The 72,089-nt window shown below is 42.9% G+C and overlaps 2 protein-coding genes across 6 annotated transcripts; one reads left to right on the top strand and one right to left on the bottom strand.

Moving 5' to 3' along the window:
* The first annotated feature begins 1,681 nt into the window (after nt 1–1,681).
* Csrp3 (cysteine and glycine rich protein 3) lies at nt 1,682–11,796 on the top strand. Of its 4 annotated transcripts, none has more exons than XM_032896013.1 (6): nt 1,711–1,822; nt 6,515–6,683; nt 7,641–7,660; nt 8,279–8,388; nt 9,493–9,586; nt 11,495–11,639. In XM_032896013.1, the coding sequence occupies exons 1-6, from the start codon at nt 1,711–1,713 to the stop codon at nt 11,569–11,571; spliced, it is 582 nt and encodes a 193-aa protein (XP_032751904.1). In that variant the 3' UTR covers nt 11,572–11,639. The 4 variants fall into 4 exon arrangements, with proteins under 4 accessions (XP_032751903.1, XP_032751904.1, XP_032751905.1 ...); XM_032896014.1 differs by having other exon boundaries at nt 8,279–8,370; XM_032896012.1 differs by lacking the exon at nt 7,641–7,660 and having other exon boundaries at nt 1,682–1,822; nt 8,256–8,388; nt 11,495–11,796.
* A 3,576-nt stretch (nt 11,797–15,372) lies between these two features.
* Zdhhc13 (zinc finger DHHC-type palmitoyltransferase 13) lies at nt 15,373–47,368 on the bottom strand. 2 transcript variants are annotated; one of them, XM_032893548.1, is made up of 16 exons: nt 47,029–47,368; nt 43,790–43,912; nt 41,782–41,859; nt 40,113–40,257; nt 38,746–38,810; nt 37,811–37,973; nt 37,451–37,576; nt 35,516–35,649; nt 32,671–32,771; nt 27,576–27,700; nt 26,667–26,729; nt 25,913–26,006; nt 24,458–24,541; nt 20,504–20,661; nt 18,260–18,357; nt 15,373–15,937 (listed from the first exon to the last, which is right to left on the bottom strand). In XM_032893548.1, the coding sequence occupies exons 1-16, from the start codon at nt 47,220–47,222 to the stop codon at nt 15,799–15,801; spliced, it is 1,890 nt and encodes a 629-aa protein (XP_032749439.1). In that variant the 5' UTR covers nt 47,223–47,368; the 3' UTR covers nt 15,373–15,798. The 2 variants fall into 2 exon arrangements, with proteins under 2 accessions (XP_032749439.1, XP_032749440.1); XM_032893549.1 differs by having other exon boundaries at nt 41,782–41,842; nt 47,029–47,165.
* Between the last annotated feature and the right edge of the window lie 24,721 nt (nt 47,369–72,089).

Consider the following 72,089-nt stretch of genomic DNA (forward strand, 5'->3'; position numbering starts at 1 on the left):
ACCGTAACACTCTGGTCCAAGGTGTTCTGACTCCTGTCTTCTTTCCTCACTAGAACATGGGCTTCTCAATGCCAGGGGACACAGCTCGCCATTTTTCTAGTTCTCACCTAGATTCATCACTCAGTACCCAGTACAGTGTACCATAGAGGCAGGTAGTAAGCATGCAGTGAGTGAATGAACAGATGAATGAATGCAGACTTGATTCCAGCCTTTCATCTCACTCTTTCTGTTCCTCTGAATCAAATCAATGGCAGAACAGAAACTCCTATGAAATGTTTCCTTTTCCTTTGAAGTTGTTTCCTAAAATTTTTCTAAAGAAACAAGAGCAGACAGAGAGGAGACTTGGGTTGTTCTCTGACCTCTGACGGGAAAGGCATTTCAGGGGGTGCTCGGAGAGGGACTGTCTCTCAGCTCAGGGTCAGGTTCAGTGGTCTGTTTTCTGTTTACTTTCTGTTTCTTAGCAAAAGCTGTCATTGTTACGAGACACAACCCAGAGAGCTGATCCAAGAGGGCTTAGTGCTAATCGCAGTTATTAAAGGAAGGCAACTGTCTTCCCAGAAGGGGAAGGGAAGGCCAGAGCAGCCTCAGATGGTGGCATGAGAGTGATCAGTGTCCATGATATCACGACATGCCAAGCTTCTAAAAAGCCAAAGGATCCTGGGAAAGTCCAGTCCCTGGGCAGACGGCAGGGCTTCATACATGGACTGAGTATCAGCAGCTTAATTCAGCTTTGCTCTAAGGAGACTAAAAACTCGGGTTCGCACTTACAGGCCCGCACATGCACATTGTGGCTTACTCTTTATCAGCATTTCTTAAACTTCCTCCTCCAGTGAAAAGCTGAGTGAAGAGAGGTGTGGCTATAGGTAGAATGTGTCTCAAAGGTGCAGGGGGACAGGGCAGTACCATCTGCCATGAGTCTCCTGAGGTCTGAAGTCTCTTCCCACACATTGAATCACCTGGTCCCCTAACAACACCCCAAGGAGAAGTGTCTGGGATGAGTAGCAAAAAAGCTCAGCTCCCCCTCTAGATGCACATAGCATGCTGAGGGCGGGCGGCTGAGAGACAGCAGAGTCTCTCTCGCCAGATTGCTGAGCTGCTAGAGCGCTGAACTGTACGGCTGGAAATGGTATTCTTCCACAACAGACACGTCACTATTTACCTCGTTTGTATTTTTGCCAACTGGATAAGCTAAGACTGTAAGACACTATGCAGCATCCACACTGCCTGCTCCGTGGTATTCCAAACCAGAACCCTCACTGTATCTATACAGATTTAAGGTGGTCAGGGTAGAGTTGAGCCGCCAAGAACATGTCGTGTTCAGAAGCTAAGCCCACTTCCGATGTGATAACTTTCAAACTTCAGATGACGAAATGTAGTATTAGCATACAATTTTATGTGCATAAGACTAGAAGTCTATTCCTTCTAGTAACCCTGGGAGATACACAGGGACAGATGTCTCTGGCATTTAACAAAGGGGGGGGGGCTGAGCTGATTTGATAAATAGATTTCTCAAAGCCTTCAGGATCTGAACCTATTTGTTGAGGGTGGCCATTTGTTGAATGAGCGAATGAGAGAGTGACTGAATGAACCAGGCTGTCCCCTGGTCCTCAGAACACTGTACTTCTAGGTCAGTTTCCCCTTGATATCATCTAAACCTAGGATATTTGCTTTATATCCTCTTAGATTGACCTTGGCCCCTGAGTCTTCACCATGCCGAACTGGGGTGGAGGTGCAAAATGTGGAGCCTGCGACAAGACGGTTTACCATGCAGAAGAAATCCAGTGCAATGGGAGGAGCTTCCACAAGACCTGCTTCCACTGCAGTGAGTTGGACAGACCCTATGGGGATGGGGGCACGGGTGCCACAGGGGGCTTCAGAGTTCTCATTTAGTCCTACTACTGTCTGTCAGTGGCTCCCATGCTGTGGGCAGCATGTAGGAACATGGCCAGAAAGCTGTGAGAAATGCTACCAGTGGACTGCACGAGGATCAGGCGTAGCGCTCCCTCGAGCACTTTCTCTAGCCCTGCACCAGTTCAGTGGCGCTCTCACCAAGCTCAAAGTCAGGACAAGTGGGTCTGGCCCTGCTCTCTGTGACATTTTCCAAAGTGTGATTTAGCAGAGAAAGGAAACTAACAGTTGTCTGGAGCCAAATTAGATGTGACCCTTTGCGTGGTTCCGGTCAGCTGTCAGCAAAGGCAGCTGTGGTTGGTCTTCCCCAAGAAAAGACTTAGGTCAGGCAGTGGGCAGCGATTCCATTTGCATAAATGTTGGGCTTAGGCACAGGAACTCCTTGAAGGAACTCTTTACCAACAGCTGCTAGACAGATTTACAAATGCCTGAACTGGGGGAGCTCCGAGCTACTGTGTACCCGAGGGTCTGTCACGTGACTTTGGTCAGGTCATTTCTCCTCTCTAATCCCAGGTGGCAAGTAGAGCGAGGGCTAAGGGATAGTGCTTAGTTCTTTTCTGGGAGAGATGGGCTATGGCTTTGAGATAACCACTTACTGTCTCTGCTTCTAGGTTAAAGCTTTTGATAGCTCCCAGGCTAGCTTTGTTCAGTATCTGGCAGGATCCATTAGCCGGGTCAGCTCTAACCCTTATGTCCCACCCTAGTGGTTGCAAACAGAACTTCAGTGCCCAAGTTCCAAGTATGAGGGTGGGAGCTATATACTCCAAGGGCATCTGCCAGAAACACTGACATGCTGTGTTCTCAGCTGCAGTTCTGTGGTCCTCCCCTTCTTAGCAAACATATTTATAGAGGAAAAGAAGGGTTTGTGACTAGGTTGATAAGCTTCCTGATACTTTGGGTTTTAATGATGGGCAATTATCTTTTAAGTCTTATACATCCCTCATATCCATGCATCGTTTACAACTATCGAGAACTTATTTTCCATTCCACAAGCCTTTTGATATTTCTCCAAAACCAGCTAGTGTTCTTTAAAGTAGAGTTGGTAAGAACACTGGAATTAAACCAATGGTAAGGTTTGAGTCTAGACTTTTCCATTCACTGTGTCACTTGGGAAGTTGTTTTACCATGGTGGGCCTCAGTTTCTCTATCTATAAGATGAAAATGGATTTTTTGATGGTTTGTTATAGGAGAAAGCTGGGGCCCTATAGCTGGAAATTCATCCTTCCAGCTTTTGTCTTGCTTTTGTTGATTAATTTTGATGCTGGCATAGGAAGTGGAGTGGATGGAAGCTTCTCACTGGGGATTGTCTTGACTTCTGCCAAGACAGATGATGGCTATACTCAATGGAGCCACAGAAGGCTTTGAGCACTTGATAGCCTATCCCGTTTGCCCCCAGCCCATAGGTGGATGAGAGAGGAGCAGTGTGAGCTTCAGTTGTGTGGCAGAGGGCTCTGGGGAGAGGCACAGATTTCTATATTATCTCCAAGAAGTTAGCTAGATTCCAGCCAAGTGTCAGTTTATCCTATCAGTGTTGTTCTTACTTCTAGATAGACTCCAGCACTAACTGAGTCCTCTACTTTAATCTCTCCATATGGTTATATGTTACATATAAACCATAAGACATTACATAGTACTCACCCTGTAACCATATATGTAACATTCCATACTAGTCATCATTTTATAAGTATACCGATAAGGAACTGGGTAAAATCAATGTTGAAATATCTCATTTAACACAAAATATATGAGATATTTGTCCAATATATGCCTCATTACTCATTTCTTTTAGTGTTCTCACTGTTTGAAGTTGGGTGTGATTTTGTGAGCATGATAATCTATCACACATAGCTGTTGCCATGGTACTGGACAGCACAGTTTTCTACTGCTGTGTACAAAAGTTCTTCAGGGGTCAGAAGGGGGACAGCTGGATGGTTTAGTGGGTAAAGGGTGTTTGCTGCCAAGACTGATGATGACCTGAATTCAATCCCTGGGATGCATATGGCAGAAGGAAAGAAACAATTCCTTCAGATTAACACACACACACACACACACACACACACACACACACACACACACACACAGAGAGAGAGAGAGAGAGAGAGAGAGAGAGAGAGAGAGAGAGAGAGAGAGAGAGAGAAAAATATAATAACATGCTTTTAAAAAGCTCTTTGGAAGCCAGAATTGGCCAGTACCTGTGAGGTTTTCTTTACAAGCTGTCATGGAGAGCTGAGAGGTAGAACTAGGTAAATCACAGGAAGTAAGGTCAGTGCCAGTTCTAAAATTCAATGCTGTGTACCAGAGGAAGTCACTGATATCTTATGACAAGTAAATTCACTCCATCAGTCACTCATCAGACATGCAGACCTGGGCCCTCTGTTGCGGTCTGGACATGTTAAGTTAGAACATCTCTATCTTCTGGAATTCAGCATCTAAACCATTAGCAAATATGTTAGCAACTGTGGAGGGTGGAAACCGATGGCAGCAAGATCAGACAAGGGTCTCATCCTTTTATGCCTCAGTGTAAGACATTTCCCCTAAATTACTCTTCAAAGAAAAAGAAATCTGGTCTTTATTCAAAGCATTTAAAAGTCTCTCATGCTATTGGAAACTCTCTCAATGACTTAATTATTTTTAATTTTTTGCAAAGATTTTTAGCCAATAGGTACTTGAATGAATTCTCTCCCATACTCCCATCTTCCAAGCTCTACAACCTTTAGCCCCTGGCCCATTCTACTTCATTGGCAATCTCAGCTCCTTCTTTCATCCTGTCTCAATTGCACGATTTTATAACAACAAAGCAAATCACTTTAGAAATACATTATTAACCTGCCACAACCTCACCTGGGCCAAACTGCTTACAAAGCCCACTTGGAGAAATTGTTGTTTTAAAGAAACGATTAGAAGGAATACGCATGACTTATTATTTCTCAGGTTATGATCTCACTTAAAGACCATTGCTATAAGCACTTAGTGGTCACTATTGCAAAGCGCTATAGCGTTTCATTGAGTTGTGGAAACATTTTTTTAAAGATTTTTATTTATTTTATGTATGTGAGTACAGTGTTGCTGTTCTCAGACACACCAGAAGAGGGCATCAGATTTCATTACAGATGGCTGTGATCCACCATGTGGTTGCTGGGAATTGAACTCAGAACCTCTGGAAGAGCAGACAGTGCTCTTAACCGCTGAGCCATCTCTCCAGCCTGAGTTGTGGAAATTCTTTACACTTTACACTGCCTATGTGTTACGGCGGATAAGAGGCTGTACGTGTTGAGATTGTTTGCATACTGTAGCCTCCTGGTCAGGGGACAAAGAAGGGCTGCCTGTCAAGGGCTCGGATATCGAGCTAAGTGAACATGAGCTGTTCGGAGATGTACAGTCAGCTGTCTCAGAAATGAGGGGCTGAAAGGAGGAGGCCAAGAAACAATGGAGTTTGTGTGAGATAAGGAACAAATAGCGTTTCCAAGTCAGTTTACTCTTCATGTGTATTATTAAGTATTATTAGATGATTTAACATTTTCATTTGCATCTCTAAAACCCCCTCAGGGTTGCTTGTATAACTCAACAGTAGACAGCTTGGCTAGTATGCCTGAGGCCCTCAGTTAAATTCCTAACACCATACGCAGACATGCACACACGCAATCACGCACAAAGCCCTTTCAAGTTTGAAAAACAAATACTTTTGAAAACTTCATCTTGGATTAGTTACCTTATATTTGGAGACAAATGACACGAGGTGAGTAGTACACAGTGACCAGGCAGCTTGAGCCAATGGGAGACTGAGGGGACCAGTGAGCCACCTGTGTCCCTTCCTCCCCACCCCTAATTCCACAGTGTTCTTCAGAAACTTTGATGAAGGACGGTGATGGTGCATGCCTTTAATCCTAACACTTAGAAGGCAGAGGCAGGTCAATCTCTGTGAGTTCAAGGCTAGCCTGGTCTACAGAGCTAACTCCATGACAACTAAGGCTACAAAAAGAAATCCTGTCTCAAAAAATAACAAATGTCTATCTATCTATCTATCTATCTATCTATCTATCTATCTATCTATCTATCTATCTATCTATCTATCTATCTAGACGGATAGATACTTTGGTCCCTAAAGACAGACAGACAGACAGATAGACAGATGGATAGATACTTTGGTCCCTATAGATAGATAGATAGATAGATAGATAGATAGACAGACAGACAGATGGATAGATACTTTGGTCCCTATAGATAGATAGATAGATAGATAGATAGATAGATAGATAGATAGACAGACAGACAGACAGACAGACAGGTAGATAGATACTTTGGTCCCTACCCCCTAACTTCCCTGACACCATTCAGCATGATTCACTTGTTGGTCAGAAGCCCTGTTGTGAGAAGGTCCAAGGCTACATCCTTTGGTGGCAGTGTTTTCTGCCCCTTTTCCAGTTGGGTAGGCCAAACATAGCTTGCCTTTTCTCTAAACCCCTTTCCTCATCTGCAAAAACAAGGGCTCTCTTGAGAGTGACTTGGGACAAATTCTCTGGCTATTTCTGGGACACTGAGCATCAGGTACAGAAGAGAGGGATGGGGAGCTCAACTCTAACTCCCTGACTTTTCCTTTTCTCTGCAGTGGCCTGCAGGAAGGCTCTGGACAGCACCACAGTGGCAGCTCATGAGTCAGAGATCTACTGTAAGGTCTGCTATGGGCGCAAGTATGGCCCCAAGGGGATCGGGTTTGGACAAGGCGCTGGCTGCCTCAGCACAGACACCGGCGAGCACCTTGGCCTGCAGTTCCAACAGTAAGTTACTGCCATGCTTCTTGGTTCTCTGTGACTCTCCAATTATCAAGATGGTTCATTCTGTTTCCATAGCAACATTTTCCAGAAGTGGGAGAATGGACTCTATTGTTGACTTGCCAACAATAGGAACGCTCGGTCTGACCAACTCCTAACAATGTGTTGTCTCTCTGGAGACTTTCTTTAAATTATTTGTCTTTCTAAAGGGCAATTACTTTTACATGATGGTTCTTGGTTTGCATGTCAAGAGAAAACTAAGACTGTACAGATGTTTCATTATTTGGCCTTTGTAAACTGCACGGAGTCTCTTTTCTTCACCCCTGAGAGCTTCTGTGTAAATCACATAAATGCAGCAGGAAAGCAATGGTCCTCTGTGTGCTCGCTATTAACGATTTCTTTCTTAGGCTGTAAGATGAGTAATGTTTGCAATGCAAGGGGAAGGGTCTGGGGATGAGCCTCTGAAGGAAAGAATCAATTCTAATGCTTTGTCAGGCCTCCTTGATTGTCCGCAGCCCATACAGTGCAGATGCTCCCCATCCCCAACACAACCCGAAGGGTGTGGGAAATCACAATGGCCACTGCCGGCTCAGTCTCCATCCCCAATCCTCGAATTCACTATTGATCACCACTGACCACCATCCAGAACTGAAAACAGTCTTATGGGGCTGATCTCCTATGGTGATTAGCCAGAAAGATTAGCTCAACTGTGCAAGCCCCTCAGAGAGCACTTTGTCATTTGGTGTCTTAAGAAGAGAATCATCTACTATAGAACCTGGAAAAGTCTTGGGATGTGTGCTCACTGCTAAAAGGGATCTCCCCACCCCTTTATTTTTTCTCATTACTCTCCATCCCAGCTGGAGACCTTTTGTTAAAGACAAGGGTGTGATGCCAGCTGCACTCTCTGTCTTGCATCATTTAAAGTCCATTTTCTGCCATAGGGAAAACAGTGGAAAGTCTTAGGGGACCAGGGTTTCTTCCTAGCTCCACCAGCAGGAGATGCTGACTCTTACTGTCTGTTGGTCCCTCTCTTCCCATTATCCATACCCACTTCAAACACCGGTAAGTCTCAGGGGACACCAAATGTAAGGGAACATCAAAGAGTACATATGCAGGGCGTGGAATCTTTCTTCTATTTTGGATACTGCTCTGAAGGGGACGGCAACTTTGAGATGAATAAGAAGAGGTCAATTGGAGTTATAGGTAACAGATTTCACCACTCAGATAATCAGCTGGCTCCATGATTGTACAGAAAAATCTGAGGAACAAAGCAAACCAACAAGTGCACAGCAATAGCAACACATGAACGTGTACAGAACACTCACCAACGTGTGAAAGCAAAGGTGTAAAACCATTCAAACTGACCCACATTGGCCCACCCGCACCGACAGAGGCTGTGTTCAGTGCTGTAACGCAGTCATCATTCTTAACCTGCTCAACAACTGGGACAGGTCCCATGACTACCCCCACTTTCCAGATGAAGAGAAAGAGGCACAGTACAGTGAGGTATGTCACACGAGACACAATTTTTATAGTGTGTGCCGAGGAGGGTCTTCATTTAATTTATGCTTCCTTCAGATCCCCAAAGCCGGCACGTGCAGCCACCACGAGCAACCCTTCCAAGTTCTCTGCGAAGTTTGGAGAATCAGAGAAGTGCCCACGCTGCGGAAAGTCGGTATACGCTGCCGAGAAGGTCATGGGAGGTGGCAAGGTGAGGATGTTTGGATGAGCCAAATCTCAGATTCTCCACTTGGTTTGTGGGAGAATTGAAAGTGGGGACTGTGGGTGGGGGCCACAGCCTTCATCCTCCTTAGCTCCCACAACCTGTTTAGAAACCACACATTTCCTAGTTTCGTGATTGTTACCTAGTGCTCTTTGAGAACTACAACTAGTACACTTTGTCGCCATAAGAATTAGTGTACTGGGGGTGGGGAAGGCATACTCTTATCTTCATGGACACAAAGGTGCAAATGTCCTTCTTCCTCCCCCTATAATTCTGTGCCCACTCCCTCTGGAGGTGTCTGGTCTGGAAATCCACCAGCACTGTCTACCTCAGGCTGATTTCTGCTACCACACAAGTTTACTCGTACATGTCCTGGCGTGTGGGAAAGTCATCAAGCATACACAGAAATGTGACTGCCCTGAGGATTCTGTTTCAAGCCTGAAGTCAGGGTGTTCACCAAAGAAACTGGACCTGGGTGGAGGGTGTGTTAATTCTAAATATGGAGAGGGGAGCCTTGAAGGAATCTAACTTGAAGCTTAGGGCTGTTCCCACACAAAGACCAGCCATTTGTAGACACACAAGAACCAATGGGCCGTGCCTGACCAGACAATGATGTGAGAGAGAGAGAGAGAGAGAGAGAGCTAAGCCTTGCACTTCTCTGCCATCATAGTTACAGACAGTGAAAACAAGATTGGCTTTGCCTGAGTAACTGTCCGGTTCCTCACCTCTCACTTTCTGGAAGTTCATATTTAATATAAACATCACCACTGCCTATCGGACAAGTCTTTCTTAACTAGTTTGTCCCCTGGACCTCAGTCACTCTGGGGAAACCCTTTTCTATTGAGTTTATTTTGAAGAATCACACATTCAAATCGTCATTATAAATCCACTGGCAGGGTTCTAAGAATTTCTGGATGTAGCCATCACATCTTATTTTCCTGAAACTCCTGGGATTATTAGTTGAGGGTCCCCTTACATAAGAGAAAGGCCAGGGCAGTGGTGCTGCTTTGTGTGCTGCTGGCCAGTGGACTTGAAACGGAACCACAGTGTGATGCTTGCCTCCCTGATAAATAACCCTCTTGTGACCCCCAGCCCTGGCACAAGACCTGCTTTCGCTGCGCCATCTGTGGGAAAAGCCTGGAGTCCACAAATGTCACTGACAAGGATGGGGAGCTTTATTGCAAAGGTAAGTGGTTGTACGGACCTTCTTGAGGCCTGTTTTCCTAAAGGTCTGAGGAGAGGGGAAGGTGCCTAGTGCCTAGGTCTACCAGGAATCACGATGCTCAGCTTGGCAGTTTGGGCTCTTGGAAGGAAGCAATACCACCAAAGGAAAATGGTTATAGCCACTGGTCCCAGCTCTGGGCTTCCCTACTGGAAGTCTGCAGACGTTCTGGGGTTCAGGACCACAGGTACCTGGAAGGGAGATGAGGAAAAGTGGTGTCCTGCCTTAGGCCTAGACAAACAGCATGGTAATCCTTTAGAAAACCCAAGCATCTTTCTTTTCGTGGGAGACAGATGGGGCGCCTGACTGAGGGGAAGGTCACCCTGTCTCATCTGTATGCCTCTCTCCCCTCCTGACATCTGTTTCTGATGTTGCAAGTCACTTAGCAAACACAGGTACCAAACTATCTTTTGTCCTGATTCTTGTAGCCTGCCCCTCAATCTCTGCCACAATCCCTTGATCCTGTCAGAGATGACAAGGCCTAGCTCCCTCCTGACACCTAGTAAAGCAAGAACATACTAGGGGGCAAAGTTAATTTGTCCTCAACCCTGCAGGATCTCTATTTTGCAGCTCAGAGAAACATCATCACCTAATGACAATGTTCAAAGGCTTGTGATGGGCAGACAGGAGAGAGTATGTGGGTTGGGTGTGTGTTGAGGGGTAAAGAGGGATTGCTAATTGAGGCAAAGTACCAGGAATGGCAGCATATACCTATAATCCCCACACTGGGATGGATGGCAGAAGCAAATAGATAGTAAGTTAAAGGCTAGGATGGCTTACACAACTGTCTCAAACAGACCTCAAAACCATAGATTGCCAAAACTTTGTCCATGATGACACTGGGCAGGAACTGCATGCTGTCTAACAGCTATAACACACACAAACACACCCATACGCACACACACACACACACACACACACACACACACACACACACACACACACACACACACTTTACATTCCTATCGCAGCACCCCCTCTTTTTCTCATGATCCCCTCATCACACAGCCCCTCCCCCATCTCCCCTTCCCTTCTCCTCTGAGAAGGGAGAGGCCCCACTCTGGGTATCACCCCACCTTGGCACATCAAGTCACAGCAGGATTAGGAACATTCTCTCCCATTGAGGCTAGAGAGGGGGCTCAGTTAGGGGGATATGATTCAAGGTAGGCAACAGAGACACAGATAGCCCCTCCTGTAGTTGTTGGGGTCCTGAAGACCAAGCTGCACATCTGCTACGGATGTGTGGGAGTCTAGGTTAATTGACTTTGTTGGTCTTTTTGTGGAGGTCCTATCCCCTTCAGGGCCATTGATCAACCTCCACAAGACTCCCAGAGCTCTGTCTAATATTTGGTTGTGGTTCTCTATGTCCATTTCCAATATCTATCTATCTATCTATCTATCTATCTATCTATCTATCTATCTATCTATCTATCTATCTATCTATCATCCATCCATCCTATCTATCTATCCATCTATCTATGGATATAGATATAGAAATATTTGTGCTTGAAGGGGAATCTGGTTGTGGGAAGGGGCCTCCCAGGAAGAGAAACAGCAACCTCTTCGGAAGGACATTATAGTACAGTACAGGATCTGTAAGCATTTCTGACTGCCTGGAGGGCATGGCAGGGTAGAAGGCTGGGCAGGCAATTCTAGCTGGTTCGTGTGGACTATTGTACCAGAAAGTGTCAGTAACACCGTGAAGTGCAAAGACGTAAGCGAAGACTATTAGCAAATCTAAATACAGCTTTGTTTTTTTAAAAGCCAAATTTACCCAATGGTTACCACTGGCAAGTAAAAAGAATGATGTTCAGGAGTGACCTAAAATAGCAATGCTAATCAATATATTCTCTCTTATTTTCTGGTTCGCAGTTTGCTATGCCAAAAATTTTGGCCCCACAGGCATTGGGTTTGGAGGGCTTACACACCAAGTGGAAAAGAAGGAGTGAAACGGCGTGCTTTCTCGCAGCCCTGCTAGTCAACAGCAGGGCCGAGTGACCCCATAGATGTAGCTTGGCCCCGCAGCCTCCTTTGTAGCTGGACAGCATTTCTCTTCAGAAGCAGTCATAGGCTGCCTGACGTAACAAGAGACCACCGGAAATGGAATCTGCAAAAGATGCTTCGTTATTTACTATTTTGGGGGGTTGGGAGAGACAATAAACATTTTAATGGTACCATCTCTCTGTCTCCTTTGCAGAGAGGGGAAGGCTTGGGGCAGGGAGGGGGAGAAAGAGGGAGGGAGAGAGGGAGGGAGGGAGAAAAAGGGGAGGGAGAGACGGGGGGGAGAGAGAGAGAGAGAGAGGAGGGAGAGACAGATAGACATACATACATACATACATACAGACAGACAGACAGACAGACAGACAGACTAGTTTTTAAAACCAGCTGCAAAGGATGAATTTCAGTGTTAGATATGAGAAGAGATGGGAAAAAGAGGCAAAGGAAGATGGTGTCCCAGTGTTTAGTACGGAAGCATCTTCTCTTCCTCATACCTGAGGGAAGAAATAGGAGGTCTCAGAAATAGAGAATATGAAAGCCAATTCTCAGAGGAAAAGCAAAGCTAATAGAAGGACTGAAAGGTTGATCCTTCAGTCCTATCTTGGGCTTTCCAAAGTTGTGGAAATTGGGAAATAAGAGCAAGACTTGGCCTATGGTCCTGTTACAAACGACAGGAAGATGGTCTTCTCTTATTCTATCTCTTATTCTTTGGGGTTTAGCAAGTTTCTTAAACTTCTCTTACGTCAAATTGCTAGCCTCACTAATGAAACGCAGCCAATTAGACACATCTTTCTCTGCTTCTTTGGTGGCTTGAATCTTTAAGCAACCACAGCATTTTCCCTACCTCTCTGCAATTCCTTAATTACCTGGAAAGCAAATAAAAAGCATAAATCTCTTGATTAAAAAGCTATGAACTCTAGGCAAACCCATCAGTTTCTCCATGCTCCAAGTTCCATGGAAGGCTGTCTTCAAAACAGCCGTGTTAGGGTGGTGGCGCATGACTTTAATCACAGCACTTGGGAAGTACAGGCAGACAAATCTCTTGAGTCTGGTCTACAGAATGAGTTTCTGGACAGCCAGAGCTACAAGGAAAAACCCTGTCTCAAAAAAACAAAACAAAACAATGTCCCTGCTCCAACCCCAACAACAACGAAACCCACACAGTCATTTACCTTATGTAGGGCAGGTTTCTCTGTGGATTCTAAGAGCGATGTACATTTTGGCTTGTCACAGACTCCAGGCTTTGCTCAGGAGACAGAGTTACATGTGTGCCACAACCGCAGGACAATGCAATTTCCTTTCTCTGCCACAGTTCAGACACAGCCCCACCAAGTATGTCTCCAGGAGATGAAGCTTTGGCCTGCCCCTTATCTTCTCACCCCATTCCTCAAAATTTCTTTGCTTCTGACTCAAGGGTACTTCTAGAACACACCTCTCCATTCCCATTTGGTCTATGCATGAGTTCACGATGGCGTCTGTAATAAAGTACAACAGACTGGGTTGTACCATTGGATAGTTTCTTCTGTGTTGGAGGCCGAAAGACCATAATCAAGGGGTCAACATGGTTGGCTTCTTTTTTAAGTCTCATTCCTTGGCTTATCCAGGCTACCTCTTGTCTTCTCATGGTCTTCCCGGCCAATGTGTCTATGTCCAAAAGCTGGCTTTTATTCTTAGGAAGCCAGAGTGAGCCAAGGCCTATATATATCTTAGGGATATATGACCTGCTCCAACCCTAATTACTTCTTTAAAGGCTTTATCTCCAAATACACTCATATTCTAAGAGACTAGATCCTAGGACTTAACATTCTGGAGAGTAAATAAAAACGCCTATTATATTTGGACCTTCACAAATTAGCCCCAGTCTGGTCCTTCGATTTAGGCTTCACACTACTTTTAGCTACACTCAGATTTAAATCTGTCCTACCGTGCCCTGTACTCTCTACTCACCGTGTCTCTGCTGAAGTTCTTCTTTCTGCTTGAAATTCCTGGAAAATGGAACCCCTCCTTCATCTTCATTCCTTAACCTCACTCTTTTTTTTTTTTTTTTTTTTTTTTATTAACTTGAGTATTTCTTATTTACATTTTGAGTGTTATTCCCTTTCCCGGTTTCGGCAAACATCCCCCCCCCTCCCCTTCCTTATGGGTGTTCCTCCCCATCCTCCCCCATTGCCACCCTCCCCCAACAATCTAGTTCACTGGGGTTCAGTCTTAGCAGGACCCAGGGCTTCCTTCCACTGGTGCTCTTACTAGGATATTCATTGCTATCTATGATGTCAGAGTCCAGGGTCAGTCCATGTATAGTCTTTAGGTAGTGGCTTAGTCCCCGGAAGCTCTGGTTGCTTGGCATTGCCTTAACCTCACTCTTAAATCACCATCCATCAAGCCCAAGTTAAATGCTTTACAAAGTATTTGTCTTCAAGTCCCTGAGCAGATGGACCCACCTCTGAGGAGATGAACTCCCAAAGCCAGTATACAATCTCCTCGCACTGAAATTCCCATTTCTTCTTGCATCCTTGTTAGCACGTGATGCCCTTTCATTTGTAACACTCGACAAGTCAAAGGCACTCCCCAAACATTTGTTGAATGTGGTACAAGAGAACAGAAGCCAGACAAAACAGGACATGCTAGAACTGAAAAGATGTGCAGTAAAGAAACTTAGAAAGAAGTAAACGATTCTCATGGACTCTGGGGTTGTTTGATTCTTGGGCACCCAAATCCACTACATTTCCCAGATTCTTTTGTTACTGTCTGGGACAGATGATGGGGTTTAGATAAGGATGTCCCATCTGCCAATGTTTCTTGAGTCTCCATGCTCTCCACACCTTTAACAGAAGGTTCATTAGATATGGAAACATTCAGTAATGGTGGGTTCAGAACGGAAGGACACTTGCTGAGAGCTAGACAGAACGCAAGAAATGAGCCTTATGTTGCATTTAGACACCAGTACTGAGAATATTTAAAGCCACTGAAGAGATAGTTATCACATTATTCCCTCAACAAATGCACACTTTGAAGCACCAAATTCAGTACAACTAGATTATCCTATCTCCTGTTGCTTTGGTGCCCTGTCCTTTGTAAATGGCACCATTCACAATCTCTTGATAGCATCCACTGAGCCTCTCCTTGGCCTCTAAATTCTGATGTCCTATTGCATTCATCTGAACAGCTTTCAACATTTGCTACCTAGTATAGTTTCGTGTATGTCAGCATTCCCTCTGTCTTCTACAAAGCTCCATGATTACAATAGCTCGAGATTCACTGTGGAATAACTTACAGAGACATGAGATGTACTTTCCATCAGTGAGGACCTGGAATAAGGAGGAAGGAGCGAGGATCCTTGATGAACTGACCAGTGGCCCAGAGTGACACCCGTTCAACAGAACAGCATTGCTCAGGTGTGTACAGGCCATGAGGAGAAACTTACCTTCCCCCCATGACAAGGACTCAAGGAAGGATTCAGTGAGAAAGGTAACTGGGAGAGTTGTGTAAACTACACCAAGAGTTAGGCAGACTCAGCATTCCCTCTAGAACAGGAAATCAGTAGTTACAATCACTAACCGACTGATATTTTAATGGCACTGGGTGAAAATCTAGACAAATATTTAAGACTTCATGTATTCAAAGTCTAAGAGGGGAATTAGGTGAAATACCGCTTACTGGCATCAACAGTAATTTCAACTCATTCCTAATCACTACATCTGTCAACCCATCTTTTCAAGATTCTAAAGATGTTAAGCATTAGAAACTAAGTCTCAAGTATAAAAAATGTTTTTATTAAGTGTGAAAGCAAAACAGATACATCTATTTAAATATTCTTTACATATTTATAGACACAAGAAAGACAAATAACTTATCAAAAATTACAAGTTTAAAGAGTACTATTTTTAAAAAGCCAATATAGTATTTGAAAATACTTTTATCCATAATCAGTGACTATTATGATTTTTTAAAAAGTAACTCATGTTTTGGGGAAAATATTTTCATATTTTTTTAAAAGATGTTGCCAGATTGCTCAGTAACAGGCCGTCTTTCCAGGTCTGACAGAAGGTACACTCTTGCTGAGGACTGCATTCCCAGAGACTTTGACTGTGGGGAGCTGAATATCTCACTTCACTTTCAGATCTCAGAGCACCAGCATAAACAAAAACAAGTCCAAGTGCATTTTGAGGGGCTTTTCTTCATACGGAGCGAAGGACTTTCTCTTTGGCTGGGTGGAAAACCATGGTGTACTGGGATGTCCAATCTATGATACAGGGCTTCACTAAGCCAAAGCAGCCACACTGAAAGAAATCTGCCAGGTTCTGCGTGAATCCGAGGCTATAGAAAAAAGAAGAGAAGACAGAATAGCTCAGCATCTCTTGTGCAGTTCCTGACAAGTGTTCACCCAGACCATAAGCATTCACTGAGCATCTTAGAGGACCTTTGGAAAGGTAAGAGGTGGTCCAGAACCTTAAAGCTGAAACCTAGCTCCATCTGTGGACCTAAATAGCTATTGTGAGGCCCCCGACAGCAGGTCAACAACTCCAATAACATTTCTTCATCACTTCTCTTCACTACCAGTCACTGCCATTACTAAGTTTATTCCTTCTATTCTCTCTGGACTTTATCGGAAAGGTCACATAGGCCAGATTTGTAACCGGGAAGGTGGCCTTTTCCTAAGTTTCTGAATGACGTCCCTGTCCCAGTTCCTTCAGTTTACCTAACACATTGGAGACTATCTTGTCCCATAGAACTCTTAATACATCTACAACCTCTTACTTCCCAAACTCAATCTTTCAAGATACCTCTCTGCCCAGAGGATCCCATCCAACCTCTTTACGTTTGTATTCAAGACAATACTCAATGACACTTTTAAGATTTACTTCCCCAAACCCAGCTCTGTAAACCTTCTACTCCTGTGTCAGCTGTTCTTCCATGACTGAACTGTGAGCCTGTAACACACACTTTCTCACTGTTATCGTTGGCTGACTCTCTAGATCTAACTGCTAGTAACAATCCTTTAGAGTCTGCGTGACTGCAATGATCTTTGGCATCACTTTTTCTCCATCAAATTCCTGAAACAGTTCTATCTTACTCCAGCACAGAAAATACTTAACCTTAATGCACACACCTATGCCCTATCTTTTATGCTAAAGCCAACCTATATTCACCAACTGTGTATGCGCCCCTGGACCACGCTGCTGTTAGAACAGCTCTACCTGAGCATCATGCTGCTATCTGTGAAGGATTAACCTAACCAGGGAATGCCTTTCCAGGAAGAGGGCTATAGGTGCAGAACTGAGTGAGTGACAGTGGAGACATTCTGGGAATCACAGGGTCAAGTTCAAGAAATGTTACTGAGTAAAGCTAACCAGTGGGCAAAGAAGTAAGATCTTGCTTTGGACAGGAATTGGAGGTTAGCCTCAGAGTGACTCTAAGTCCTTAGTTGCTTGTTTTCATGTTCTTATCCTCAGCAAATAAGGCTCAGCTCTCACCTGTGCTGCTCCACGAAAGCGTCTTTAGGCCTCAGACCACCCCTCCTTCTTTCTCTATCAGACCCTGCCTGAAATACATCTCTTCTACCTCTGCCATGAGACTTCCGTACTTTAAGAGCTCCTCTCCACCTTTCTGAGGCAAAGTCTTACATTGTAAGACCTTATGTATATAGTATGACCCTGACTGGCCTGGACATTTCTAGGTAGACCATGATGGCCTCAAGTTCAAGATTCAGCTGCTTCTGCTTCTTGAATGTTGGGATTAGAGGCATGCACCTCTGGCATGCTTCTAGACTTCAATAAAATATTCATTCCCCTAGCTAAACCACTAAGATATAGACGGATGACTGCCAGTCTGAAGAGATGATCGCCAGCTTTACACTACTCTCCAGGCCTGGTCGTAGCCATCTCTTCCCTCCTCCGTAAATCCACACCGTAATCTCAAACCAGTCTCTGATTACTCTGTCTAACAGCCAAACACTAAGACCAGGCTTTGAAACAGACTGCTCATGAGATACGAAGTGAGTGCTCAAATCTCTTGAGGGCTCTGGGTCACTTCTGCCACATGCCCAGCCTCCGAGACACTGATGTAGGTGGCAGGGAGATAAGCTTCAAAGCCTGGTCTTTCACATCACAAGATCAGAGTTCCAAAAAGCACTCTAATTTTCAATAGATTTTACAGAGCCAAAGTTCTAAGGATACATATTCCAAATCTAAAAATGTAGCTTCTCCCTGACCCAGGTGGGCACGTTACAAAGAGAAATAAAAGAATTACTGGGGCAAGGAGGCCATGCTTAATTCTGGCCAGGCACAGTGCCTGATGCTTTCTACAGAGAACCCTGAGGCTAGCTTGTCAGCCACATGCTTAACTATCTCATACTGACTCCTTGCCAGCAACACACAACCTTGTGATCACTTGGTTCAACTGGAGAGTCCCCATCTGGGCAAAACTTCAAAGTAACTTACATTTGCACTGGGTCCAGTAGACTGAATTCCTGACCCCATCAGGCATATGACCTTATCACTGAAAACCTAACCTTTAGGCTTCCAAGAAAGATGGGCTCAGTTCCATGAGGTAGGTTAAAAAAAAAAAATGGAACTGGGTCAGGAAATCAGTAGCTGTGAATCTTCCAAAGACTTGGTGACTAGATCAGAACTCACTTACTTGTATGGTGTTTTCCTGAGGGACAATGTCTGTTTCATGTGCCTGCTTTGCTTTAAGAGGCTGATTCTCTCATGCGAAGTTAGGCCCAGAAATGCGATCTGAAAAAGACGGAGGCAAGTTAAGAATTACAACATCATGGCTCTACCACTCTTAAAAGTGCATTATAGGATGGTAGCAACTGTTTATTCTATAAAGGCAACACCCTCAGACTTTCCAGCAAAAGATCACATGGAGGACAAAGATCCACAATCTTCCACTGTACTTCGCCATGTAAATACAATGGTTAGACGTACTGTCTTGATTTTATTATCACTCAGGAAAGCACTGCACATTGACTCGGATTATAAAATACTTTCTCACTAAACCAGCCATGTCTTACAGCCATATTTAGATTTCAAGATAGGAACACGTATTTGTTGAACAAGTGAAATTGGGCAAGGGAGTGTCAGTGCAATTATCACAGTTTTGAGTTCTGAGCTTTTCTTTTAAAAGGCCAATATACCAAAGGGAAGAACATCCAAAGTCATAAATTTAAAGAGTAATGAGTAAGGTGATTAAAAACTCTGAAATCATTATAGACCACAGCAGTTTGCAGGGTTAGTTAATCTAAACCTTGAAACACCCCAAGTATCAATTTCCAATCTGTAAAATGGACTTAACGGTGAGAGACAACTGTCTAAGATGCATGCTGAGGTCTACGAGGAGATGCAAGAGCTCCAGGGCTGCAGAGCTCAGACAGGAGAGATGGGACCAGCAGGTCAGTGTGCGGACACAGACTCTGCTCCCAGCCAGCAGCCTGCTTGCTCAGTTTGGTATAATGCAGATAAAACTGTCTTGAGTCAGAATATTCAGGAAATCAAAAAGAACTGGATTGTTTTGTTCCTTAAATAAACAATTGTGCAATTCTTTTTTTTTTTTTTTTGAGCTGAGGACCGAACCCAGGCCCTTGCACTTGCTAGGCAAGGCACTCTACCACTGAGCTAAATCCCCAACCCCAATTGTGCAATTCTTGTTTGTGAAAATTATCTGAAACCTTCCTCAGTACAGACAAATATATCAACCTTTCTTTAAATATTAATGCTATCTATCATGTCTGCTTTGGAGACAGGTTTTACTATGCAGCCCAAACTGGCCTTGACGTCTTATTATCATGTTTTAGCCTCTGAGAGCTTGCATTATAGGTGTTATGACTCTGTGCACTCCTTAGCCATTAAGGATGTCTGAACCTCATACAGCTCATCACTGGGCCTCTGACCAGAAGCAAGACCTTGGAAGATGTTGTTTCCTCGTCCATTAAATAGAGCTTCTACTCGGGCACATTCCCTATCTCAAGGGTTCACGGTATGTAAATGTCTTGGAAAGTGTGCTAAATGTTGGTATTACATACGTGAGCACTCCCTGATGACACTGACTGTCACTCACTGCTCGAGCAGCTGACGTCAGGAGGAGGAGGGGTGCTCACTCTCTTCAGGGTTAGTTCCTTTCCTCAGCATTCTCCTGACCTCCTTCTCTTGTCCTCTTACGTCTATCAGTATTTTTCCCCATACAAGTGGGATCTGCTCTGCTCTGAACCCCAGTGTTAATAACTGTCTAAAATGATCACTGCTGATTTCATACAGGCAGACCATAGTAACGGGACACAGGACGGGGAGGAAGCTCTGCAGAAAACTACGGCTGTTACTGCCCTGCTGCATGAACTTTTTCAACTCATGCTCACTCTGCCCACTGCTCAGTGACCTGCCTTTCATCCTCCCATCTCCTGTGTCTACCAAAGCGTTATATAAGGTAACAGAATCAGAAGAATTGAAGAAAAATAACTGCTTTGCATTTGCATAATACTTATAGTTTATATCATGTTTCCACACACTATATAGCTTCAACACAAGATGAAAAGAACCCTGAATGGCACTGTTAGAAGATCACGTCTCCATTTGCTAGGTGACTCTGAACAACTCAATTCGCTTTTCTGTGCCATAAAATTAAAAGGCCAGACTGACCATTCCTGAGTGGGTACAGCCTCAGAAACGTATTATTCTAACTTTAAGCTGCATGTGAGAATGGATGGACATTGTTATCCTCATCTTACAGACAAGGAAACCAAACATGAAGAGTGGAAGATGGCATGCTAGACTCACGGAGGAGCCCTGGAGGTGGAACTGGATGCTGGTCTTCAGATTTTAAAGTCAAGTCTTTCTAGTCAACTATTAGTCACTGAAAAGTCATTCAGAGCCATATGAGAAATACCTGAAAGAGTTGGTTTATTAATAAAAATGTCGACCATGAGAAATGGAAAGCTGCGAGCATGAAGATATACAAAACCCAGGGAGAGCAGGCCACTATCTGGTTGAGGTAGGTCCACAGTCCGTCTTCCTTGAACGTTGTGGCACAATGATTTGACCAGTCTGCAAATCCACAAGGGAGAAAAGAAAGCATTATTAACAATGGCAAAAAAATTAGTTATCCTTCAAGAAGATAAAAATTATATAGTTCTATTTAGGGAGTAGCAATGGCATAGATCCAAATTCAACTTCAACAGGATGGGGAGAGAGTTCAGGGTGCAAAGTATCCTTAGCATACATGTGCTCCTGGTGCAAGACCTAAGCATCAAAAGTAAAGCAAAACACAGAACAAAAGCAGAAATCCAACTCAGAAGTTTACTTTCTAAATGCCAGCTCAGCTAACGGCGATGAGAACAGGTCTGAGTGATCGTGAGGCTTTGATGGCACCACACCAGCAGTCGACACAAAAAGGAATACAGATAAAAAGGGCCCAGAAAAATCTTCACTTAACATACTGAGCGTAAAATACATTGGCTAGAAAGTTTTAAGGGCTTGACAATTGCAGATGACGACATCTAAGCTATCCTCTTTAAGGGAAGTTATGGATTGAACACAGGATTGAACATAAACACTGAACGTTCAGATGAGCAGGGGTTGCTGTGGGCACCATACATATAATACACAATCCAAACACCTTCAGGACACAGCCTGTGACAGATAGTCAGGTTTGGTGTACTCCTGCCACCAGCCTGACTGGTAATCAAAGAAAGGCTGGAATAAAGGGCCTCACAAGACAGATCAGGCTAGCACAAGGAGAGAGAGAGCAAGATTCAAACACTAACTGCCTACTCCCTCCTCCAGGGAATCTGTGTGCCAATTAGAAGAGTGGCCATACTCCTGAACCCTGACCCATGAACTGAGAGCAGCTGCATGGAGAAAACAGGTAAGAAGTGGCAGAAACAAGGAAACACATCTTCACGGTCATGAGGTTCACGGGCACTGTCACAGTACGTGAAGGGTAGATTCCTTCTGAAGTGAGAATCTGCAGTTTGTGCTTTGAGGATTCTCTGACAACCTGTAAGCAGTTTCAGACATTCCCCCAAAGCAGCATGAGCACCTCCTGGGACAGGAAGGAAATGAGTCCAAGACTGTCCACTTTAGTCCTGAATACCTATTTCTCCTTTATGGACCCAAACCATCTTCTGTGAAAATATGCCTAAAGCACCCTAAGAGCTGGGTAACAATCACGGCAACACATTAAAGCAAATGAGACACTTTAGAGCTTCTCATTAGGGTAGCAAAGAGGCATCCTCTGCAACCTGATGGGAGAAAGAAAAAGCCAGAATACAATTTCCACAGCAGGTGGAAGAAACAGCTGTTGAATAGGGAGAATATCTAGCTTCCTTTAGCTTGCGGATTTCCACTGCTTCCTCCTGGGATTTTTTTTTTTAATAACAGCACCACCAACAGTGGAGTGCTCACACTGACTTCACACTTAGTATCACAGACATGGCTTCAAGTGGTCGTCTACATTATTTTATGCAAGGTAACAACAGCAATTTAATTCATGCTAATGCAGCCTTCCCAGGTAGTCAACGGCTAATGTCAGGGCTTCCCCCACTTTACTGAAAAGATGGTATCCTTATTATGGTTTCCCCCTCTCAATTCTCCCCCACGTCCCTTCTATCCAAATTTACCTCCTTTCAGGACAGAGATTCTTTTTCTTCCACACCAATCGTTCTCATCTTTAGGTGGCTCTGACACTTACACACCCCTTCCTGATATAATGCAGCACCTTTCTCCCTGTAACTTATACGATGCAGGCTTTCTGATTCACCTTTCTTTTTAAAAAAGGCCTCACAAAAGATGAAGAGGCTGGAGGCTGTGCTGAGACACAACAGCTAACAGTGTGGAGGTTATCTAGCATGGCTCTGGTGTAATAACATGAACTGCAGACAAAGGAGGAGGAATGGCAATGAGGCCTTGGTAAGAGAAATGGAGCACAAAGGAGCACAAGCTCGTGTTTACTGTCTGGAGAAAACAATCAATGATCTAATACCTTCATTAGTGACAAAGCACACTCTGATGGGCTACAGAAGTGTGAGTCAATGTAACTTCATAAAATGCTGTATGAACACTGGAAAACAAAGAAAGAAAAGGAAAACAAAGGAGGGAAAAAAGTAAATGTCTGTCATAAAAAAAAAAAAAAAAAAAAGAAACCCAACTTGGAAAGATTGAATGTGATGGAAAATTGCTGCTGTCCTTATCAGCATGGTCTTGTGCTGGACCTCGATACAATAAAGAGGTTATTTTTAGTGAGGACAGACAAAGGTGGTGCGAAGTCTGGCTCCTTTTGGCTCGTCAAGTCCAAGTGACAAGCTGGCCGACGGGCCAACTTAGAAGGCTTCCAAGAACAGGTTTCATGGTCAAGCCTAAGAAGGCAGCGGTCAGAGAAACTCTGTTAAGATCCTGAATGTTTTTTCTATAAGACATAATTAATCTAAGATGGTTAAAATGCTCAGGGCTGCTATGAATTCGGACAAGAACCGAGCACACTTCTGACTGTGTTAGACCTGTCTGAGCAGCCATGGTTGTTTCATAAAGCATTCCCTAGAGAACAAACACCCCACATGTCAGGAGGAAAAGGATCTGACCGTGGCTGAAGCCTGCACTATGCCTACATCAGAGTACAAAGCAACCCAGCCATTCAGACACTAGTAACCTTCAAATAAGAAAACTCAGATGAAATAGAATCTGTAACTGTGGCTGCTTGTAGAAAGGGAAGTGGAAGTCAGGGAATCGTGTGTGAGCTGTCTTAGTGTTAGTGACTGGCTCATTGCTTAAGGCTGTTGATGCCAAAGCTGATGACCCGAGTTTGATCCCTGAAGCGCACATGGTGGAGAGAACTGATTCCTGCAAGTTATCTCCCTTCTACCCCTTCCCTCTCACAAACAAAATGTAGATAAAAGACAACAAAAACACCTCCCCCATAATCCCCACATTTAAGTTAAACAAGGAAATGGGGATGATGAAAAAGTCAAAGTACTCAGGTTTGGAGGTGGAGGAAAGAAAAAACACTGTTTCTGAAGACTTCAGCTCACAGCAATAAGCTCAGACACTGGGGGCCACAAAACAGAGGGGTAACCAGATGTAAAAGATCAGGAGTCAAGTCCATGACTAAACATCCTCAGTCTTCAAAAAACATAAACAAATAAAAGCCTGAAGTTCTTAATACTCAGAAAAACAAATGCTAGCACTACAAGGCCTTCCCCTAGGACACCCACGTCAAGGTATGAGGAGTATAGTCACACAATTCTTAAGAGTTCACCAACATCCTTCAGGCTTCAGTTTAGACCCTGTCCTTCACCAGTCACCTCAGAACAGCCCTGCATGATACCTAGGCACCTTCACTAAATGCTACTGACGGCTATTTTCTGTCCCTGGACTGCAGTACAAGTGAGCCAATATTTTCTTCCCAACTTCTCCACTGTGGTGGTTTCCCCCTTGTTTCTTGGTTTCCCTTTAATTCTTCTCAAATGGCCTGCGTTCTCAGAGATTCACTCTTTAATTTACTGGGACCACTATCCTTCCACCTCCCCACAGCAGCCCCTTCTTTCCCCCTCTTCCTTACTCACTGAAGGGAAGTGCTCTGCATCTGCACTCGGGGGCTGGTTTCTCTTCACGGGAGGGTAAGACTAACCAATTTCTACTTTGACCACTCAGATTCACCCAGGCATTCTTTCTAAGCACTGCAGAGTTACCTCTTATACTTCTTGCAGTTTCCCAGGCTTAAAGGCCTCCATTTCATTCTTTCACTAGAGGTCTGGTTTACACACTGGCCAGAGTGTGGCAGACAAGGGCTCATGAGAAAGAGACCTGGGTATGGGTGCATGAGCTTCTAAGAAACACTTATACTTACAGACGAAAGATCCATATATGATCCAGTCACACACCATGGAAAGGGAAAGCAAGAAGAAGATGTAATGATGATGGTTGCCAAAACCTGAGTCAGAAAGAAAGAAAACATTTGAGATTTTCTTTTCCTAATGACTCCCTAGATAATACTACTTCTCTGTGAAAAAATTTCTAAGTAAACAGAAAGGAAGCTTGCTTTTCTTCTGAATACTACCAAATGAGACGGCTCTGCTGAGAGTCAGCCCTCTACGTCCACTAATGGTTCCTACCAGCCTAGGAAAGGACACTGCACAAAGCAAAGTTAACTGGGCAAAGCCAGCTTTGGGCTGCACTGTTGGCCTACACTGTTAGTGGGAAGTCGCTGGCGAAGTCACATCTGGCCCCTTTCCCATGCAGTGCGTTTAGGGACATCAAAGACTGACTTGAAAGGGACCAGAGACAGCAAATGTGAGGAGTGGCAAGTACATCCCAACTGTGGTGGGCACTAGAAACAGCAGAGGGAAACATGGCCTACGAAAAGGCTGTAGAAGTATCAGGTGCTTGGTGGTGACTGTGAGAGCGTTTTGCTGCTAACAACACAAATGACTTTCAGTTACCACCACGCCAGTCTCGGTTCCCTCAGAAGCAGGAATATTCCCTGCCATCAGTGCATCCTGCAGCAAATGTCCCTTGTTCATGATTCCCAGCCGTGCCACTGCGGCCAAGCCATTGGCTTCTCTGATCCCAGTCTCATTGTAACAGCAAGAGGAGATCAGAGCTCTCTCACTTCGTAGGCCTGTGGCAACTAAACAGGACTATGCAGGCGGAAACACGGTCAAATATAATCTGATAAACATACAGTAATTGGGTCCCTTATAATGATTTCCCTGTTGTCATTCAGTTTAGCTGGCAGAGTGTCAGCCATTTAATCTTTATGACAGAATGGGCCCAGGAAGACTGGGACGCCACTTCCAGGAGAAAACATCTGAGCCTGATCTGCAGCCTCAGGTGCCTCAGGGGGATAAAAGCAACTCTTTAGAGAAGACACTCACAGATCTTTTAACTTTGGTTCATCTCCTATCTGAGCACTGAACGAGGCAGGAGGAAAGGGTAAGTAAGAAAGTTAAGTCACAACCTAAAGAAAGAGTGTGACATTTGGCATGAGGAACTAATATGACAAAGATGATCTCAATTATTTACACCCTTTGCTCTGAAATGCAGATAGTAATAACAACCTCACAGGTGTGTTCCAATAATCAAATCAGATACCACATATGAAAATATTTCATAATCTCCAAAATACTACACAACTGACAATCACTGTCATTAACAATCCGTTCGTTATTTCCCAAGTCTTCACTGCAAAGATTCTTGAAGAGTTACAAAATGGAGATCTTGGATGCCTTTCGATTTCTTTTTGCATCCCCTTCTTAGCTACACATGTGCTTCACTTACCACAGAGGTTAAGTAAGTCTCTTACCTATGCAGCGTCCAGTCCAAAAGCAGTGCTGATCAAAGCGAGCCACACAAGAGTTGCACACGTGGCAATGGAGTGATCTTAAAGGCTTCCTTATCTGAAGGCAATTAAGAGAGGCCTAAGCAAAGATGGTCTTGGCAGCAACAGATCATAGCAAAACTTTAATCTTACGTCATAGAAGACTGCACGAATAATCCTATATGATTCAGTCACTCAGACGCTCTGGAAGGCCTTACTAATATTTATTTCTGTACGTGACAGGAATGAGCCTTCACTAAGAGATCTGAATTCAGAGACTGTTCATACTGGATAAGGAAAACGCAGGCAGTGCCACAGTCAGCACAAGCACTGGAGCCTAAGAAAATGGAAGTCCCAGTTCCATTTCAGGTTCTTCTAATCATTTACTCCCTTCTAAGCCTCAACTCAACTGCAAAGTAAGAGGTTTCAGTATGCAGTTTTGAGAAGATAAGGTGCTTCTGACTTGCAGGGAATCCTAACTTACACTTCATGACAGGAAAGGCAAACGAAAAGCACTATGGATACGTTACAGAGATTAGCCACAGAGAGCTTCGTGAGTATAAATATTCTTTCATATTCTCACAGTGGAAAACTGGTCTGACAGAAATACAAAATTAGAACCCAGAAAAAAGGAAAGTGCATGCGCACATCAGGAGGATCAAATAAATGCTTACATAAGCAATGCTACTAGAAATTTGCCCTAATTATGGAAAACAAAGTATTAGCAAAAGAGACTTACAAGACATGATGTGCAAAATGTTCTGAAGTCCAGAGAGCCAGTCTCTGCAAGGGTGACGATATTCTGAAAGACAAACACCTAACCTTAGGGTGCAGTGTTATCCATGGTCATGTGCTATTCTCACAGCTTTTATGCCATCTCCAGCTTTAGAAGTGGCCAGAATAGCAATGTGGAATACTCCCAACCCAGTCATTCTCTTCTTGAAATAATGTCTCTTTTCAAGGTGCTGTTTTAGGCAGTGGCCAAGAAGTCTGACTGCAAAAAATTATACTTCCATACCCCTTACCACCTTCTCACAAATGGCATGCATCTCCCAGTTACAGCTTGCTGGGACAGAGAAAGAAACACAGACACTCACGCACGCACACACACACACACACACACACACACACACACACACACACCCCACTCATCAAAAAAGAAGCTAAATTCATGGATAAGCATCCAAACTGATGGCTCCAAGCACAGGCCTGGGCCTTTCAGGTAAGGCCTTAGGTGGTACAAGACAAGGCTCTCTCTAACTTCTAAACCCCAGGGACAGCTGCAGAGGTCACATCTCTGGCAACTGCACAGAGAAAGAAAAGGGGGTGGGCATCTCTTCAGCTATGGGGTGGAAACCAGCTATGGTGCATCACTGTCATTCAGACAAGCAGGCAGGCTGCACGACTGAAACTGTGATGAAGAGAGAGTTCCGACAACAAAACTCAAGTCTCAAAAAGTTTCATGAGGGATCACTTTTTACAAAAAAATAGGTGTTTCTAAGAAGTCTTGTATACAAATGAAAAAGTGTAAGTGTAGAAACCTCTGATCCCATCTGCCCACACTTATTAAGCAGCAGACACTGTAGATGCAGCTGTGCCAAAGGCCAGCATGGCTGCATCTCTTAGAAAACCACAACGGAAGACTCACCACTTTCCTCTCTTCCTCGGAAGCCTTAGTGAAGCCTGGATCAGTTGCCCAAGTCTTGTAGAAAAAATAGAGAAAGGCCATGATGCTGAAAATAAAAGCAAAGTAGAAAGGGCTGCCTGCTGCATGTTAAAGTCATGTTAAGGAAAACGGCCGACCTCTACTGAGAAAAGCATCGTGTGTGAAGTACGCAAATGCTCTCACTGTTCCCATGACCCTCTCTCCCCTGCACTCTGCCTGACTTCCCTATGTACACCCTCCACCCAAAGTGCCCCTCTTCCACGTTCTAATCCTACAGAACTCTATCTGCTCCTGGTCAGCCAATAACTAACGCTTCTTCATTGCTGAAGCCCATTTTAAATACTAATGAAAGCCAGCAACCTTTGTGAAGCCTGGAAAACCTCTAAACCTACGAACTATAACTTTTCAAGGTATAACTGTGGCTTTCCTCAGACCATCCAGGAAAATATTCTCTATCTTTGTCAGAAGACAATTCAAGAAATGCACCTGGGTCTGAGATGTTGATGTACTTCCCTGTAAGGTAGATAAATGCCTACATGGTTTTCTTACCAGAGTTTAGTAACCTGCCCGTGTAACTGCTCTGAATTAAAAACTGACCTCCCGATGGCCAGGTGGCAATGAAAATGAATATGAACCTGCAACTGATGGGGCTGAAGAGGTAGGGTATCTACAAGAAGAGACAGAGACCTGTCTGGAAGGTACCCAAGATTCAATGAGGGTGCCCTTAGCTGTGACTCACAGCATTAGGGATATGGAAAACGAAAAGATCACCTCCTGTAGCCAGGCAGGAACCCCAAAGGAGCGACAGAGAAACCCACCCACCTACAAAACTTTTGACACAGAATTTATCCTATCTACAAGAAATGCAGGGAAAGGGGATGGAGCAGAAACTGAGGGAATGGGTAACCAATAACCAACTTTAGACCCATCCCATGGGCAAGCACCAATCCCTGACACTATTAATGATACTGTTATGCTTGTAGAAAGGAGTCTAGCATAACTGTCTTCTGAGAGGCTCCACCTAGCAGCTAACTTAAGACAGATGCAGACACCCACAGCCAAACAGTGGATGAAGCTCGGTGACTCTTATGGAAGAATAGGAGAAAGGATTTCAGCCTCTAACAGGATAGGGACTTCATAGGAAGATCAACCTGGACCCTTGGAGCTCTCAGAGACTGAACCACCAACCAAAGAGCATACATGGGCTGGACCTAGGCCTCCCCCATATATGTAGCAGATGTGCAGCTTGGTCTTCATGTGGGTCCAGAACAATTGGATTTGGGGGTTGGGGGTGGGGCTATCCCAAAAGCAGTTGCCTGTATGTGGGATATATTCTTCTAGTTGGGCTGCCTTGTCTGGCCTCAGTGGGAGAGGATGGGCCTAGCCTCACAGAGACTTGATGTGCCCAGGTAGGGGGATACCCAGGCAGAGAGAAGGGGAGGAGGGATGGAAGGAAAGAATGTGGAAGGGGTGAATAGGAGGGGGTCAGTGAGTGGGATGTAAAGTGAGTAAGTAAAAGAAAATACTAATAAATAAAAAAATGCCCTCTTTGCAAAATGAGTATACATTATATACTATTTGGGAAAGGCTATTAATATGAGTATGTTAATGCTAAAAAAGATAATAAGGTTTAAAAACTGTCTACTTTAAAATGTTTTTAAAGTGGTACTTTTTAAAAATACAAAGTACCATTTTGCTCCAGAGAAGAAATGAGTATGTAGTAATAAGCCAATGAGACAGTAATAAGCCTAACTTTGCCCACTGAAAATACTATTGGCCTGACACCGTATTGCCTTATAAGGTGTTTCCAAGCTACATTCTATTAACCTCAGAGGCCATAAAACAGATGCTCAACTCTTACTACTCAAAGTTGGAAACTGAACTTTGAGCTGAATGTCAACACCTGGAAGGCTAAGGCAGGAGGGTTTTGAGTTGAAGCCAACTTGAGGTACAGGGGGAATTCTTGGCTACTGTGAGCTACTTAGTAAGACACTATCTCAAAGATCAAACAAAAATAAACTAGCACAAATACATCTGGTTTAGACAGGCAGAATGAGTCCTGCTGGCTTACTGTGCTAGCTAGTTTTATATCAACTTGAGACAACTTAGAGTCACTGGGAAGGAGGAACCTCAAATGAGGAAATACCCGCACCAGACTATGCTGTGGTGCTACCCAGAGGCATGCGGTCCTGGTGCTGTAAGAAAGCAGGCTAAGCAAGGAAATAAACAGCACTGCTGCATGGCCGCTGCATCAGCTCCTGCCTCCAGGTCTACCCTGAGGTAGGTCCTGAGAGGTAGAGACCCATGCTGCCTAATTAACAAGGACGACAACATGCTTTCACAGTGCTCTTGATCTTCTCTGGAAGATGGATAAGCTAAAAGCTGAAATAAACAGCTTTCTCCCCAAGTTGCAGTTGGTCAGTGTTTTATCAGAGCAGTAGAAACCCTGACTAAGACCTTAGTCTGTCACAACTAATACGTAAATGGGGCTAGTTTTAAGGAAGAGATAGAGGCCAGATAGTTGTATGAAACTGAATTTTAACAAAGCTTATTTTGAATGAAGTAAGAGGAACACTTCTAAATGACACACAAGAGACTTTTTGTTAAAAAATTAGATCCAGGTTTTCTCCACTACGTCCCAATAACTTATACATTATACTCTTAAAATTCCGTTGGTTCGGTCACATGGTGGCCTTGCACGGTAAACTGACTTAACTTGAGGTCTCTATTAAATAAGACAAATCCTACAAACATCACTAGATTTCCTCTCCCGAATGAAAGGCACTGCACTTTCGCTCATCACCCGAAAGGCAAACAGATCTCTTGCTCACTGGCTACACCAAACCCTCATTCACAGTTCCCAATTCTCTCTTCCTTCTTTTCCTTCTCATCTGGTGGTATCGGACCTAGGGGTTTGTGCTGGACCTGAACTCATTGTGTAGCCCAGGTTAGCCTTAAGCTTTTCATTCTCCTACCTCATCCCCAAGGCTGGAATCATAGGCATGTATCAGCATAGCAAGCTCCTGATTCTCACTTGACCTAAAAACTAAGTCATATCTACAGCTGACCCTGAAATCATACGGATTTACACCGACCTATCCAGCACTCAGACTTAAGTATAGCCAGGATCACAGAGGAAGCACTCAGAGCCTCATCATTTCTTACCAAGTCTTAATTGTAGCTTGAGTCATTCCTAAGGTCCTCTCTTCCTTCATCCAGTCCTTCTCATAAAATCCAAATACATTACTTACTGCATACATAAAAGAACCTAGAGAAAACGATCTCTGAGTTGTCCCTAAAACATGACGTATTATTTATAAATCCCATTATGTAATGAGGACTGTGTACAGCTCTTCACTTATCATAGCACAATATTCCTGGCAGCTCCCCAAGAGACTGGTACTACTGTTCCCAACTGACAGAAAAACAGATTTGGTGAAGTTAAGTGACTTGCCCAATGACACATTAACAAAAAGAAAAGGTCATCCTTGTTAGTGATCATCTCTGCCTATCGTATGGGAGACGGGTTCAAATCCCTGACTGGGAGGAAAGCCAGCCTTTACACTGGGTGCAGCAGTGCAGGCCTATAATCTAACACTCAGGAGATGTATCGCAGTGAGTGTGAGGCCAGTCTGGCCAATACAGCAAGTTCCAGGGTAGCCAGGACTACAAAGTGAGATCTCATCTGAAATAAACAAACTAAGAAAAAGGTCCTGAAATGTAGAGACCCATGCTGCCTAATAACAAAGACAACATGCTTCCACAGTGCTCTTGACCTTCTTCCCATAAGAGGCCATGGCTATGGGACAGAAGCCCTGGGTCAATCCTAATTGGCAGCCTGAGAAAGACAAAACTATTTGGGCTATGTCTTTACAGGCCAAACAGCAGCTAATCCACAGGGCGGTTCCAGCAGCACGCAACACTCAGCCTGGAAAACACTAATCTCGAGTGAGGTGTGCCACCTACTGGTTCACAGGCCTTCAGACAGCACGCTCAAACTGTGCCTCTGTGTGGCATGTGACTTCTTCCTGACACTTGAAGGCTCTGTCTAGTTATGAAAACCAACTCTCTTAACATAATACACCTTTGCAAGTACAAAGCAGTTCCTAGTTTATAGTCAAGTGAGAATTTCTGCAAACGAGGTTAATAAACTATGATGGGATTATATGTCTTGTTAATTTTTGATTCTGCAAAAATCAAAATAATCTGATGTCTAAAATCTAGACTAACTGATAAAACCTATAATTTCAAAAATTGTTCAGTGACATAAAAGTATCAATCATCCCTTTTCAATACAATGTCCACTGTCCTAGTCTCTATGAATACTGGGCCATCTGTAAGTGACCTAACAGGAACTGTGCTAGCCTTAAGTAGCGATAAGAAAGCTAGTATTCATTAAAACCGTCACAGAATCAGTAATTACAGGACAAAGGTTAGAGGTATTTTTAAGCCCAGTGATACCTATGCTTTATGCTTAGGTTAAAGGAAAATAACCCATATTAGAAATGAAGCTTAGAAACAGTAAAACAGTATCAAATCAAAAACTAGGCACAACGGCTGTAGATGCCTGCACTCTGAAACTCGCGCCATCTTATTTGTCCCTGTGGGAAAGATCCTTAAGCTTCCCTTATGCATTTCCTTGATAAGCACCCTCTTCTTTTCAGAAATACCATTATCAGAAAAGACACAGCATAGAAAGTAAGGCAGTAAGCTAAGCAGCACACTTCTTCCCACCGCACTCTTTCCTTTCATATAGCAAAGCAGTGCTCCAGTGGCTTTACAGGAAGGACAAAGGACAAAGTCTGGAAGAGATGGAAGCCTGGGCGTGTGTACGCTGTCACAAATGGAGATAATACTTTGTTTTGTTTTGGTTTTTGGATATAGGGTTTCTCAATGTAACCAGCCCAGGCTGCCCTGGACTTGCTTTGTAGCCCAGGCTGGCTTAGAACTCACAGAGATCTTCCTGCCTCTGCCTACTGAGTGCTGGGATTAAAGGCATGTGCCACCATGCCCAGCTGGCATTAGTGATTTTTGAAAGTAAAACAAGATGTGCATTTCATCTAAGCTTAAAGGATATCAGGAAAGAATAAGATGAACCAAGTCATAAATATCCAAAAAATGGAACTTAGCAGAAAGACTGTTGGTAAGTACACAAGGTTCTTATAGCCAACCAAAAACCTGGAAAGAAAAGGGTAAAAGCATGTTAGTGAAGTAAGGCACTGGTAGGATTCATGCTAATTCAGTTCTAATTCCCCAATAACAATGACATTTATGCCAGCAGCAACTTTCTTCCCTGACTGTGTCAGTTTATTCTTGTACACGAGAAAACTGTACAATAACCTTCCAAAAGTACACATTCCAGTTCCTCTAAGCTACTCCTAACTATTTCATTCATAGAAACAATACATTTTCAATGAATAGCTTGTGTTTCTATTGTGATATATCATCGTGTTTTTCATATAATTTTTAAATATACCAAAATATAAAACTGTAAATACCTGGAAATTCACCTTCATGTGTAAGCAAGCTTTTGTCAAAAGGGTAGCTTTATGCTTATGAAATAGCAGTACAGAGCCTTAGCACTCTGACTCTGAGCTGATTTCAGAAGCAGTCACAACATGAACATACACAGCAGCTAAAAGGACAGTAGTCACCGCAGCAGCAATAGTCTCACTCCTACAGCAGGCAGTCTGATGATCTCCTATAATCTGTTCCAAAGCTCAGTACTATAGTTTTAAAAGTAAAACAGAAATGTCTTCCATATCAAATTCAATAGACACCTTATAAACGAATGTGGTTTTATCCAGATACATCTTAAAATTTCCATCAGAAATGGCTAGTGGTGGATTTAAAGAGAGGAGAGGAAGCAAGGGCTGGCAACTGGTGCCTATGACAGGAACATTTAAAATGTTTAGTTAAAAAAAAAAAGACTGCTATGAAGACAACACTATATCTAAGAAGAACCAAGGACCTCAACTGCTCCAGGTACATGCTACAATAGGAAAAAATGGAGTCTGTTTGCTGCAACCTCCATGTCTGAACTAAGATTTTACAGGGAAAAACAGTGCACTTGGTCTAATTAAATGGTTCAGTGAATCCCCAAATCTACAAGAGCTTGTTATTTGTGACAGGTGTCACACAGCAGTCTGGATCAAGAAGCAACCACCCCTGAATCCAAGTAACAACAGAGGCTTGCAGCTGCTTACCTCCATAAAACTGACAACCTGACACACGCACTGGACTCATACTGAAATGTACCCACATGCCAATCATAGCAGTTATCAACCAAAGCTACGCCTACAGTTAGGTTTTAATAATCTGGATTTAAATATAAACATACAAATAACTAAATAAATGGTCCCGTCATAGATGAGTATAAATTGCTAGTTGGCTCGTAGTGTGTCTTAAAAACCCAGAAAATCCTAATGACAGATTCCTGCTATTTAGCTTAAAATGTATTTAGATATCCAAGGAAAATTAGGAATTTTAAGTCATATTTTCTTAGTCAATTGTAGCTACTTTTTAGAAATTTGAACTTTTATTCCACATTTAAATTCTCTTTGTCTGCACCTAACTCTCCTGGTCTTCGGGTGACTAAGTAAAGGCTTCTCTACTGCTGCTTTTTTTTTAAAGTAGTACATGCTGCTTATTCCAGAAAGTGCTGGCAGCAGCAGGACTCTGGGATACCCTCTCACAGCCACAGACTGCAGGGTGCACTTCCTTCTCATCTTCCCTAAGGATCATTTTGTTATGAAGATGCTCAGAAGCAGAGACGAGGCCGGCTTTATAGAACAGGCAGCTGCTATGAAGAGACCTGAACCAGGATGTCTGAAGCCTGGCCTGGTGGCTCCTCCAGTTACCAAATGACCCAGCATCGAACACTTGAGGCCGGGGGCCAGCAAGGCTCAGGTGGGAGTAAGGTTGTGTTCCAGAAGCAGAAAGCAGGTGGAGTGCAGTGTGGGCATGGAGAAGGGGGAGGAGGGGACCTAGTCTTTACTCTGAGCATAGCAACAAGCCTTTAGGAGACTAACAAGAATACAGTGCAGAAATGGATCTGCCTGAGTGCTATATGGGCACACTATAGGAGAGAAGGCAGGAGACCAGCTAGGAGGCTTGGCAGGATAAATGTTGGGAGTGAAGGCAAGGGGAAAATCAAGGATGCAAGGGACTCAGGATGACACCCACACTCATGTGAGGAACTGACACCTTGTCAGTAAGGTGGGGAAGGGACTGCAAAGCGACAGGATTAGTTACAAGTATAGATCCCGTACCAGATACTATTCTAAGCATTTATATGCATTAGCCATGACTTGGGCATTTTTACGATTATCCTCACTTACAGATGAAGAAACTGAGGCACAGAGAGAAAGAGCACCTTGTCTGAGATCAGACTGGGATGTGTTAGGGCTAAACCTGGATCCTGGTCATATGATTCATCAGTATAATCCTGCATTTTTCTCTGTGTGTTAGCTTTAAAGAGAACTACAATGCATTTACTATTTTATTAACATCCCCCCATTATAAACAGGCTGCTTTACCTAAAAACAGTCAAGTAGAAAAATAACTAGTGTAAAATAAATTTAGAGTTAAAATGAGAAAAAAGTGAAGAAATGGGTAAATGCTTAAGACATAAAATGGCTACAGAACTCTCTCCATGCTGACCAACTGACTGATATAATAAAAGTGTGGCTCACATTGTTCACTTTCCACCAACTGTCAGTTAACCCCACTACTGTGCTGAACAATCTGCCTTCAGCCAAAGCTATACCATCAAACCCTTTCTTCCCACCATGCTGAGGGTGCTGTCACGTGGCTCAGTAATACTTATTTACACCAATTTGAGATTCCAGCTGATAGAGAACAGTAGGTAGTTACATAGGAAATGCAATAACCAGCCTTGCAAATACTAATAACATACACACCTTGGAAACAAAGATGTCAGAAACAACAATGCTACTAGAAGACATCCTTTTAAAAGCCAAGAGTCTGAATTGAAGTTCAGGATGTATCCAACAGCCCACAGGCTGATCATGGAGAGTACCAGCAGCAGGAAGAGCTATTGAGAAATTAGAGTTTTAGAACCTTAGGACTGCACTCATGACAATAATTAGTTCAGTACAAAGGCTACTTCGTAAGTACAGTACAAATTAATGGAACTAACAAATTTCCTTTAAATCGCTGTCAAATTTAAAAAATGATTGATTTATACAATAGAGACAATCTTACAAATTTTGCTTAATAATGTTTTATATTTTTCCCTCAAAAATGGCATTTTTAAAAGAAAAGTGATAATAAAAATATTTACTTTTAGTTAGTATTCTACATCACTGAGAAGAATAAAGCAACTGAAGGAACTACCAAAATCAACACAGTCCAGACTGAACTGAGGGCTATAGTGACTGCCCCTGGAGCCCTGCCCAGTACGACCCCTCACTAAGAAGGCCAGAGAAGTCATTCTGGAAGGCTAAGCTTGATTTGGAGCATGTGGAATTGTGAATGGCTATGGACACCCAGGGCAGATCCAGGAGGCAGTCTGCACAATGGGCCTAGCATTTTCCAAGTCTTGAGAGTAAACTGTACATAGGTGGAAAGGCAGTAAATGAGGAATTTTCTCAAGACTAAGGCAGAAAGGAGCAGGATCTTAGCCAACACAGTCAATATGTAACTAAGAAAGACTGACTGGAAAGCCAGGCTGAAAACCTGGGAAAGGTTTCAGAGAAGCAGGAAACAAAGAGGGGGTCTTGGCACTTGGGGGATCAAGGACTAAAGCACTTCTTTAGGGTGCTAATGCTTCAGCTTACTTTGACAATGTTAAAGGAATGAAACCTGCAGCCGACAGGCCGTGGGCAGTGGCACTGGGCTCTGCATTCAAGCACTCCCTGCCTTATGTGGAAGTCTCTAGAAAGCAAGCTGGCTTGTTGAAATAGCAAAGAGGAAAAATGCACTTTGCCTTATTTTCTTCCACTTTTACTCATGCACCTGGAAGTAGATAATTTCAAATGGCATCAAGTCTTTAAGATGTTCCCAGGGTATGACATAAAAATAAATTTAGAATCTATAAAATAACCACAAAATAATTTCAGAACAGAGTAATAATTACATGTGAACATTACAATTGTAAATCTTGGCCATAACTATCTTCTACATGAACCACACTAATTATTTAGTTCACTTTAAGTTCAGAACACTATAGAGAGGAACTGCTAGGCTTAAAAAAATGTGATTTTTTTTCAATAGGAAAATAAATCTGGGGTTGGGGATTTAGTTCAGTGGTAGAGCTGCCTAGCATGCTTGAAAGGCCCTGAGTTGGTCCCCAGCTCAAAAAAAAAAAAAAAAAGGAAAATAAATCTACATGAAGACTAACGAGGCTGGACTATTGTGTCATGTGTGAAGTGATGAGGTCAGGTTCTAGAGACATACTGACAGTAGGACCAGCCAGAAGGACACTAGCATGGATACAGGGTATGACTGACAGCACGCACCGTGACAGACAGGAAGGAAGGACGTGCTACCTAAGGAGATGAGGAAGTTCAGTCACAGGCAGGCAGGACAGACACCTCACAGTGCAAACGTCTGCTAGACACTGAACTGTGCTCAAGTAGGTGCCACTCTAACAATCAAACCCATTTTACATTTCCATTCATTCTTAAGCTAATTAGCAAATGTCCAACATAGTTTGGTGCCATCCACCTGAAAATTAATGTTGAACAACCAGCGAAATGCTCTATTTCTTCCTTTAGGCTGTGCAGGACATAGGAAAGATGTTATGAGTAGATCCACTGCAGCACAATGTTTCATCTCTAGTTTTCTCTGCTGCCCTAAAGACAAAAGCTAATAACTTCTATCACACACAGTACCTCGCATTTGTGTAGCCATTGCCAAAGCCGAAACTTTTTGTTGGCTCTCATCTTGGCTTCTGTTCTTAGCATGTGAACAATGAGCTGGTTTTTATTTTGTACAGCCATATCAAGAGGTGTTTCTCCCTAAAAAGGTAAATTAATTATAATAAATTATATTTATATTTTATATATATATTATAGGTACTAAAACGCTTTTCATCAGAATCATAGATTTGACATGTTTATTCTAAGAGTAGCTATTATTGTTAATATTTACCTTGTGGTATTTAAAACCCAAATGAATAGCTAGTTACCTGTAGGTATATTAAATACTCATCTTTTAATTGAAGATATAATGAACGAGAATACAGGTCATACCTTAGCATTTCGGAGGTCCAGGCTAGAACCAGCTTCCAAAAGTTTATCAACTGCACTAACATTTCCTGCAGCAACTGCCCAGTGAAGTGGAGTGTTCTGATGTGTTTTATCAACAGCACTGAGAGAGGGATTAAACTTTAAAAGAAATCCAGTTGGTTCTGGCCTGTCTCAAAACAGTAACAATACCACAAGGCATTAGTGAGGATGAAGATACAAGAAAAAAATGCAAATAGAGAAATTTTAAGATTAGCGTAGCATTTACCAGCAAACACTCTGAAGAACTATGGGATCTCTTCAGAGTTCTGTTCTAGTTATTAACAGGAAAGATCAAAGACACAAGAAAGACAGCCCTTAAATGGCAGCTTGCAATATCCATGACTCAATTTAGATAGTAATACTGAGGATAAGAAAAATTTTCTTCATGTTGTTGTTTTATTCAGTGATTAATATTAAAAAATAAACTGTCAATTTAACCTTGGCCAATATGAAGTGCTGTACAGTTAAACACTAAACGTCTTACTCATGCAGGAATGTGTCTGACCATATCCTATAACAGGCTCTCTCATGCACCAGCTCTGTCAGTGTCATCAGAGCCGTCAGCAACAGCAGAGAACCTTAAATTCGCTCACTGCTGTTAGGAAAGTGGGTTTATCATGGAGATCTGTGATTATGACAGCACTTAAATTTGTTATCTCTTCAGGTACAAAAAAGGATCGGTCAATAATGAACATATGCTAAGGAATATGAACTTAGTAAACTTTCAAACTGTTCCAAAACGCCTCCTAGAGAAAATGACTCACTGGTGTATTCTAAGTACAGCTCCTCAGGCCACGTGAAGCGTCTTCAGCATCTCATAGGCTAAAATACTTGAGAGTGCATTTACAGAAAGCTCATAGGAACCAAGAAGCAGACTGAGGGGATCCAGTGACACTCACCCAATTACTTTGTAAGCTGACAGCATGAGAGGTGTCTGTCCATTGACATCTGTCATATTCACACTCTAGTCAAAAAAGGAATCAATTAGCAAAACTGTGAACACAGTATAAAAAGTTGCATTTCTTAGTAGATACTTCTTTAACCCCTTCATCTCTGTCACTGCTCTAAAAATGGTTCTAATACTACTTAAGTTAAAAAAAAAAGTACTTTGTTTTTGTAGGAGAAAAATCCATAGATTGTTATAAAATATTTTAAAGGAAGAATATGAATATATGACATAAAGTGTTGTATGATATGAAAGGAAAATGGAGAATAGGTGACGATCACCACTGAAAATGACAGAGGTCTTGAAGTCATGTAGTTTAAACCTTGCCCCATGGATTCACACTGCCATTAGTGCAATAATAGTGCATTACCTATCTTCAGAGTCATTTCTTTTTTTGCACCTGCTTCAAAGAGTTAAACAAGAAAAATTCAAAACTCTTTTTATATTTTTTTGGAAGAGAAGAAAAAAGGGAATCATATCTCAATAAGGATATTATTATTCTTTTAGAAAACATGGCAAGGGTGAGGTGCGGCAGTGCTCTGACCAAGTCAAGGAGTGTACGTTACTGAGGGTTCTTAAGGCCCTGGAGAAAGAGAACCTGGGAAGAAGCACAAGGGTCTCCTTTCTCATACATTTTAAAAAATGAAGCCCAAGAGGTTATAATTATTCCACTTCACTGGGCTGTCTGAGAGAAAGTGCTTATAGTGGGAGAATAATCAATCCAATGGCATTTGTGCAAACACGTTTCCACACTCATTCCAGACAAGACTGCTAACACACTAACCACCTTGCTGTCAGAGCACACTCCAGCAAGCGCAGCTGACAGCAGAACTCCCACCGCCGACAGCCTATAATTTCACCCATGCTCCGAGGACGTCATTTTTTGGAATTACTCGGAGAACAATAAATGAGATGCTCACATTCAAATTGGCCTCCCATTTGAGTTCAAATAATGAAAGCACGCGATGGGTTAATAGTGATCTGACAACCATTTCTACACTCAAGCAGAAGAAAAATACAGGCTTTGAGGTCATGTTTTTTAAAAAACCCTGAAAATTACTGGTATCATAAGAAAAACTATTACAGGCTTACAAGTTTCAGAAACATTAAATGATGCTGAGCTAAAATAACCTGTCTTTCTCCCTCTAATGAAGCCATAAAAACCAGTGCTCAAGAGCCAGGTTGGCTTACTAAGGTTAGTTCTGAGTATCTGGACAGCCATTAACTCTAATTTAAAACTGAGGGTAGACCAGGGCCACTAACCCTCCCACTATCTCCAAATTACACCACCTAGAATATGAGGCACACGTCCAAACATACCTGTCCCTTAGAGATGAGGTATGCTATGATGGGCATGTGCTGAAACAGGACTGCCAGATGGATGCTGCTGAATCCCTCTCCGTCAATCAGAGTGGGGTCTGCACCATGCTGCAGTAGCAAGATGACCATAGGCAAATGCCCTTGTCTGTGAACAGGAAATTCCCGTGTTTTATTCTGTAGAAGTTGAATTCTTGTAGAAACCCAAAAAATACCCAGGGAGGTGTTTTACATACTGGTGGTTGTACAAGTGACTTCTACTCGTTAAAAAAAAAAAATAACTATTTTTTTTTCTTTCTTTTTTTTCTTTCGGAGCTGGGAACTGAAGGAACTATTTTTATTTATGTATATAGGTGTGTGTGTGTGTGTGTGTGTGTGTGTGTTGTGTATGTGTGTGCCCTAATGCATGCATGCCATAGGAAGCCAGAGGGTGGTGTCTGATTCCCTGAAGCTGAAGCTGCATGCAGGGAGTTGGGAATCACCTCACAACGGGTTCTAGGACAGAACTCTGGTCTTCTGCAAGAGCAGTAAGTGCTCTTAACCACTTAGCCATTTCGTCAGCCACAACTGTCTTTTACTTAAATAGTCCAATTCAGAATTACATGATTATGCTTGGGGCAAATGATAAACTTGATAACCTTGCAATCTAAATTAAACCTAATGCATCATGTGCAAACAGTAATAGCAAATGACTAATGTGAACAATGAAAACCTTAAAACCCTGCAAGCAAACTAAAACATGGTGAGCCAGAAATATTATAGTATAACAGGAAGACTATGGATACATTGTAAAAATATTAAGATAAGAACTATATATATATATATATATATATATATATATATATATATGTGTGTGTGTGTGTGTGTGTGTGTGTGTGTGTGTGTATGTGTGTGTGTGTGTGTGTGTGTGTGTGTGTGTGTCTCCAAACATAATTCATTTTCATGGAAACTACCATCAATATCTTGAAGGACAAGAGTGATCCTTAGGTTCTTCAAAACTCTTGCCTATAAAGATTCAGCTCCCTGCCTTGCAGTAACGCTTAACTTCAGTTGAATTACGACATTAGGAAGTAGAGCAGGTTAGGCAGACAGATTTAGTCCCTCAGCTTCAGAGGATCAGTGCATCTCATAGCAAAGAAGAGAAAGTACCATGTTAAGCCAGCCTACTCAAGATTATCATGCATCAACTTCAAAGGAGTTTACCCATTGATCTTAAGAGACAGAGATACACTCTAAGGAGACTGACTTCTCCAATCTCCTTAAAACAGCACCGCACTGAGTTTCCAAATGAGCAGCTAAGACTGAACACTGGCTTTATGGTTGAACTATTGCAATCATTTATACAAACCAAATAGATATGTTCATTCCAGTTTCAAAACAGAAATTCCAACGCATTTGAGTCTGTTTATCATACTGGAGTACAAGATCAAACACTAAAACAACTCTTCTAGAAACCCCAAATCCCACTTTATTTACAAAACAATCAAAAAACAAAACAAACAAAACAAAACAATCAAACTTGAAAAACCAAAAAAACCAAAAACCAACCAACCAAACAAACAAACCCCCAAGGGAACAAAAGAAAAAACCCAAAACCATTCCCCTGCCTGCAGCTGAGGTTAAGACATGCTGCCATTAGCCATGTATGTCAAAACTTTGAAAGACATCTTACCGGATGGCCCAGTGAAGAGGAGTTGAATTTAAGTCACCACCCAACTGATCTATCACAGCACCTTTGGAAATATAAAACCTGTTAAAGGCAACGAAAATAAGACATGAAATTTAAGATTCACATTGAGAAAAAGAAGGCTTTCTTTTATCCTCTCCCTCCCAAGATAAAGTCTCATGTACCAAGGCTGGTCTTAAACTCACTAGGCAGCCAAAGATGACCTTGAACTAACTTCTGATCCTCCTCTCTCCACGTCCCAGTGCTGGGAATGCAGGTGTGCCTGTTTATGTGGCACTGGGATCCAACCCAGGGCTCCGTGTCTGACAGGCAAGTACTCTACCAACCCAGTTCAACTTTTTCTTCACACGATATTATAAAACAGAAATTACAGTAATTCTCCTGAAGGACCCAGATCTAAGGAAGTCTCAAAATGATGTATGACAGCATCAGACAATCTCTGGTGAAACACTTATAGTATAATCATAATTACTTTTGCTATAATTAGCATCCCCCTACCACCCACAAGCCTAACACATAACTTTTCTAAACATTCTAATGACTAACCACTCTTAAATAGCTTTAAAGAAGAAAGAGAAAGGTGAGATTATGTCATTTTTAGCAGTTCATAATTAGAAGTAGCATGTGGGAATAAGTTCTTATTTAAAAGCATTTTAGACAAATTAGAAATTATGAATGTTCCATTTTGGGAACAAAGAGTATGAGGTACTGTAGGATGATGTCCTTATGCAGCAAGGTCGGTCGAGGACAAGGCATAGCCTATCATTGGGTGAGAAGGAAGGGTAGGCAGGGAAAAGTCTAGGAAGGAGGGGGTAGGAAGAGGAGTGAGAAAAAAAAATCAAGATGAAGAAAACAGAGCAGGATGATCCAAATCCAGGTGGGCTGGGTCAATTTTATCTTGTCTAGGTGGGCAGTTTAAATCTTTATTAATTGGCAGTGAATTTATTGTGTGGATGAATTGTGGGTTGAGAATTTAACATATACATCTAATTGCTAAGTTACAAGTTCAAGTTTCTGGAACTTGGATTTACTGGGCTAAAGAGGACAGTGTGAAAAAGAAATGGCTGAGAGGCAGTTGGAGTGTGTGGATCTGGTTTTGTTCCCTCTGCAGAATGAGACTGCACAAGGGTCTGCAGAACGAGGTATGTCTGTGTGTGTGTGCACGAGTGTGTGCATGCATGCCAGGTGTGCTAACTACGCCTAGGAAACCATGCAGAGAGGGCGGCAGCCAGAGTGAGCAGATCCGGCTCATGGGAACTGAGAGAAAACGTTCCATTGTAATCTTACCACAACAAGGTACTGCATATAGCAAACCTGTAATGTAATGAAAGCAATTTTCTTCTCTAGTTTAGAGAAGTTTATTTCCTTACTTCCAAGATATGCTTCATGCATCACATTATCTGAAGAACATACCAAAGTTCGTCTGTTGGTATGATGTGTTAGAATATTTTTAAACTAGTAAATTTTAATTTTTTTAAGCCTCAAGAATTTTACACATATAGTCCTCTGATTTGAAAGATATACACTCAAATCCTCACTACCCACCAGCATTTTACAAATTAAATTAGAAACTGTTATACCAAACAATGTGTAGGCAGCAGGGCTTTCTGTATGAAGAACTATATAAACCATTATACGCTCATTTCAAACTATATTCCACATTTAACTATTTTCAAGGTCTAATTCTCTACACATCTATCCCTCATGAGGTTATAACCCAAATATTTCATTGCTTCTTCTAGACTTAGATGCAACTTCTATCCTGAGAAAGTAATGTTATTCTTTTCAAAACACATACCCTTTCCCTAACTATCTTTTATCTTTATGATGGGTCTGATTTATGATTGGCCTTCTCCAATGCTAAGGTAACTGATGTCTGATGTGTGACAAATTCCAGGTTTTCACTTACAAAGGAAGACTATAGGTGGCCCAACTCACACAAACACACACACACACACACACACACACACACACACACACACACCCATCTTACTTTACAAGCTCTAGCCTGTTGTTAATGGCAGCCCAGTGAAGAAGAGACACATTTTCTCTGTCTGGTTGTCTGACATCATATCCTGCTTCTACCAGCTCTTTACATCGTTCAAAAATTCCGTATCTTAAATAAGGAAAAGAAAAGCACAATTAATACCATTACAATAATTCTGTATGTCAAAATTTCTTCCTTTTACCCTGACTTTATTATTATCTTAAAATTTTGATGCAAACAACTTTTTAGTCAATATGGAAATACAAAGTAGCTGCTCCTGGTACCCTTGGAGCCCCGTGTTCTGGGATCCCTCCCAGCATCCCAGCATCTGTGCATCTGTTCAAATCCCTTATAAAATAAGGTGTCATATACAGTAGATATGCATATCTTTCCACATACTTTATGTCACTATAGTTACTTATGCAATACAGATGCCATGTAAATAACTGTCACACTGTATTATATAGGCAATCATGACAGATTTAAAATTCTATTAATGTACAGTACAAATTCAGGTGCAATATTTTTTTAATTTTTGCCTTTAATTTTTTTTCTTTCCATTTATTTATTTATTTATCCACTTTACATCTCAATATACATCCCAATATTCACCCCCCCTCCCTGTTCCTCCCTTACACAGCTCCTCCCCCCACTCACCTCTCCCTTCTCCTCTGAGAAGGGGGAGGGAGGAAAACATTTCAGATGCAAGAATAGTTGAAACTTGATTGCTGAATTCACAATGGCGAATTCTTGGACATGGTCTAACTCTAATTAACGCATAATAGGGAAATAGCATAAAGCCAAACAAAAGTAAGCTCAGTGTACCAACTGATGGACTCACCCACATGGAGCTGAAGACACTTTATTAAGCCTTAGTCCTCACACCTGCTCTCCTTCAGTAACTTCATTTGTCTGAACACAGTGTTGGCTCCTGACTTCAATCTTATCTATGACGCAAACTACACCTATGCAACTGCCTTACAATGTGGGTGAAACCCTAAAAGCAAACTTGGAATGAGATAAACCAACAAGAAATGGCCAGGATGTAGAGCCAGACAAGAGTCCTTCCTGGGGCATCTAAAACATGACACACAAGCTGTAATTTAAGAAGGGAGGACATTCTGGACAGGAAGAATAGCACGTACAAAACTGGGATGTGAAACACTGCATAGATGTTCAAAGAAACAGAAGCAGCTTAGCAATGGTGAGCATAATACAGTGGAGAGGCAGGGGCAAGACCACACAAGGTGGGTAAGACTGGGAGTTCATCTTCAGTTCAGTTGGAAACAGGGAAAGTCATTTCAAAAGGAAAAACGCTGAGAATTTGAGTTGGTGGCAATATGGAAGAAGCAGCTTAGATCAGCTTAAGAACAGAATTCAGAGGCCATCATGGGGGCGATAACTGTGAATACAGATGAGAAGAGCAAGTGTAAAATGGACAAAAGGAAAAGAAAAGGTGAGTCTAGACGATATTGAGTCTGCTGGGCTATTTTTGTAACGCTTTCATAATTTTAAACATCATACATTAGCAACATTTCTTTTTAATAAAAACTAACCACAACATATATTTTTAGTAGTTTCTCTGAAATTTATTTCTATTTAGAAGGACCTGAAAATTGCAACTGGCCCTCAGAGGTCAAAACTCAAATCAACTGGCAAAATGGCCTTACTTTTTCACAATTAAATGCAAATGTTTTGCTCGATAAAAATATGTATGTGTAAACAATACACGGAAGCTTCTGATAATGGCTCATCGTCATAGCTGGACTATCCATCTTTTAAAGGTCACTTTGGACATTTTACTGGAAAACAGTATTTCTTTTATTTGAGAAACATAAGAGAACATACTATTTGTTGAATATAATGTTTGTCTCTCTGTTTCTGACCCCTATCTAAAGCACCGACCTGTGGGTCAAGACCCCTTTGGAGGTTAAACAATTCTTTCACAGTGGTCACTTAAGACCATCAGAAAACACAGATCCTTATATCACGACTTGTAACAATGGCGAAATTAGTTATGAAGTAGCAATGAAAATAATTTTGGGGCTGGGGTCACTATGACATGAGGAACTGTATTTAAAGGGCTGCAGCATCAGAAAGTTGAGGACCTCTGGTCTAAAGATATCTCCACAATCATCTGTGAAGGTCCAAGACCTAAAGGAACATCAAAGATGGGTTCTCACTGAGCTTCCCTGTGAATGCAGCTCATGTCTAGCATCCTGGTGACAGAGACATTTCAGTGTTCCCATTCTGATTAAAGCCAACATTCCCCTTAAGAATACTCTCATCTTCAAAGCAATACAAACTATCAAATAGTATTCACCCAAAGCAGTAGACCCGGGGTCTTTGAACTAACTTTATATAAACTGGTAATTGGAATAACCCACTCAGGAAACTGTCAATGTATGAATAATGAACATAAACGTTGGTTAGTGTTAAAGCCAAACAGGGTTTTAACAGGAATGATACCAAGACAGACTGGCAATCCTATTTCCTTTACAGTAATTAGATAAGTGTGACTTACACTAAATGGACATTATAATGTTTATACTTGACTACTAAAATATAAATTACTACCTAACTCTGTCTGATAAACACCATATTTCAAACTATGCTTAAAAGCAAGAGTTGAACTGGTCCCTGAAAAAACAGGCTCCATGAAGATGGCCCTGGCGATCCCTGGCAACATGGATATCCACATGATGGTCACTGTAAGCAGAACATTTTAAAAATTCATTTCTATTTTCAGCACAAGGAACGGATCTGTTAGAATACACTTCTAACTACCTGTCCTCTGGGGCCAGCAAACAGAAATGCAGGAAATATACACTAATTAGCAATTAATATCTCAAACATGAGCTGCTCATTCCCATTCCACTCCTGCATTAGGTTGTAGAACACTTTAAATTCACAGTAGAGTCTGGTTTTAATCTTGTCCCAAATCATTCATTTGTTCAGTAAACATTTTACGAGGCACTTAATAAAAGACAGAAACTAAGCAAAAGGCCTGGGGTACAAAGAGAAAGAAGGTTAAGCTCTGCTGAAAAGCTGCTCACGGTCTAATGGAACAGCCAAGGCACACTGCACACTGCACTAGGTACTTGGATGCTGGAATGGCAAACCCATCTAATGCAGGAGCTGTCAGGGTACAGTTAACAAAGTGCCCACAGAGTGCCACCAACTGCACGCCCATCATCATGACTGAAGAGACTCTAAGGTCTTAACAGAGAATCCAGGAGACTCACTGTGTAGCTTTGACAATGTCACAGTTACTGGAGTCCTCTATAAGAGGAAGAATTTCTTTTGCTTTCGCAAGTTCTCTGTTTTCATGTGCACAGATGCCGTGTCGACCAAATCCTGGAACATGGGATCCATGGCTGTGATTCCTGCACTGAAGAGTAAGAGCAATTGACAAAGCATGTAGAAGAATTAATACCATAATTCAATCATGGAATGAAGCATTTCATACCGTCAACAATACCTATGGCAACAAATCAAATTGCTTTAAACTCTTACTGGAGTGTCTTAATGAAAACTTTATCTTAGAAGATGCTTAAAATGAGAAAAACCCAAACTATAAGTGTCATAAAACAGGTCATTGGAAAAGGCACACATGTGCCTTGGTAGCTGCAGTAGTAGAAGGTCATATGGGCACTGAAGGAACATTACCAGGACCTTGTTTCCAGAGTTGTGGTGAGCACACCCTAAAACATATTCTCACTTCCTAATGATCAAGCTCTTGCAATTTCCTTTCCCTCTGAAGATGGAAATTCCGGTGGCAAGGAATATGACAAAGGTGGTGGGATAATGTAGGCTATGACAGGGTGAGTAAGACTGCCTTAGCAGCAGCTCCTTGGTTTTACAAAAGCAGGCTGCTATGAAACAAAAAGGACTGCAAAAAGCCCAGGTGGCAAGGACTGAGGGTAGCTTTTAGAAGTGAAAGCGCTCCTGGGTGACAGACAACAAGAAAATGAAAGTGTGTATCGAGCCTCTGCACAGAGTTGAATTGTATTATTAACCACATGGGCTTGAGAAACAACTCTAAGTTACATGAGGGAACACAGCTCAACCTTGACAGCAGCTTGTGAGACCCTGAACAAAGGATCCAGGTAAGATGTGCTTGGACTTCTGACAAGCAGAAACACTGAGCTAATAAACAGGCACTCTAAGCCATTATATGTGTGGTTATTGGCCATGCAGCAACAGCCAGTACAGAAGTGACCAGGTTGCTGTAAAATGACCCAGCATTATCATACCACCGTCAACTTATTTATGTGGCCACTTACTTGAATCTTCCTAGCTTGGGGCTAGTACTGCTAAGAGTACTGCTGTGCATATGCTTGTGTATTCATGCATAAACAATTCTTAACAATACGTAGCCAGAGCTTAACTGTCTGGCATTTAAGGTATGCTAAGCCCATTTTAAAATGGCCACATCAATTAAGCTTTCCAGAGCAGGGCCTGGGAACTTTCATGGTTCTCATCCTCACAAACTGTTGGTATCATCAAACTCTGCTTGCTGATGCTTTATGAGACTTCTATTTTGTCTTAGAAGGCAGCACTTAATACTCCTAAGTGCAAGTTCTTTTCTCAGCTACTTATAAAATAAAGTAGGGCCTTCTACTTTAGTGTACAATGCAATAAGGATTAGATCTCACCATTGACTGTCCTATTTTAAAGACCTAGAAAACTGGACAAAACACTCAAAATAAACTATTTTAACTGTGAATAAAAGCAAAGTATCCAAGAAATGAGAACTTAAGAAAGTTTTTTTTGGAGGGAGGGAGAAGGAGGGAGAAAGAGGGAGGGAGAGAGAGGGAGGGAGAGAGAGAGCAGGAGCAAGAGCACGCCCACCTAAGAGCACAGTGCGCATGAATGCAAGGGCATGGATTTGAGTACGTGGGAAGACGGGAAGGACCTGGAAGAGACTGAGATGAGGAAAACCATGAGGAAAAACATAGTGTGTAAAAAAAATTTTCCAATTAAAAAAAAAGTAGGGAGATGGGTGAACCTTACCATAGACCCCAAAATGTCAGAATTTGAGAAAATACTTTCAATATGTCCAACCTGTGGCCCATAGCCTCATGCTCCTGAAGACACCTATGACGTGGCTGAATATGACCAACAGGACACAGCAAACTTACTACATTGAGATGGTTGGTGATTATTTTACTTTGTAACAAAGCTGGGTTATAATGTTAAAAGGGCTGCTAGAGCCTCAGGGTCTCTCTGTATAAATGAGAAGCCAGAAATAATACATGCAACAGGCTGAGGTGGCTCAAGGGGAGAGCAGATTTCAAGAGAAATAAGCTGAACAGAGAATTAAGGGTGAGTGAGTGTGTGCCTTTGAGGTGGGGACTTTAAGGGACTGACGCTTAAGATTTGGGATACTTAAAAGTTTTGCAATGCTTCCTAAAAACAAAAAGACATAATTTGCATACATCCTAAATTAAAAAATATAAAAAGAACATACTCTATATAGGCATATACAGAGTAAAGTCTACAAGGATAGAAAAATGCCGACTGTCTATGGGAAGCTCAATTGAAACATACAGAAAGATGTACACAAACATGAGGAATGTAGTGGTCATCTGAAGATATGACAAAGCAGTGTCAACAATATTTTGGGAAGTAAAAGAGACTTCATGATATTATAGAGCTAGTTATATAAGAAGATGTAACACTGGATGTATATAGAATTCAAAGGTTTAAATTCATGAAGTAAAAATGGATAGAACTGAAAAAGGAAATCAGTTCATAATTATAGGGATCATAACACTTCTTTCATTAACTGTAGCATGAGAGGACACAAACTAACACAGGATAGGAAAAACAAAACAAAACAAAACAAAAAACCCCAAAACAACCAAAACCAATCTGGGAACCAGAAAGAGACTTTAAAAGAGCACTTCAATTTAGTCAACTGTTAGCACAACAGATGTACAGTATGTTTCATAAGGGTCTTAATTTACATACTGCTAGTGGTGAATGGGGGTAAGCATTACTTCATGTGCTAATCTGTCTTCTGCATATCTTCTATGAAGTTTCTGCCCAAGCCTTTGCCACCCTCTCTTCTTGATCCAGAGTCTCATAGTTCAGCCTCTAACTTGTGATCTTCCTGTTTCGCTTCCTAAGAGCTGGGCTAACAGTCCTGGGCTAACATGTCTACCTTCTATTTTTCATCTGTGCCTTTTGTTTCCTTACTGTAAGTTTTAAGAGTTCTTGATATTAAACAATCTAGATTAGTACAAGAAATATGTGACTTTCAAAATGTTTTCTCCTGGGCTATAGCTTCTTAAAAGAATTGTTCTTTGGCTAAGTTTTAAATTTTGTTGTCCAGTTTATCAACTTATTATTTCACAGATGGATTTTGGTTTTGTGCTCAATTCCAGAAATTACCCTTGAAATCTCAATTATTCTGGCTACTGAGGAGAGTCCTAGCATTCATGCTGCCAAAAGATCCCTTTCTAGCTTCTTGAGTGAACTAACGACACTGCTCATGGAGCTCTGCTACAGCAACATCCCCGTCCAGGGCTCAAGTCTGTAACAGGGGCAAACCAGAGGCGACAAAGGTAAAGTACTTGCTGGGTTCGTGGACTTTGGTTGCCGTCGTCTTTAATATGATTTACCATTTACTTTTCCGGGGTCCTTCAGGAGATGTTTTAAAGTCTGCCGGATTCGTACCTACGTTCAGTGAGAGAGAGGTGTGCTTTCATCCCCTCATCCCACCCGGAAGGAGAACCATAATGCTCTTTTGGATAGGTTTGCCTGGATCTATCTGCTAAATAAGCAAACACAGAGGCATACATAGCCAAAACCAACAGGTACTTAGCTACATTGCAAGGAAAGTAAGAACCTTTTAGGATTCTTTCTGTATCACAGTAATTATAATCTATTCAAATGCAAGACAGCTGGCTCTACATAGTCTATGATTCTGATTCATTCGATTTTCTCTGGTCTACCTAAGATTCCAGTTCACAAATGATTCAAGGGACCAGAGTATCATGTTTTGTTTCTTTGTTTTTATAAGATACGTGGGGTATTGGGGAGAAGGAGAAAAAAAAAAAAGGAATAACAAGAAAGACATATATAGCTAAATACTTCTCCATAGGGAAGAAAAGGGCCCAAACTGAACATTATGTATGAGGTATAAGGTTGCACCAGTGGCAGTTTTCATAATATGAGTCCCCAGTTTTTCTTATTTTCAACATGAAGAGGTGAAGGTCTATGTCACTTTCTCTTTACTCTAAGCTCTGTGAACTGCTTCACTGATTAAATAGCATAGAAACGCTGCTGTGCCAGTCCGCAAGCCTAGGCTTTAGAAACTGGAAGAAGCTTCCTCTTCTTGTCTCTTAAGACACACTTCTTTTAGCATCCAGCTACCACGCTGTGCATTAGACCAGGCACCTGTTGAGAGTCAGCATCAAAGGCCAGATCTGCCAGTAAAAACACTCCTAGTTATCCCAGCCCTAGCTAGCCATCTCATCTGGCTTATGAGTCTTTCCTGCTGAGGCTCCAGACACAAAGGAGCGGGGTGACAAACCAACCTGAACCAGTATATTCAAATTTCTGGTGCACAGATCCATGAGTTAACAGTGGCTGTTTTCCATGCCATCATGCCTTTGAGCAGGCCTGACAGAGCATCTTTAAGCTATACGGTAATTATGATGCAATCACATTAGTGTTAAAGCATTCTGAAGTTACGGTGGATTCTAAGAAGAAATCATGATCTGCAAAACTCTGGCAAGGCTGACTGGCAAATAAAATGGGGGTAGGGAGGTATGACAGAACACCACTAATATTTGTCACAATATTAACAGAAGTATCAGAGTTAAGTTTCTAAATTGACTGCTGGTTGAACACTAGTGTTAGATTCATTTTTTTTCTATGTTCAACACAAAGTAATGAATGATTAACGCATCTGATACAAATCACTACCTTCATGACACTTAATACTTAGCAGAAGAGAGAGAGCACCTCATCAGGAGCATCGCATATTGCATGATATTAAATGCTGGGGAGAAATGAAACCAGGAGGGAGGTCAGGGAGTGTTACTGTTAGTGATGACAATGAAAAAGGCCTGCAATTTTAAGTATAAGGGGATCAAAAAGCTACACTGTGGTGAGATTTGTCTGAAGACGTTATAGAAATGGAGGGATAAGCCACATCAATACATAGGAGAGACATAGAGCAAGTATGTATTAAGGCCTGTAGCCCAGTGTAGCTGGGAGATTCTGGAGCAAACAGAACTGTAAAAGATGAGGTATTAAACATAACTAAGAACCAGGCCGGGTAGGAAAATTCTGACAAAAGAAAACTCCCAAAACTATCAGCACTAAGCAAATTCAACAAAAGGGATGCTCTGTCTGCTTTGTTCATGAGGAATAGAGCCCAACTTCCAGGAGACATTCAAAACACATTTACTAGATGAATGAATGGAATCTTGGCCGTGCCACTCAGTTGCTCTCTAGCATGTGACTACATTTTCTCGAGTGTCTGTTCTCACTTTTAAAATTAGAAATAATTACTCCTACCTAGCTCTCGAGAAGAAGTGAAGGACCAAGACTGGGGGATTTCTAGGAAGTGTAAGCTCTTCACATTGTAACTCAAGAAAGTAGTAGTAGCACTTATCATAACAACAGTCTAGCTTGCCCCACCAACTTCAACCTCTAAAATCATCCTCTCCCTTCTGATGTCATGGAACTTGAGCAGGGTTATTTTCCCTTCAGCAGAGTAAACCTAAGCTCTCACAGGCTTTTATTAATGAGTGGCAGTCATTAAGAAAGGAGGTCTACTCTTACCAACTTTTTGAGCCTGAGAAAAATACTGAGACACTGTTTCACGTAAAGACTCTACACTCTTTCAGAGCAAGCCAGGCTCCCCGCATGCACATTCTTTTTATTTCTTTTAAAATGCAAGAACTCCTAATAGAAACACCTCAGCATGTTATTTTTCCACTTAAACCTACACCAAACTGGTTGAAGAAGAAAAATAAGGAGATATGAAGAACACTCTTGGAATTGGGGAAATTTTTTTTCTTTAAAGGTCCAAAACCTAACGTGACTACCTCAAACTGCTTGAGGAAAAAAAAAAAAAATCTATTTCTAGCTCAGCTTGAATTAGAGACTGCTACAGTTTTCTCACCTGTAAATGGGTTTTTTTTTTTGCTTAAGGACTTTGATGCTGGGATAAAAAGGTGGGCATAAAAGCGTGTGGCACATGCTAACCATTTGCTAGGATAGAAGAAGCCCGGAAATATTATGTGGGAATCTATTCAATGCCAGTTATTAGTCTTTAGAGGTCACACTCGAAAGGGACAAATTCTTAATTCTCGGTTTTTACAGCTTCCCCTTTGGCCTCCTCTGTCCTCTGGGACTAATCTAGCGCTTCTCAGAATAGAATCCTTTGGGATTTTGCAGATGGTACCATGGTGCTCCCTTCCTCCTGCCTCCATAGGCTCGATGCTTTCAAGGACTAGGAAGGATGTGGATGGGAACAGGAGCTAAGACAGCACAAGGTGGAGAGAAGGCGGCAGCCTAGGCGCTAGGGCTGGAAATTTCTCAACAGAATCTCTCAGACTCCAGATTAAGGTCCAAGGCTGGCTGTGCTACCCGAGGTGAGTGTCACCTGACACCTTACAGGTCCTAGGCGTCTAAGGCGCCGGTGCGCGACACCCTGCCGCCCAAGGGAGGCGACAGGAGCACCCGGCCTCGCTTTGCGGCTACCTCAAAAGGACAACCAGCATCTTTCCTAGTGTGGCCAAGGCCCAGGGCCCGCCGTCCTCGCGGAATCGCCTCACCTGACCGGGACTTGCGTCCCCACCGCCGCCCACCTCCAGCCGCGCTCACCTGCGAGCCCAGGCCCGGGCCCTCCATCACACCCCGTACCCGCCCAGCCGCAGCTCCTGCGCAAAGTGGCGGCCGCTGCTCTCCGAGCACGCCTCAGCCGCCTCTCGCCCACTTCCGGCTCGCGCCCCGCCCTCCTCACTGCGCGCATCCTAGAGCTGCCAATCCGCCACGAGAAGCCAATCCAGAGCCTCTCTCTTATGGGGGCGGGACTTTCTCACCTCTAGAGAACTGCCGGTCATCCCCGCCCTCTGTCCCGCCCCTCCATGTTCTTTCATTCGCCCCACCCTTGGCACCACTTCAGGTTCCCACTCAGATGCATGTTCAGGCTGTTATTCCAACGTCCTGGAGTGGGTTACCCCAAAGCTAGATATCCTTGTGGAAATCTCTCCCTCACCTCAGTCTTCTCAACTGTGAAATGGAGTCAAGAACAACTTCATGTAAGCGTTTGAAAAATTAATTGAAAAGTCTGCACAGTTCCACAGTAGGGGTTTTGGCCGAAGAAGAGCATCCTGTCTCACGTACTATCTTACAGATATTAGTTGTTAAAATGTCCGCTGCTCTTCAGTCATGTGCTCTTTAGCAGGGCACTTCTATCCTCAGGGCCTAGTTCCTCAAAGAAAGCAGAAGATATGAGCTGCGGAAAAGGCACTTGCCTTTTTTTGTTTTGACCTGAGTTTGTTCTCCAGGATCATGGTGGGGGAAGGAAAAGTCTCAATGTTTTCCACTGATCCTTACACACACAGAGAGAAGCTCGCTCACCCCACCCTCCCACCCCCACACACAAATAAATTAAATAAAATGAGACCAAATAAGTTTTAAGAAAAAAGCAGAAAATATAAGCGTTCCACGGGGAAGGTAGAGATAAACTGGACAAGCCTCACCTGTCTCTGTCAGTGGAATGCATGGAGGAACTGGCATTTAAGTCTTGCACAGATTGGTGGACTATGAAACAATAATACTCTTGGTTCTTACTAGTAGGGAGCTCTCTCCTACCTCACCATCCAGAAAACAGTGGTTCTTTCCTGGGCCTGCACGCAACACAGTTCTTTGTGATAATTCCTTGATGTGTCTGTTACTGAGCCCATCTTGGTTAGATCTTTAGAAGGTCATTCAGAATAGAATTAATATTATGCCTCTATATCCTATAAACCATGAAATAAGTGTCTGGAAATAAAGTGCTGGGTAAACACATGAAAAAATATTACCCTGAAACAGTCAAAGTATAATATTATTGTCAGTGTCCCTACTTATTGGGTACACCATAGGTTACCCACAAAGCATACACCCTCTGAGGATGGGAAATACATTGTACTTGTCTGGGAACTCCCAGTACCCAGAACAGCACTGAGACCTAGAAACTGTCCACCGTAATTACAGTGAGTCGATGGGTGGATATACAAATGTGTCATCGACTTTTATGATGCTATGCAGAGCAAACCGAATGACAAATAGGATGGGCAAGTGACTTCCTCCAGAGCAAGAGGAAAAGGCAGGTGATTTGGATATCGTAGGATGAAGTCTGGCCAGGGTTTCACAGAGGAGAGAACCTTGTAATGTGGTCACTCCCTGATCATTACTTAATCTGATGTCTGTTCCTTGATCGCTTAGCGTGCATTAGCAACTCTTACCAGTGTTCTGCATACATTGTATCTAATCCGTGGGATGGTTTTAACTGAGTCTAGAATTCCCAATCATTTGCTTAATGCTTGGAAGAGAGAGGGTTCAATCTCATTTCTTTATTAGTTAGTGCTTTGCCGGTGTAGTTTGATTCTTTCGTCTTTAAGGACTTGTTTAAGATGCTGTGGAACTCGAGGGGGCTTGAAATCTGCCCCGTGCTTTCGTTTGGATGTCCTAACATACTGGAAGAGTCTGCACTGGATAAATTCCGACACCTCACTTTTTAGCCAAGCCCCTGAATGCACTCTGCTCATTAGTTTTATCCCTCCGACAAGCTACTCAGGGTTAAGATAAGCGTATCTGTGTCTAATTCCTCTATGGAGCAAGTCTCCAGTGATGTGAAGGGCTGTCGTCACCTGTCTCTCACCTTTTGACAATACCTTTGTAGACATGCCCCCAGTAGATGAGCATGAATGTGTGTGAGCTCCTGAAGCTGCCTGGGCTTGACTCACAGCTTCAGCCTTTAGTGATTTTTGTGATCTTTTTTTGCTGTGTCTTTGTCCTTTAATTCTCTCATCTGTAAATGGGACACCAAGTGGTACCGTTGAAAGAATTAAACGAATCGATGTGTGTGAAGTGTTTAGAGGACAGCTTGGTACACTCTAGCCTTTGTAAATGGGTTATTTAGTATCGTTGTAATTGTCAGGCTCCTTCTCGGGGACTGGGAGAGCATTGAATGGGACCAGCTGGGTGCTGTTGTGTGAACGGGACAGGATAGAGATTCAGCAAGCCTCAAGGACTAAAGCTCAAGGACTTAGCAGGCTTGGTTTCTTCTGAGGCTAGTCTCCTTAGCTTGCAGATGGTCTTGTTCTCCATGTGCCTTCTCAGCTCTCCGCTGCAGGTCCCTATATCTTAATTCCTTCTCCTTGTATGGACAGGAGTCAAATTGGATTAGAGCCCACTCTGACTTTATTTTATCATTATTTCCTTATATAAGGAACCCTATGGACAAGTACAGTTATGAAGAGGGAGAAGCAGGGTATTCATCTGCCCACAGCACTGTATGATTCTGAACAAACCACTTCCCCTTTTGTAGGTGTCCTCATATGTAAATCTGTATGGAAGTAGAGAATGAAAGCCCTCTTTTTTATGGTTCCTCTTAGCTTTGATCACGTAGCTTTCTAAGATCAAGCCTTTTCTTTCTCTAACATACTTACATAGGTGGGACTATCCTCACCCTACAAGCGCAGATTAACACCAGACCCTGCTCAGCATTGGGAGAGCATCTGAGCAAGAAAGAGGCCTGTTCTCTTGATTCCCATGGCTTACTGTCCAGCACCAAGAGAAAGGCTCTATAACTAACTCACCATGCTCACCTTTAAAGTCAGCCTTCTAGTTCTCACAGAGGTCATTATCTTTCTTCATGGCTGTGGGCTACTTCTGAGCATCCATTTTTATTTCCCCTCCACCATGCTCTGTACATCTGGCAAACGGTGAAGCCGAACAAGAAATGCCCAAATATACAAACAAGTAACCAACCACAGTGTAAAAACTCATCTGTAAGGATGATGTCAAAGGTGGCCCAGGTCTTCAAATCACACTAAGTGCTTTTATCACAACGTTGAGAAATTATTTGACTTGAGTATTTCATATTAGGATCTCTTAATGTCTGTGGTCACAGTATGGGTGATGACTGGCTTTGTTCTGCTTAAACTTTCGATTCTGGGCTTATTTATTGCTCCTTCTGGCAAGGCCACGGGCATGTTTTGAAGCAGAGGGCTGCAATGGTTATCATAGTGACAGCAAAACGTCCCTTTGGGATGTCAAAACAAAGCAAACAGAGATAACAATAATAAAAAACAACAAAGCCCACACATTCATCTGTGGACAGCTCCTCACACGCACAGGTAGAAAATGCCAGTGCTCTGTGCGGCAGGCTGGAGGCTTGGTAGGGAGGATGCTTGCTAAGTCAAGTGTTGGCTGAGATCCCGATTTGTGCCAGGTATAGGCTAAGACACTTTTAGAGGTTAAATGCAGTGGACATAGTCACTGCTCTTCTGGTGGCGATAGATAAAGAGAGGCGGAGGTGACACATGCTAAAGGGAAAAAAGTTCCAAGAGGCCACAGGGACCCACTTATCCTGGGAGGCAGGGTGTGATGGATAAGAGTTGCCTTCAGACAGTCATGGAGCCTGCTAGGATGTGTTGCTTAATCCTCTGTCTTCTGCCTGTGGACACGTCTTACTCATGAAAAAGTTGAAAACCTTTTATTTCATTTGTGAAACGTCAAGATCTAGTGGTGAGATGGGAGCTAGTTTAAACAACACCATGAATGCGTGTGGGGTGGTGGACTGTGAGAAGAAGCCTGGTAAGGGTTGAGCTCGGTTGGAAGTCCCAGGGACCCAAAAGGACAGCAGGAGCTTCACCTGCTCCCTCTCACACAGCCATAGCCCCCAAAGAAGCAGTTGTGAGCATCGGTCAAGTAGGATCATTGCCCCCAGGTTCCTCCACGTATAGATGAGGCATCCCTAACATCTCAGACCAAGTCAACAGGAAGTACCCACTGTCAGACCTCAGCCCACTCCTAAAACTGTATATAATATCCTATCCAGAAGGAATAAAGGTGTGTGAGAATTACTCTATTGCCTTACTCTATTATCTGTCATATAAAGGCTGTAACATTTCCCAGGAAGAGAACTCTTTCTCCACTAGAAGCTCCCCTGCGCCTTGCTTGCTAACCGGTGGTTGCTCCTCCCCCTCCCTGAACCTGCTCTCTTTTCTTAGTTTGAACGCTCCCACTGAGCCGGGGCAGAGACCTTCACAGACAGCATCTGGTGCACAGACCTGCAAATGCGTGCTGAGTTAGGAGCCCATGTGTAGATTATATTTTGTGTGCTAAATTAACCAGAACCATATACGTGTGTGATCATTAGTGTGTGGGGGATATGTGTGGTTGTGTGTGCACTCATGCTAGTGTCTATGTGTCTGGGTCTGTCTGTGACACAGAGAGTACTGGGAGGAGAATGACAGACACAGGGTATTCTACTATGGGCGCTAAATCTACCTTGACTGATGGAGCTGTGGCACGAATCCTATCTCTACCTAAGTATATGATCATCGCTGAGCATGGTTTGCATACTCAGCTTCTCAGTCCAGGTGTTTCTCAAGGACACTTAAATATCCTCTCCTTGGGGGTGACCTTCCCAGATTCATAGGCCAGGTTAGGATGCCCCATTAAGTATGCTTGTAGCACCGTCTAATGCTTCCATCACAGCCTCAATAGAACATGAGGGCTACATTACATTCACATTTAGAACATCTACCTTTCTTACCCATGGTGAGCAGTTTTGTGAGCACAGAGCCTTACTTGTCTCAATATAAACTTATTCCCAACACATGACACAGTACAGGGCCCATGGGAATGGCTCACCTTTCAGTTGTTGCGTGCAAAAATAGACACCAGTCATTTTTGTTTATATCTCTGGCAGCTGGCACAACTCCCAAGCGCTCAAAACATTGATCCGCATCAAAGAATCCCATCTCGGGCTCTACAGTTTGCAAACCACATCACCCCCAGGTTGCCACTTCCGTTTAGGCTATAGGACAAGCAGAGCAGGGATCAGTACCTCCCCCGTGGCCTCAGAGTTATGTACCTCAGTGAGATAATCAGTTACACAAGAGCATCCAGCAAGACGGTATCAACGAGTTAAGACCAAGAATACCCAAATGATGAGGGCAGCAGCATTTCCTACTTGTAGCATTGGCCTCACAGTCGTCAGGGAGAATTAAGGCTGGAATCCAGGAGTTAGCTCCACGCTCAGAGCCTTTCAAAACTTTATCCAGTGCTTCCAGTGGCTGCTCAAGCTCGCAGCTGCTCTGGAGAATAGAGCTTCACTCTAGAAAGGCCCTACCGCTCTAACTTTCTACGTTCTAAGCAGTTAAGTGGCAATAGTAACGGCCACCACTTCACAGAAGACAAAACAAAAGCAAGGTGTGTCCTCTTAGCTCCGTGGTTCTCAAGCTCCCTAATTCTGGGACCCTTTTAAACAGTTCCTTACATTGTAGTGACCCCCATCACCACCATAAAATTATTTTCGTTGCTACTTCATAAGTTTGCTATTATTATGAATCATAATTTAAGTATCTGTGTTTTCTGATGGTCTCAGGTGACCCCTTGTGGAGGGCTCTTTCAACCCCAAAAGGGGTTGCAACCCACAGTTCGAGAACCACTGTCCTAGAACATAAGGAGAGCTCTGACTTTAGAGCATTTCATGGGCCCATGGCCTCCTGCTACCCTGTCACTGAGTCTATGCACCTTTATTCAGAATCTTTAGAGAGGGAGAAGCCGTTATTGATAGTAGTTATTTATTCAGTGGCTTACGGGTTCTCTGGTTACTAACCTGTCCTGTCCATGCAACTGTGCTAGAGTGTCTTGTTTCTGCCAGGGTCTCCAAGGATTTTTAAGTAGGAACAGTTTACAGAAGAGGGAACCTACAGTACATGCAATTCCAATTACTGAAAGTCATTAACCCCCAAACCTAAACACCTTCAGGATCATTTATCAATGTTCTAGGCCACCAGAGAAAAATACTACAATGAGTGACTTAAAAGAACATATAATCATCACCTTGATGTTCTATAGGCTAAAGACCCTAACTTAGAGTATGAACAAGGCTGTGGTCTCTCTGAAGCTCTAGCCCCTTGCATTTGTTCATGTCTGTGGTCATGATCAAGTCCTGCATGCTATGTAGGTGTATCCTTTCAACTTCTGCTTCTCCTATGTCATTCGCCCCATTTTTCTGTCTCTGCACTGTTCTCCCCTTTTGGTAAAGGTAGCAGTCCCTGGTTTAGGTCCCACCCTTGCCCAATGCAAACCCTATTTGGATTATTTCTATAAAATCCTGTTTTCGAATACCGTCATATTCACAAGTACCAGGACTTAAGATTTGAACATCTGTTTCTGGAGGGCAGAATTCAACCCACAGCAGAAAGTGAGGGAAGGAAGTGAGATCTCTCCCGGTTTCTGTCTATCCAAGAAATTTGATATTGGAGTAGTGAGAAGGGAGCTAGAAACCAGTCTGAGATGAGAAGTACCTTCTAGAGAATGAGGCCAAGGCAGAATGTGGTAACAAGGGACTTGGATACTGTGGTGATCTGTATATGCTTGGCCCGGGGAATGGCACTATTAGGAGGTATTGCTGGAGTAGGTGTGTCACTCTGGGGGTGGGCATTGAGACCCTCCTCCTAGGCAGCAGGAAGCCAATCTTCTCCTGTCTGCCTTTGGATCAAGATGTAGAACTCTCAGCTCCCCCAGCCCCATATCTGCCTGGATGCTGCCATGCTCCCTACTTCCTGATCTTGGGCTGAATGTCTGAACCTGTAAGCCAGCCGTAATCAAATGTTGTCCTTTATAAGAGTTACCTTGGTCATGGTGTCTCTTCACAGCAATGGAAACCCTAACTAAGACACACACCCAAGAGACAGTAAAGGACACTTGGATCAGAAAATTGGGAGGAAATGGATTCTCCTATCTTGGCCAAGTATGTACTATGTGAGTCACAAGGATCCAGAGTCAACTTCTCACAGCATCTAGGAGAGTAGAAAAATAATAAATATTCAGAGGGAAGAGAGCGAGATAGAGACAGGAAGAACAAATGAGAGGGAGGGGGAAGACAAAGACTGAGAGGGAGCTGGGGGTAACTAGGGCCTGGATAACTGTCACCTCTGCTCTTCAGCAGCACAGCATAGCACTCTGCAATGTGCTTGCCTCACTGTATTATAACTGTCTGTCACTGCCTCCAGTCAGAGACGAGGAGAGTCTAGGTCTCAATAAATGTTTGCTCAGCGAAAGGGGTAAAACTTGGCAGGAACTACCCTCAAGACATGGTTGGGGAGGAACAGTGGAGAAAGATATATACACTGGAAGTTAGCCTACAGCTCACCATTCAGCTAGTCACATGACTCAATTTGAAAAGGTGCTCGGTTCTTGACCCTAAAAGTTGAGTAAGGAGAAGAGTGTTTCACCTTCCCTTTTTGCCTCAGGGAGCTGCAAGCTTCTGGTGGAAGCCCGTTGTACAAGTGTTATCACCAGTCATATGAGGAACTCAACTGTCTGGAAGCTTCATATAACACAAGCACGAAGAGCTCACAGAGCTAGTTATGTCCCCAGGGTAGAGCAGTTCAGAACGGAGAAATATACTGTGTCACTGGGTGACCTGAATGGAGGACATTAGAGGCCAGTCTAGTTGTGATCAGAGCTGAGCCATTCCACAGATCCACAGAGTGTCTTTTCCTAGCTCAGTTTCCTTCTCCATTAGAGATGAAAAATCAAACCTGGTAAAGGAGTTGTGCTGGGCAGAGGAAAAAGCATTGGGCAAGATCCCCAATGTCCTTCAGATATACACCAGACATCACTAGCACAGGACCTCAGGCAAGACACTCAGTCTCTGGTGTTAAATTTCTTTCCCGCAAAATGGATCTGTGGACACAGCACACCCAAGTGTATCATGGGAAATCTTCCTGTGTTGCTCATCTTATGGGACAGACAAGGAAAAAGAAAATTATTAGCTCCAAGGCCAAGACGGTTTGATACCAGCTCCAAACACCCATGGGAGATAGTCCTCCAGTGAAGGACAAGCTGGAGTCCTGCATTTGAAAGAGATAGACACCTCCATGATGCTACTTTGTGCAGAATCTGGGGTGAGGGACCCATGAGCAAGGCAGAAGGAAGTGTTCAGGGAACACCTCCAGAAGCCTGACCATTCCGTCCTCACTTCCTTCAGGTAGATCACTATTCTGTGAGGAAGAATATGGAAACTGGCAAAAACATTCCCAAATAGGCAGAATTATCCTAACTGTATAAAAACGGACTCTTTTAAGCAATAAACATGAGACTAATTTTAAGCAATAAACATGAAACTAAGAATTTTGGGAGGTCCTGGGTAGATTAGAACAGTTACAGACACATAGATGTTTACAGAAATCATCAATACTAAATTAATCATTTTTTAACCAATGGGTAATTTTTATTTACAGATTTATTTATTTCTTGTCTATTTTATTTTGGGGAGTCAGTTTGCCAGCTGGGAGTGACTCAGAATCATAAACCAGACTTACAAGGATATAACTTCAGGGAATGGGGTAGGCAGAACACAGGAAGTAATTTAAGGGCAAATGTGATACCTCGATGGGCAGTCCCTCCTGCCAAGGGTAAAGGCTGGAGTTCTATCCCTCAAAAACATGTGATGGGAGGAAAGAACTGACTCCTGCAAGTTATTCTCTGATTTTTCAAACGTGTGTTGTGGCATGGCTCCTACAATCAATCAATTAATCAATCAAGAAATGTAAAAAAAAATCTTAAAAAAGAAATAATTTCATATCTATATGACCATTAAAAGTTCTGTACCCAAAATTTACAAAATGGTTTAGTAGATAAAGGAGCTTGCTGTATAAGGCAGATGATCTGAGTTCAATTCCCCGAGTTCATGTAAACGTGGAAAAGGGAAAGCAACTCCACAAAGCTGCACTGTGGCCTTTACATAGGCTCTGCAGCACACAAACACACACACACACACACACACACACACACACATGTACACACACACACATACATGCATCAATGTGTGCTCTCCTGCTCACTAATAATAAATTTAAAAACATGTGCTAGAAGTCCTGTACTCTATGTGCTGTGTGCATCAGGGTTCTTTTACTCTGTCACACCCAGTAGGAGCTGCCATAGTTATCTCTAGAACATCCACATAAATGTGTGTACACTCTCTACCGTCCATCTTTTCCGTTATATTAAGCAGAACTCTACATCACTTTTGGTTCTCTTTGTCTTCAAGGGGCCATGAAATTTTTCAGTGAAGCTTCTGTTTTACAGCAAAGCCTACTGACAATTGAAGAAATGATGGCACCACCCCTTTCCAGTGTGTTGTCTTCCTGGTTAAACATCTTCAGTCGTCTCAACCATCCTTCAGTTGTTATGGAGACGAAGTGACGGGGACTGCTGATCTAGGAGACAGATGGAGCTAGCTCTTCCCTGGGGACTCTTGCCCAGGAGCTGGGTTCCCTTAGCCAAGTCACAGGTCTGCTCCTATTTTGTGAGAGTTTTTAGAAGCCCAAATGAAAGAACCATATGGCATGGTATGATACTTGGGGATGAATGCTTTGGGTGATTGGTGGCACCAGAATCATGATTGAATTAAAGATATGTTAGTTGAAATTACTTCTTTTTCAGGAGGCTTCTACATAAAAAAAAAAAAAAGAACGTTATTGAAATTTCCATGAATTAAAAAACATTTGGGGTGATGTGACCTGGCCAGGGTGAATTACAAGAACACTAGACTCACATTGAGAAAGTAGAAGTCTTGGAGCCCAAAGGAGTCTGTGAAGTGAGGATGACAGGGCCCCCCCTCCTTCCAGGTGACTGGCATTGTAGGGACAAATTATGTGGTATCTGTGGTTTGCAGAATGAACACTCCTCTTACTCCCAGCTACCTTGGGTTTCCCCCCACTCACATCCTATTTTGAATTATAGACACATGTGTACTCCACATTGGAGAGAGGAATACACTCGTACATGTGATTACTAACCTAGTGTCACATACTGTGACTAATTAGATTGTTCTGAATTACTCTTCTCCCAGTCCTAGTGCCCCAAGGGTGAGCATAAGGTTGATACCCAGCAGAACTAAGTTAAGTTAGACTTTTCACAATTGCCTAAACATCAACAGAATGAGAAAAAGAGAAAGAGGTGATAACTGGAGAAGCATAGACTTCGAAAGTCTCAGAAACATTGCTTATCACCTGACCAGCCCTCAAATGATAGATTGCCTTAGCTCCGTCCTTTCCCCCCAACATAACCTGTCACCTAGATATTAGATGGAAGACAGGCTTCTAGGACGTGAATCCACTTTTTCTTGCATTGCCAACTTTCTGAATAAAGCATAAAAGATTCAATTTCTATCTTGGCTCCTTGGCATCTGAGTGACGGGCAGCAGTGAACTTGGGCACTCTAGTTACATGATTACAATTTGTCAGTGTGTCTGTTTCTTTCTGAAGACAGCAAGTCACAGTGTTGGGGAAGTGTTGATTCCATCTATCAGCTCTCCCTGTCCATGGAAACAGGCTCTCCATTCATCCTCAGTGGTTTCAGGGGACTGCCATTCACACTCAGTACATGTTTGTTGTGAGCACTGGGCCCAGTCCAGGAGCCAGGCCTGACCAGTGAGGATTCACTATGCCTTTGTGGTCAAAGCAAACCCATTCAGAGTCCTACCACTCAACTAACTCTAAAAGCTCTTGGACAGGCAAGTTTCTTTCTTTTGAATTATGAATTTTGAGAATACAAGCTCAGAAAAAAATTTGATTTAGCTAGTATATTTTGCAGGCCTAAATCCTACGGTTGAGGGAGGCATCATCATGTCAACATAGACCTCTTTAGATAGTTTCAACTCAGTGAACTTAACAGAGGTAAGTGGTTACATGACATTAGAAGGCCTGAGAGGAAAACCAAGGCTGGATTGATGTCAAGCTTAGTAATTGCTGAGGAAGCCGCCATCCATAAGGAGATGGAAGACTGGAAGCCATGTTGACAGATCTTAGCCTCAGGAGTGAAAGCCTGGACTGAACTTCTAGACACAAGAGTTTTCCCAGAGGCACCAGTGCTGAGACTGCAGTGAGCACTGCAAACTGTGGGAGAAATGCTGAGGTTCTGAGGAGGTAGCTTTACATGAAATGCTAGAAGTACCCAAAATGTCTGTTGCTCCCTACTTCTGAGGGAGGGAGGCTAAGAGAAGCCTTCTGTTTTATTCCTGAAGAGAGCCTCTTCTCTCCTCCCTTCTTCAAGTTCTACCAGAGCCATATTGGTAAAGACTCTCAGAAGGCTCTTTAGTGAGAAAGTGTTGGGTTTGCCTGAAGTTCTACAGTCCATGCTTCCTCTGACTTTGAGAGAAATCAGGCAAAAGACCATCCCAATGTGAGACATGCTAGGGCTTGATCTAGGCACTGGGATAACAGCAGACGAGATAGATAAAAACCTGTTGTCTAACAGTTGTGAGGATGGACATTAAAAAGAAAGCCTTCATTCAAAGAAGTTAATATGGCATCATATAAGGGAGTGGTTTCCAACCTGTAGGTCACTACCACTTTGGGGTCACCTAAGATCATCAGAATATACAGATATTTGCATTACAATTCAGAACAGTAGCAAAATTACAGTTACGAAGTAGCAATGAAGATAATTTTATGACTGGGGTCACCACATCATGAGGAACCATATTAAAAGGTCGTGGCATTAGGAAGTATAAAGTATCATTTGACCTCAATTTCTACAAACTGTATGAGAGATGGGAGGTTACTTGTTTAAGAGTGAAACTGATTGCTGATTTTTATGTTACCTGGGCTGGACTACAGTGATTAATTGCTTAGTCAAATCCTAATCTATATATTGCTATAAAGTTATTTTTAAGATGTAGATAACATTTAAAACCAGTAGACTTTAAGCCTTTTGCCATATGTGGTGTGGATAGGCTTCATCCAATCTGTTGAAGGACTTGAGAGCAAAGATTGAGATTTCCCCTCCCAAACAGAACACATTTCCCTCTCTTCAGCTAGTAACATAGATTCTAACTTTTGGATTCAAGACGGTGATATCAGTTCTTAGCCAGATCTCTTCCCAGCCTGCTGACTTGAATATGGCTTTCAGATACATTATTCCAAAAGTACATGAGCCAGTTCCTTAAAAACCCATGACTATGGACTCATGAACAAACGTATGCCTCTCTATCAGCTATTGTGCCTGTGCCCGAAACTGACCCTGTGCCACAGCTCGCTGTACCCAGGTCCTGTGGGGAGAGAGCTGGATTCTCAGAAGTGTGAGCAATCCTGAGAGCACAGGTAAGACCACTATTTCTGCTCACATTCCTGTCCCAAGAAGACCTGCCTGGAGCCCTCACACAGGAACCAAGGAGCAGTCTGGGACAGGATCCTTCCAGTTTCCACCTGCACCCAGAACTGACCCTGGGACACAGCAATCTGTACCCAGATCCTGCTGGGAGAAAGCCGGTCTCTAGGAGTGCTGACACACCGGCTTACAGAGGGTCAAGCCACTGTCAGAGACAGCAAGACCAGCTAGCACCAGAGAGAAGCAGATGGAGAGAGGCAAGGGTAAGAACCTAAGCAACAGAAACCAAGGCCACTTGGCATCATCAGAACCCAGTTTTCCCACCATAGCCACCATAGCAAATACTGGATACCCCAATACACCAGAAAAGCAAGATTTGGATTTAAAATCACATCTTATGATGATGATAGAGGACTTTAAGAAGGACATAAATAACTCCCTTAAACAAATACAGGACAACACAGGTAAACAGGTAGAAGCATTTAAAGAGGAAACACAAAAATCCCTTAAAGAATTACAGGAAAACATAACAAAACAGGTAAGAAATTGAACAAAAATCATTCAGGATCTAAAAAATGGAAATAGAAACAATAAAAAAAATCACAAAGGGAGATAACCCTGGAGATAGAAAACCAAGGAATGAGATCAGCAGTAATAGATACAAGCATCACTAACAGAACACAAGAGATAGGAGACTCTCAGGGGCAGAAGATACCATAGAAAACATTGACACAATAGTCAAAGAAAATGCAAAACACAAAAAGCTCCTAACCCAAAACATCCAGGAAGTCCAGAACACAATGAGAAGATCAAACCTAAGGATAATAGGTATAGAAGAGAACAAAGATTCCCAATTTAAAGAGACAGTAAATGTCTTCAACAAAATTATAGAAGAAAACTGCCCTAACCTAAAGAAAGAGATACCAATGGACATACAAGAAGCCTACAGAACTACAAATAGATTGGACCAGAAAAGAAACACCTCCCGTCACATAATAGTCAAAACACCAAATGCACAAAACAAAGAAATAATATTAAAAGCAGTAAGGGATAAGGGACAAAGGCCAAGGAACATATAAAGGCAGACCTATCAGAATCACACCAGACTTCTCACCAGAGACTATGAAAGCCAGAAGGTCCTGGACAGATGTCATACAGACCCTAAGAGAACACAAATGCCAGCCCAGGTTACTGTATCCTGCAAAACTCTCAATTAACATAGACGGAGAAACCAAGATATTCCACCACAAAATCAAATTTATACAGTATCTTTCAACTAATTACTTATTTTTCATCTTCCTGTTTATGTTCTAATTGTGTACAGATTAATCACCTCTCATTTACCCAGTCCTTTTTTTTTTTTTTTTTTTTTTTTTTGGTTCTTTTTTTCGGAGCTGGGGACCGAACCCAGGGCCTTGCGCTTCCCTAGGCAAGCGCTCTACCACTGAGCTAAATCCCCAACCCCATACCCAGTCCTTCTTGTTGGATCTTTTTCCCTGGAGAGTCATGACCATTCCAGAGCATGAGGAGAGTCAGAGTAGAGATTGGGGTTGAGCCAAAGCTCCTCCCCCTCCCCCTGACAAAAGCCATGGAGAGCTTGGCTGTGGGATGGTGAAAGGTAGCCTTGTTCCCTGTTGAGCAAAGGCTCACAACCTCGGTGACCCTGAAGGATCAGTAGGCACCTTACTTGGTTTCCGGGCACCAGGCCCCTGTCAGTAGCCACAGCTCCCCATAAATTGTGGCCTTCAGTCACATAAGGGCAATGCCCCAAGCACCTCCACAGATAGAGGATGTGACCTATGGTTACATAGACTCAATACAGATCTCCATTTTAATGAGGTACCTAAAGACCTGGAGGACTTAGCCAATAAACTCTCCTTCCCAGACACCCCTCCCTGAAAAAAGTATTTAATTTCAGGCCCACCATGAGAAGTAGGGTACAGCTTTACCCATCCACTTTCTGCCGTGACAATAAATGTCTTAAAACCGTGACTGCCTCTTTTCATCCGGATCCACTATAGGGAGCCATGGAGAAGGCCTTCACCTACAGACCCACCATCTAATTATCCCTAAAAGGCCTCTGCGTTCCCTGCCACAGCCGCCACCAAGCCAAGTCCCAGCTTAACCCTACAGCCCACCAACACCATCAAGCCTAGGCTCCCTCCCCCCGCCCAGCCAGAGCTCCCTCCCTCCCATTCCCCTGCCCCTCAGCCCGGGCTAAATCCAGTGTGGGCAGGACGAACTCTGTTGTCAGCTCTTCTGCACAGCTCCCATCAGTGCCTGGGTGTCCAAGAACCTGAGAACCGGACAGCCTCGGCCTCCTTGCAGGCCTGGGGACCACCCACCTTCTCTTTTGAGACAGGGTCTCTTCATTGGCTTGGATCTCACAGATTAGACTGCGCTGGGTGACGTGAGTCCCAGTCCCAGTGATCTACCTGCCTCCAGCTCCCTGTCATTGATGTAACAAGCAGGAGCAGCCACACTTGGCTTTTTAATGTAGGGTCTGGGAATTGAAAGGTCTTCCTGTTTTCACAAGCACTGAGCCAACGGATCTATCTACCTAGCCTGCTCCCTCTTGTTTTAAGCTGTCGTATTTTCATTTCAGAAAGTTACAAATACTTCAGGGAGAAAATAAAACAGAATTAATACAGAATGCTTTCATCATCTACTGACAAACGGGGAGGTTTTTTCTTTGTTTAGAAAACAAGCTTCGGGTCTCATATTACGGATATGGGGTCCAATTTAAGATTATGGGCTGGCTAACTCTTCAAGTGACCTTGGAAAAGGTGTGTGCTTGCTTTTAACTTTACTCCCTGGATATTCTAGAGTGCCAGTCAAGGAAGTAGCTTACTCGGCTCCACCCACTTCTCCAACTTCTGCCCCCACACTCCTGCTCTTCACTACCAGGAAAGTGGCACTTCCTCTCCAAGTTACCTTTCTTCCCAGGAAGCCTCGGGTTTCCTTATGTTCCCCTTCAGGGTTCTGGGTGCCTTTTTATTATTGCAATAATATTGCAAAGACTTCACGTTGAGATGAATAACCACCCTGTTTTCCCCAGGGTAGAGTCTTCTTGACAGGCTAGTGTGTTCGTTTACTTCTCTGTTGTTGGTATAAACACCATAAACATAAACTTGTGGGAGGAAAGGGTTTATTTTATTTTATAGCTTATGGTCTGTCATGAAGAATTCCTTGGAACACTGCTGCTTACTGACTTGTTCTCCATGGATGACTCTTCTATTATTTCTATTGTTCTCTCTTCTCTCTCTCTGTCTCTCTCTGACTCTCTCTCTCTCTCTCTCTCTCTCTCTCACACACACACACACACACACACACACACACACTCACACACATTCTTCTTTTTTTCCCCCAAGACTGGGTTTCTTTGTACATCTCTGGATGTTCTGGACTAGATTTGTAGACCAGGCTGACCTTGAACTGACAGAGATTCTCCTGCCTCCTGAGTGCTGGGATTCAAGGCATGTGCCACCATGCCTGGTCCATTCATTTTTTTTTTTTAAATACAACCCAAGGACAACTAACCAGCAGTGGGCACCACCCACAGTAGCCTGGTGTGACACCACCTACAGTGGGCTGGGCCCTCTGACATCAATCATCAATAGAAAAAAAGTTCCTTATAGTTTGACTACAGGCTCATTAGATACAGGAGGGTTTTTGTTGTTGTTGTTGTTGTTTTTGTTTTTTTAGTTGATGTTCCCTCTTCCCAGATTATCCCACTTTGTGTCAAGTTGACAAAGGCCAAACCAAAGTCCATAACTGGACTTTCGTTGGTAAATATAGAACAAATTATCTTTCTTTTCTTTGTCTTGTCCTGACTGTGAGTCACTGGGGATGTATACTCCTGCCCTACTCAGCCTGGTATGTGTGCATGCCCAGTTCATACACAGTTTAAAAAAGCTCAACTGTCACTGGAGTTGTGAAAGTCAGGAAACAATATCAGCTTTCCTTCATAGAAATTCAGAACCCATTATGCAAGATGCTCCAAAAAGTCAGATGATCACCTTTATTCATGATTAAAACGGATAAAATTAGAAGAAAGGGGGCTTAGGTCTTCTTGCTAATGGCTTAATATCTCACCTCTGCAAGCATCAATTTAGCCCATTGCAATCTTACTCCTCCTGGACCACATCTCAGCGCCTTCCCTGAGTGCAGAAAATGGGATGCTCCATGGACACAGGCAGATACCAAAGGGAAGAATGAGAGACTGAATGAAGAGTGCAAAGCTTACCCCTTTAAGCTCTTTTACAAGGTAAGTCACTTTTGTATTTGAGATGAGGAGAGAGAGGTGGAAGGAGCCAGACATTAGAGAGGCGTATTATTATAGCCTTCCTCCACAAGGAAGGGTGAAGCCAAGGAAAGAACAATTACCAGAACTGTTTGAGTAAATGAATGAATCAGCGGGTAACATGGATGCTGATGGTGCTTCACTGGCCACTTGTTGGGGAGACTGGATCCTGCCCACTGGAACCATCATCATCTGCATGTCTCCAAGTAGGATAGGCTCAGCTAAACGCTCTGAACTGCCTGGAATAGCTAAGACGCCACGCTGAGAGAGTCACTATTTGTCTTCAGGTATTTTTGCAGCTACCGATATATGCCATTCAGTTTCAAAAGTGGAACACTCATCTGTTTGCCAGATGCTTTTTCTTTGCTCAGGCTGGAGGTGTTGGTTAGTGTAGGTTTTGCTCAGGTTGTTGGGATCGTTAGTGAGGTTGTATGAAGTTTTGCCTCAAGTGAATTTCCTGCAGGGTTTCCCCGTGGAGACAACAGTGATCTGAGGTTATGTTAGGGCAGAGAAGATTTGCCTTGACTGAGGACTGTAGCCGTGCTGCTTCCTACCCTGTATTCAGGTGCCCCAATTCAAGAGGCACCTCATTTTCCAACAGTAATCAACCGGGCCAGGTGCAAAGAGGCCAGGCTCTCATAAACACCAGCTGTAGATTAACTTGACCCAGCAGGTGTTACAGGAAGGCTAGAGCTGCAACATGGCCGGGCTCTGAGGAGGGAGTGTTGCCCAGGTACATGATGTCCAGAAAGGCAGGTAAAGGCCAAGAGTTGGGTATTTATTTGTTGTTATTTGAGGCAGGATAGTCTATGTAGCCTAGACCGGCCTTGGATGGGCTTGGGATGGGCCTGCGTGCCTGTGTGTCATCAATACAGGCCTTAACACAACATTTTTACTTCATGTTAGTCCATTATAGTTCATCTATCTAGTGCAGTCTTCCGAGTATTAGGCTCTTCACCTGTGAAATAAGGTGAAGAAGGTTAAATACCTTCCCAAGTCTCTTCCACTCCAAATCACCTCTACCCTTGTGGAATCTTCATTGAGTGATTTTTTTTTTTAAATTTTAGTTCCTCACTCTGTATCTTCCTGCAGCAGATATTGTTGTTTTTTTTAATTTTTATTAACTTGAGTATTTCTTATTTACATTTTGATTATTATTCCCCTTCCTGGTTCTGGGCCAACATCCCCCTAACCCCTCCCCCTCCCCTTCTATATAGGCTTCCCCTCCCATCCTCCCCCCATTACCACCTTCCCCCCAACAATCATGTTCACTGGGGGTTCAGTCTTGGCAGGACCAAGGTCTTCCCCTTCCACTGGTGATCTTACTAGGATATTCATTGCTACCTATGAGGTTGGAGCCCAGGGTCAGTCCATGTATAGTCTTTGGGTAGTGGCTTAGTCCCTGGAAGCTCTGGTTGCTTGGCATTGTTGTTCATATGGGGTCTTGAGCCCCTTCAAGCTCTTCCAGTTCTTTCTCTGATTCCTTCAATGGGGGTCCTATTCTCAGTTCAGTGGTTTGCTGCTGGCATTTGCCTCTGTATTTGCTGTATTCTGGCTGTGTCTCTCAGGAGAGATCTATATCCAGTTCCTGTCGGCCTGGACTTCTTTGCTTCATCCATCTTATCTAATTGG

The sequence above is a fragment of the Rattus rattus genome, chromosome 2 (assembly GCF_011064425.1).
Source record: "Rattus rattus isolate New Zealand chromosome 2, Rrattus_CSIRO_v1, whole genome shotgun sequence".
Classification (NCBI taxonomy): Eukaryota; Metazoa; Chordata; class Mammalia; order Rodentia; family Muridae; genus Rattus; species Rattus rattus.

Coding starts and splice junctions, on each gene's coding strand:
- Csrp3 (XM_032896012.1), top strand. CDS start 1,711: ATGCCGAACTGGGGTGGAGGTGCAAAATGTGGAGCCTGCGACAAGACG. Junction 6,684..8,255: donor CTTGGCCTGCAGTTCCAACA/GTAAGTTACTGC, acceptor TGCTTCCTTCAG/ATCCCCAAAGCCGGCACGTG. Junction 8,389..9,492: donor AGGTCATGGGAGGTGGCAAG/GTGAGGATGTTT, acceptor TGTGACCCCCAG/CCCTGGCACAAGACCTGCTT.
- Zdhhc13 (XM_032893548.1), bottom strand. CDS start 47,222: ATGGTATTAATTCTTCTACATGCTTTGTCAATTGCTCTTACTCTTCAG. Junction 43,913..47,028: donor GACATTGTCAAAGCTACACA/GTGAGTCTCCTG, acceptor TCCTTATTTAAG/ATACGGAATTTTTGAACGAT. Junction 24,542..25,912: donor TTGGACTGGACGCTGCATAG/GTAAGAGACTTA, acceptor TTTCTGACTCAG/GTTTTGGCAACCATCATCAT.